The sequence below is a fragment of the Mesoplodon bidens genome, assembly GCF_964165515.1.
Source record: "Mesoplodon bidens genome assembly, chromosome: 3".
NCBI lineage: Eukaryota > Metazoa > Chordata > Mammalia > Artiodactyla > Ziphiidae > Mesoplodon > Mesoplodon bidens.
The window spans coordinates 8,792,409-8,864,497 of NC_138178.1; the positions used below are offsets into that span (position 1 = coordinate 8,792,409).

The 72,089-nt window shown below is 43.1% G+C and overlaps 1 protein-coding gene, 1 long non-coding RNA gene and 1 pseudogene across 5 annotated transcripts; 2 read left to right on the plus strand and 1 right to left on the minus strand.

The window, feature by feature from the left end:
- The first annotated feature begins 839 nt into the window (after positions 1-839).
- On the plus strand, positions 840-2,414 carry LOC308613755. The gene is made up of 2 exons (XR_014015315.1): positions 840-917; positions 1,149-2,414. It is a non-coding gene; the product is annotated as an uncharacterized lncRNA (long non-coding RNA).
- Positions 2,415-2,586: 172 nt separating this feature from the next.
- Positions 2,587-46,145, minus strand: OPTN (optineurin). Of its 3 annotated transcripts, none has more exons than XM_081227732.1 (14): positions 45,995-46,145; positions 38,624-38,800; positions 37,574-37,776; positions 32,841-33,002; positions 30,486-30,559; positions 28,003-28,137; positions 19,221-19,323; positions 17,581-17,696; positions 16,073-16,222; positions 15,604-15,697; positions 14,101-14,259; positions 8,449-8,579; positions 6,881-6,963; positions 2,587-2,770 (listed from the first exon to the last, which is right to left on the minus strand). In XM_081227732.1, exons 2-14 carry the CDS (start codon positions 38,787-38,789, stop codon positions 2,643-2,645), a joined length of 1,704 nt encoding a protein of 567 aa, XP_081083858.1. In that variant the 5' UTR covers positions 38,790-38,800; positions 45,995-46,145; the 3' UTR covers positions 2,587-2,642. The 3 variants fall into 3 exon arrangements, with proteins under 3 accessions (XP_081083858.1, XP_081083857.1, XP_081083856.1); XM_081227731.1 differs by having other exon boundaries at positions 6,881-6,960; positions 45,995-46,120; XM_081227730.1 differs by lacking the exon at positions 45,995-46,145 and adding an exon at positions 40,663-40,766.
- A 6,772-nt stretch (positions 46,146-52,917) lies between these two features.
- Positions 52,918-54,408, plus strand: LOC308613810 (ras GTPase-activating protein-binding protein 1-like; annotated as a pseudogene). Its single transcript has one exon. The product of its transcript is annotated as a ras GTPase-activating protein-binding protein 1-like (transcript).
- Positions 54,409-72,089: the final 17,681 nt, after the last annotated feature.

Below are 72,089 nucleotides of genomic sequence, written 5' to 3' on the forward strand. Positions count from 1 at the left end.
GCTCTGGTAAAAAAGGTTCCCTGAGGGCAGCCTTCTTAAGAAGAACAGAATGCTCTGGTGTATTTCAAAATGTCTACTCCCACCTGCCCCCTGGCCCCCGCTGGATTTATGGGGGAGTTTCTTCTAACCTTTACTGTGGGAATCTGGTAGGATTTGTGGAGGTAAAACTCATGAAAGTACAGGGTTCCCCCTAAGACTGGGCTCCCCCTGGAGTTTTTAACTCTCAAGCTCATCCACACCGAGACTTTAGCAATTCTTCAATTACAGTTTACGTTTTCCTACTCAGGTACTGGCTCCTACTGTGGTTTCTGCTCCTGAGACCCTGGTCTGGTCATCAGTGACTCTCTGTATCTCCCTGTTTGTCTCTCCAGTTTGGGGGCAGAGGTTTACCCTGTGACCTCAGTTCTCTGAAAGATTTAAAAGAGTTGACGATTTTAAGTTTGTTCGGCGATTTTCTTATTATAAGGATAGCAGTGATGATGTCCAAGCTCCTTACATGCCAGACCAGATCAAAATTATTTTTAAACATAATATTTAAAGACTTAATTGTGTAAACTTATTAGTTTTAAAAGTTTCTTTTGCTCACTCATATTTCTTCACATTTGCCATCTTTCTGTTGTTCCCATTAGCCACACAAGAATACAGCATGGCTGGCCCTAGAAGAGGGGCCTAAATTCTGATGAGGTGTAGTTAACTGGTAGCATGGAACAAGGCCTTGAAGACTAAATTAACTGGATAAGACATGCACAGACTTTACAAGTTGTTTACCAAACTGTTTGATTCCCCCAAAACAATAGCCTTAATTTAAATTGACCATATGAACTTGCCTTCATCTACAGTCCTTCTAATTAGCAAGGAAACAATTTGATAACAGGCTTAATCAGCACATTTACACTGTTATTTCACATTGGGATCAGGTTAATATTTTGTTGTTGTTGTTGTTGTTGTTTTTTGCGGTACGTGGGCCTCTCACTGTTGGGGCCTCTCCCGTTGCGGAGCACAGGCTCCGGACGCGCAGGCTCAGCGGCCATGGCTCACGGGCCCAGCCTCTCCGCGGCATGTGGGATCTTCCCATACCGGGGCACGAACCCGTGTCCCCTGCATCGGCAGGCGGACTCTCAACCACTGCGCCATCAGGGAAGCCTCAGGTTAATATTTTTACTTGAACAAAGTAAAAGGATATTCCCAATAACTTAAGTGCAGAACCATTTGGTTTGCTTTTTTATTTAGGATACTGTAGAAATCTACTCCAATATAAGATAGTAAGGGAAAAAAATTTAAACTAGAAACTATAAACAAGAAATTAAAAGTAAAATTTTCATAGTTATTTTAGAAATGTCTTTAACAAACCCCCCGGGGTGAGGGGGGGATCTAAATTACTGTTGAATTTGTGCAGTGTGTTCTCCTGGCATGAAGCTGTAATTAACTGTTTTGATTCGTTTTAAAATATATATATACCTACACACATATGCACACACAAGTCAAGTTTGTCTAGGAGAGATTCTTATGACAAAGTCAAACAGAGGAGATTTAAAATTTTTCTCTTAAATATTTTAGGATATAAATACATAAGGACATTGCTAACTTTTATGCTGGTAAACTGTAGGTTTACAAAATATGGCAAATCCCTATCTTTTCACCTCCTTAGAAAGAACAGTTTCTAATTCAAACACCACTTACTGGTATCTAGTAAAGGGATTTGCTCATATTCACGGAATTAACAAAATGGTTCTGAATAAGTATTAAGCTTATATGAAGCTGAATACAGAAAACACATCCTATGAAATTAGCTAGTCATATATGAACAATGTGAAACATTCATAAGCAAAATTTTATTTTGCAATAACTTTTTTTTTGCAGTAACTATTTTTGTGATTATGAATATACAGCCTGATCCAGGAAGAAAATGAATAGATAGCTATTGTTTTTAGAAATTAATACACTATTTACTGTATAGTTGATAAACATATACCTGCAGCACAACAAAAGAAAAAGAAAACTTTACACTGTGGATGATTACATGAAATCCAGTGAACCTAATGTATCCGCTTCACGTAGGTCAGTATTTTTTCACTTGTCCTGATGATCAAGTAAAAGGTCACAGGGCTCATCTGAAAAGAGCCACATCATAACTTTGGTGCTGTGGCTGAAATAAAACTGTAAGACATACACATATACACAACCCCAGATAGATCTGTCTTAAATGAATAAAGAAAAATAACAATGTAATTTATTTAAAAATACTTCAAAGACACTTTTCTTGATTAAATCTGTGACCACTTCATTTTTCCTGCCTCCTTAGAAAGTTCTTAATCAGTGAGGCTTCTTCCATCTTATTACCACATTTACTCTATCCACGATGTCACACACTCATAACCCGCATGGGCAGTTCAGTGCTCACATCAGCTGAATATTAAAGAAAAACAAAAAACCTCTTATTAGAAGAGTGGTACGTTAAAGATTCTATTTTGCGAGTTTATGGGAATGCACCAAAAAAGGTCATTTTTAGAACATAATGGTTTTCTTTCTCCTAAAATAATGAGCCAGAATATTTGAGTGAAACGAATGACACAAAAGTACAACTCCTGGAGGAAAAAAATCGGACATTTACCAACAGTTTGGGGGAGGTGAAAGGTCAACACTTAAATGATGCAGTCCGTAACATGAATCAGTAGTGTATCTATGTCGGGCAGAACTTCTCCACATTTGGGGCAAGAATGAATTGGAATATTCTGTTGTTGCTGCTGCATCCAGTTTCTATCCTCAGCTCCTGGGAATAAGCATTAAAGGAAATGTTAATCCATTCCTTCCATGTTGCAAGCAGTTTTTAAAAACAGATGGTGAATTTTAATTTTAACATCAGTTAAACTTGGTAATCAATACCTCGTGGGAAATGAATACAGGTTTTTTTTTGGTCTTTAACTGAAGTAATCGACACACAGAAAAAAATCTCCAAAAGTGATACCTGCTTCCCTATCATGTTAGGATTTAGGCTGTATTCCAGGTTCTAGGTATGTGAAAATATGTGGTTTCGGTTTTAGGTACAGGATGATACGTGTTCTAGTAAAAACTAGAATATCTGAGAGAAGAAAAGGATAGAAGAGGATGTAAGCTAAGGAGAAGGAGAGAATGTGGACAGTGCGCAGAGCAAGGAGAGGGACCCTGGAACAGCAGGGACCTTCTCAGAAGCAGAGACAACAATTACGGCCATTCAGTAGATGCTTTTGAGCACTTGGGAGATGGGAGATAAGGCTACAGACATGGTGGGGACATCAGGCAAGAAAAAGAGACAGTGGCAGGATGTGAGGGAAGCACTGAGGCTGTGTCATTCACAAGGTGGTTTGGTGGGGGAGGGCAGAGAAGGGCGCCGGGCTCAGACTGCTTGTGCAGACAGGCCCCCTGATGAGACCAGCTCCACGTGAGAGGAGTCAAGAATGAACGAGAGTTATCCAGGCAAAGGAAGTGAGGAGAAGGAATTGAAGAATCAGTCCTATTGTTTCCCCCAATTCTGGAGTTGGACTGAGGTTCAAGTCGTAAATCAAAGCATGCTCTGAAGAAGTCATGGCTCTCAGCAGGTCCCCTGGTGCAGACCGTGCTCAGTACAAGAAATGGTTTCTAGTTCCCAGAGCACCTCATTGATCTGATCTTTCTGCACCGATGCAAAGCATTTTAGTTTTTCAGCGTCTCCACCCAGGTCTCTAGATTTTTATTCAGCCCCCAAAATGTTTGTTTTTGCAGGTGATAGTGGAGGTAACTTTTTTTTTTTGATTAATTCATTTATTTTTGGCTGCGTTGGGTCTTCGTTGCTGCGCGCAGGCTTTCTCTAGTTGTGGTGAGCGGGGGCTGCTCTTTGTTGCGGTGCGCGGGCTTCTCATTGCAGTGGCTTCTCTTGCTGCGGAGCACGAGCTCTAGGCACGCAGGCTTCCGTAGTTGTGGCACGTGGGCTCAGGAGTTGTGACTCACGGGCCCTAGAGTGCAGGCTCAGTAGTTGTGGCGCATGGGCTTAGTTGCTCCGCGGCATGTGGGATCTTCCCGGACCAGGGCTTGAACCCATGTCCCCTGCATTGGCAGGCGGATTCTTAACCACTGTGCCACCAGGGAAGCCCAAGGTAACTTTTAATATGGTTATTTGCTTCTGAGCATATTATTTGAATTCACTAACATGAGAGACTGTTACGGATAGTTTGTGTTAAGCAAACTTTAGAAGCACCCTTGAATAGAAATACTGGTCACAAAGCATGATTTCTGAAGCAGGGAGCTTTCTAACAGTCTCATTGTTTTAGATCAGGGGTCAGTAACTTTCTCTAAAGGGCCAGACAGTAAATATTTTAGGCTTTACAGGTCATAAATTTCGGTCATAACTACTTAAGTCTGCCACTGTAGCATGAAAGTAGCCAGACAATATGTCAATAAGAGGGCATGACTATGCTGCAATAAAACTTTACTTATGCAAACATGTGACAGGCCAGATTTGGCCTGTGGGCTGCAGTTTACCAAACACTGCTCTAGATGACAATCTGCCACTTATCAGGGACTGTTAGTTTGTCCCTTTAAACTTTATTGCATCTGTCTGTGCCTTTATTTTTGTCCTGGTCTAGGTTTCAAGATGCAGACTGGGGCTGTTTTATCAGTCAGCTAATGGGTTCCCTCTGCCTCCTGGCTCTTCATTATAAAATAAGCTTAGTCAGTTTTCATTATTAACACATCACACTCATTTCTGCCTTTGCCCTTTTAGTCTCATACAGAAGTTATCTAAATCCTGGCTTCCAGGTCAAGCTTAAAGTCACATCTTTCCAAGGCCTTTCTCAACCCCCCTGGCCCTTAGGGGCTATCCTTTCCTCTTATCTCCAGCACTGTTATTTCTATTCCTTACTTGTTATCTTGTATTATGAATTCATCTTTTTATGTGCACATCCTGTCTCTCCAACTAAACCATGGGCCTTCACGGATCTGACCATGCCTTATGCCCGTTTGTTCCCTCATGTTCAGTCAAGTGCCCAGACCAGAGCAGACACTTAGACGGCTGCAGACGGCAGAGGACAACCATGATGAAATATATTGAGAGGAGCTATTGTTTAAGGCAGCTTTGCCAGGAAACAAAAAATCTTGAGACAATCTGTTTGGAATATTGTTTTTCATAAGACAAAAAAGCTTATTAGGATAATTATGAATACATTTGCACTCTGTGGCAATTTTTAGATTATAAGTCAAAGAGTGTTTGACCAGTTTTTTTAAGTGTAAATAGATATTTGCCTTATATAGCTATGAGGAAGGAAAATCTTCCCCTAAGAAATCCAGGTGCAAGGGATTGTCCTTTTTTTGAACCAAAACAATCTTGGAGGCACTTCTAGGTATGGGGTATATGGATGTTCCTAGGATATTTAAATTCACGTTAGAGAAAAGGCCTGGTGGTGCTCACGTGGGTAGATGCAGCCTTCAGAGAACACAGCTTTACCTGCTGATGCTAAAAAATCCCTGAGGCTAATATTTATGTCAGTCCCTGTGCTGCTTCTGCATATGCCCCATGAATACCATGTGTAGTTTTTTTTTGGAGTTTTTTTTCTATGTGTATTTTTAACCTGAATTACTACCTCTAATATTTACTTTAACCTGATTTTTCCTGTAAAAGAACTCTGGCGGGGGCATCGGTGGAGTTAGGAGGTAAAAGGATACTCAGAAATTTCCCTAGGATTTAGTAGTTAACTATACATACTAATATTGCTTCCTTGCTGTCGATAACACTGTGATAGTTCCATTTCAATAGTCTGTTGGTATGTGGAAGGGACTTAGACTCAGCCAGCATTTAAAAAAAGTTAAAGAACCAGTTATGTGAAATTTGGATAACATCTCTCTCTCGCTCTTTTTTTTTTTTGGATAACATCTAACACCCTGATTCTTCTTAGTGGCATTGCTATTAACTTTTCATCTAGCTATGAAAGTCTTTGATCCTGTGAATTTTATGTTTTTTCATATCTAGACTCGAGGAAAATACTTCCCTTTCAGTGATGTAATTTACTGTAAATGACGGAACATTATTACTAGAGTATTAAAACCACATAATAAACAAAGCACCATACTTTGAATAAGTGTCATGATCAATTTCACTCAGGGAATTAAAATATGGATGTAGTACATAATTAGTGCCAGTCTATTACATGCAGTACCATGTAGTGGTGAACAGTCAGATAACCTTGGGTTCCATGTCCAGTTCTGCCCCTAAAAATCCTCGTGATCCTGGGTTATTTAACCTTGTCTTCTGGAAGATGGTGATACTATATACCTTGTGGAATTTTTGAGGATCACATGAAATAATATGTATGAAGAGATCAGCACAGCAGCCACGCATAGTAAACTCTCAATAAATGGTAACATTACTATGTGCAAAACAGGAAGCAGGTGAGCATAGAAGCTCCAAGGGAGCTTATTTATTGGAGTACTTAAATGCATATTTAGAACACATAAATAATGGGGTAAGAGTTCACTGGAAAGAGACGGTAGGAGGAGAGATATGAATGAGGGGAGGGCATCTACGTGAAGGATACCGCATAAGCAAGTATATGTAGCTGTATAAGCTTAGGATAAGTTCAAGGAACAGGAAGTGATTCCATTGGCTAATATCTGTAGGGGAACAGAGTGAGAGAAGGCTCAAAAGTTTGGCTATGCCAGGCCTTCACTGCTATTGTGAAGAGTCTGGTCTGGATTCAGTAGAGAGTAGATGGAGTTTGAGGTACTGTGGAAATAAGACTGACAGGTGCTATATTTTTGGTAGCTTGATTTGGAATCCATTATATAGAATGTAGTGGAATTTTTCTTCAAGCATCTTCTTCATAGGATAGCTCACCCCGGGAGCCCTGACAACCTGGAATCACACGTGACTCACCTCTTTGAACGAGATAAGCCTGCTGGTCAGCGTCACTTGCTATCGCCCCGTGACGGCTCTGCATTTCCATCAGGGACTGCCTGCTGGGATGAAAAGCAGCAACACATTTGAAACCCTGAAATGTGACAATACTAAACAGGCATTCAATAGAAGTATGAGAAAAAAAGACCTAAACTACAAAGCCAGGGTTCATAGAAACCAGAACTTAAGAGTAATTTGAGTTTTAAATATTACTGGCACTAGGACACAATGTAGTAAAAGTAAATAAGATTTTTAAAAATCAGGAAACAAACAAAATGTCAATTGATAGGGGAATAGATTAGAAAAAAGTGGCAAATTTCTAAAACACACAACAGAGCAATTAAACAGAGTGAAGTAAATCTACATATATATATACACACACACAGAGTTCAAAATTAGTTACGTAAAGCAAGTTGCAGAATAATACCTATAGTGACCGTAACCTAGGCACCTTGTTTTAAGAAATTAATATTACCTTGTTTTAAGATATTATATAGATGTGTATATATGCAAAAGTACGAAACAGCTGGGGATGCTACCCACCAGTTCCAGGCAGTGTGGGGAAAGGAGAGAGGACTATAATGGCAGGGGGTGTGGGGAGAAGACTGCAGCTTCATCTACAACTCCTTTTTCTTTTAATAAAAATATATACTTGGGGCTTCCCTGGTGGCGCAGTGGTTGAGAGTCCGCCTGCCGACGCAGGGGACACGGGTTCGTGCCCCGGTCCGGGAAGATCCCACATGCCGCGGAGCGGCTGGGCCCGTGAGCCATGGCCACTGAGCCTGCGCGTCCGGAGCCTGTGCTCCGCAACGGGAGAGGCCACAGCAGTGAGAGGGCCGCGTACCGCAAAGGGAAAAAATATATATATACTTGAAGCAAATAAAACAAATATTAGTAACTGTCAAATCTGGATGGATACATATTGGTGTGTATTATTTTATTCTCCGTATTTTTCTATTTCTATTCCTCAATATTTCAGTTTTTTCTCAAAATGAAAATTTTAAAGATAGAAGTAATTTTCGCAGTATTTTCTTTGAAAACATTACAGAATTATTTAAAGTGTTAGGAATATTTCATCCATGACAATGGCAGGATATGACTTTGGAACACATAATGTCACGTTTTTACAATTTATCTAAAAGAACTCGATCAGGTTCCCACAAGATGCTGCCAGGCCTTGCAGGGCAAACTAAGTGTTAGGGACACCATCAGGCAAAGTGTGCTCAGAGTGATTCTTTTTCTTTTTTTCTTTTTTTTTTTTGGCGGTACGTGGGCCTCTCACTGTTGTGGCCTCTCCCGTTGTGGAGCACAGGCTCCGGACGCGCAGGCTCAGCGGCCATGGCTCACGGGCCCAGCCGCTCCGCGGCATGTGGGATCTTCCCGGACCAGGGCATGAACCCGTGTCCCCTGCGTCGGCAGGCGGACTCTCAACCACTGCGCCACCAGGAAAGCCCCAGAGCGATTCTTATAGCTCAAATTAGGAAACACTGTGGGTCACCTCTCCCACAGAGCGGGTGATGTGTGCTCTAAGTCTTCCCCTCATTTACCTGCCTTCATCTTCAAAAGCATTATTGTCTTTCAGCAAAATTGCCAGCTGCAATGCCAGTTGCTCCTTTTCTTCATGAATCTTCTCTCTTGCTGCTCTTTCAGCATGAAAGTCAGAACAATAAACCTCCATCTGTTAGAGGCAAAAAAGAGACAGAAGTTACCACCTAGACAAATGTGGATTCTCTACAGCTCACCTGCTGATAAGGTGAAGAGGTAGTGCTGCATCCTGTGACATTGTCTTGCAAATAACAGGCACTTGTTCCTGCTAGAAACCAGTGTAATCACCATGACTTTCCAACTACCTTCAAATAGAAGACACAAGTTACGTGTGTGTGTGTGTGTGTGTGTGCGCGTGCTTTAAACTATCAGAGCCCAGCAATTACACAGATATAGGTAGTTTAAATACTGTGTGTACCATTAGTTCAGTAAAATTCTCTGGTCTCTTTTTTAAAAATAATATTCAGCACTAGCTTAATATAGTAAATGGTTTATTTACCCTGTGAGGTATATTTATGAAGGCTGGCCTTAAGCTAAATTTAAAATAACAACAATAAATAGATGCTATTATTGAATTCCAAACATCTGCAGGGTCCTATGTTTGGCGCCCTTATTGACCATTTTATTTCCTCCTTATCCAAAATCCTGGGAAGGCAGAATTGCTATGCTCATCTTACATTTATAAATTTAATAGCTCTTAATCTTGGGGAAATTAGTTAAGTGCTCAAACCAGCATTTGAATCCAGATGGAAGCCCATGTACCATGGACACTTCCATTTACCATACTGCTTTCCACAGTGGTAGCCAGCCTCCAAGATGGCGCCAGTGATCCTTACCTCTTGGTAATCATACCCTCATGTGGTCCCCTCCCACAATGAATGGGCCAACCTGTGTAACCACTAGGATATTACAGAAGTAATGGTGTGTGGCTTCTGAAACTAGGTCATAAAGGACACCATGGCTTCTGCCTTGTTCTCTCAGGGATCACTTGCTCTGGGGGAAGCTAGTTGCCATGTCATGAGGGTATTCAAGCAGCCCTATGGAGAGGCACACATGGTCAGGAACTGAGGCCTCCCGCCCATAGCCATGAGAATGAGCCATCTTGGAAATAGATCTTTCAGTCCATCCTGAGTGCAGCCTCATGAGAGACCCTGAGTCAGAATCACCCTGCTAAGCTGCTCTTGGATTCCTGATCCATAGCAACTGTGTGAGATAACAAATGCTTGTTGTTTTAGCTGCTATGTTTGGAGAATAATTTGTTACGTATAAAAAAGTAAATATGCCATAATATGTAATTTCTTCACTCTTAAATTATAAAGTAAAAATGAATGCCTTAGGGCTTCCCTGGTGGCACAGTGGTTGAGAGTCCGCCTGCCGATGCAGGGGACACGGGTTCGTGTCCCGGTCTGGGAAGATCCCACATGCCGCGAAGCGGCTGGGCCCGTGAGCCATGGCCACCGAGCCTGCGCGTGCGGAGCCTGTGCTCCGTAATGGGAGAGGCCACAACAGTGAGAGGCCCGCGTACCGCAAAAAAAAAAAAAAAAAAAAAAGAATGCCTTAATAGTGAATTGAGCATTATTTTAATACCAGTTTTTAACTTCCTATATTTAAAATTGGGTTTTTCATTTCAAATTTAGTGGTTCTCGGATACAAATTTTTATTTTTTGGATACAAATTTTTATCCATTACTTTAAAAAGTAAAATTAATAAAAATTTAAATATTCTAATCACACTATAGTTACCAAAAAAAGTATGAAATAGATCATTTTAAGGGACTTCTGCCATTTGTGAGTGATCCAACATTTTATGGTTATCATTGATAGATTATGGGCTTTTTTTTTGAGTCAGACCTAAATCTGAGTTAGAGCCTCACCTCCATCATTTATAAGCTTTGAGCCAGTAAGAACTGGGCCTTTGTTTTGTCCATTCCTATATCCCCGGCAGTGAGAACAGTGTCTGACAAAAAGTGCTCAAAAAAGAGTTGTTGAATGAATGAACAAGAGTATCCATCAAAAAAAAAAAAAAAAAAAGAGTATCCATCAAAACAAAACAAATGTCTCCGTACAGAACATGGCAAAAGTACATGACTACAGTATCATGCACAAACAAAGGAAATGCCTTAAAGAGCTCAGGTTGAAATTCTATTCCTGTCGAAATAAAACTAAAACCATAAGTTCAGTCAACCACTTCCATATTTCACTGGGCCAGCCACTCTGGGCAGCTGGTACTGAGTATGTATATAGGGAATAATAAACTTCTGGCATTGTTACACTACAAATAATCTGTTTATCTTCTTCAGATTGGCAAACATTTAAAAGAGTGATGCAAGGATGTGGGGAAATAGGAGCTCTCATCTACTTTTGGTGAGAGAATAATTTTCATTATGCATTTTTGGAAAACAACTTGGTAATACTTATTTAACTTAAAAACAGGCATATCCAATGACCCAACCACTCCATTTCTGTATCTTACAAGAGATTCCACAAGTGCACAAAGACACAGATACAAGAATGTTCAGTTCAGCATTGTTGATAATAGCAAAAATATTGGTACAACCTACAGGTCCATTAATAGAGGACTGGTTAAACCTGTCATGGCAATGTATACTTTGGACACCATACAACTGTTAAGAAAAACTACATATGGCTGTGAATAATGACATGGAGAGATATCCAAGATATATCATGAATAAAAAAGTAGTGCAAAATGTATGGCATGATCCCACTTTTAATTAAGCAAACAAACAAAATAGGAACAAACAAAAAAAGGTTTCCTCCCACTTTTTTGGTGATTTTACATCTCAGGCAGGATGTATGTTCACTAATAAAACTCTTCTCTAAGGACTCCACCCACCAGTATGAAAAGTGGGCCAAAACACTCACAACCAGCCAATTGTACACAAATTCTTTCAGAGAACAGTGAAAGAAGAAATGTGCCCCAACTTGTTTTTATGAGGCCAGTAAAACCCTGAAATCCAAACCCAACAAGGATATGAGCAGAAAGAAAATTCTAGGCCAATCTTACTCAAGAATATAGCTACAAAAATCCTAAGCAAAATATAAGCAAACCAAATCCAACAATATATACAGAGGATAATTCAAGAAAGGCAAAGTTTAATATTTAAAAAATCAATGTGATTTACCACATTAAAAAATTAAAGGAAAAGGCATATAATTATCTAATTGTATCATTATATGAAGAAAAAACATTTCCTAAATAAAATTCAACATCCACTCAGAATAAACATTTTTGGCAAACAAGGAAGAGAAGGGGATTTTCTTAATCTAATAAGTGATATCCATGTAAAGCCTATAGCCAACACCACACACTCAACAGTGAAATGTTGAACACACTGCCACTGAGACTGAGAGCAAGGCAAGGCTGCCTGCTCTCTCCACTGTTACACAGCATTGCACTGGGGTCCCAGCCAATGTAATAAGGCAAGAAAAAGAAAGAAAAAAAATATAATGAACTGGAAAGGAAAAACAAAACTGTCATTATTCAACTGATCTTAGTGTATCAAGTCCAAAGGAATATTCAGAAATATTATTAGAATTAAAATGTGAGTTGAGTAAGTTTACTGCATGGAAAGTCAATATTAGAAATCAATTGTATTTCTATATAGCAGCAACCATTAGAAAATGAAGTTTTAAAAAATGCTATTTATAAAATTATCATAGGGCTTCCCTGGTGGCACAGTGGTTGAGAGTCCGCCTGCCGATGCAGGGGACACGGGTTCGTGCCCCAGTCTGGGAGGATCCCGCATGCCGCGGAGCGGCTGGGCCCGTGAGCCATGGCCGCTGAGCCTGTGCGTCCGGAGCCTGTGCTCCACAACGGAAGAGGCCACAGCAGTGAGAGGCCTGCGTACCGCAAAAAAAAAAAAAAAAAAAATTATCATAAAAATAGAAAATATGGAAAAAATAGAAAATATCTAAGAATAATCTAATAAAAGATGAGCAGAATCTTTACTAAGAAGATTAAAAATATGACTGAAAATAATTAAAGAAGATATGTCATGTTCGTGGACTGGAAGAGTCAATGATGTAAAGTTGCCAGTCATCTCCAAATTGATTTATATATATTTAATAAAATTCTAATCAAAATCCCAGGTTTTTTTTTTCTGTGTAGAAAATATCAAGCGAATTCTGAAATTTATAAGAAAAGGAAAACCTAAGGTCCTCTTGAAGAATCTCAATGAGGTAGGAAGACTTTCTACCAGATATCAAAGCATTTGATTCTTTATAATAAGACAGTATGGTACCAGAGCAAGGATGTACAAATAGCCCAATGGAACAGTATAGAATCCAGAAATAGACCCGTGGTACCTGGACACAATATGTGACAAAGAGGGCAGCAGAGTCCTTAAGAAAAGATGACCTTCTAAATAAATGGCACCAAATGAACAGGATATTCATGCAGAAAAAAATATGAATCTTTACCCTTACCTCACTCCATATAGAAAAGCTAATTACAGATGGTTTTTAGATCTTAATGTAAAAGGCAAAACCATAAAACTTTTAGAAGACAACATAGGAAAATATGTTCATGGCCCTGAGATAGTGAAAGTTTTTAAAACAGGACACAAAAAGTACTATAATCATAAGTAAAAAGACTCATAAACTGGACTGCATTAAAATTAAGAATTTTCGTTCAACAGACACCTTCATGAGAGTGGAAAGGCAAATCATAGAGTCAAGAAATCTTCAAAAAGTATAACTGGCAAGGGCTTGTATGTGGAATATATAAAGAACTCCTATAAATTGAAGAAAAAGCCAGAAAACCAGAAGAAAATTGGGCGAAGACCTGATCAGGCTCTTCACAAAAGGGGATGCTTAGAAGGCCAGTAAACATCTGAAAAAGTACTCACTCTCATACCATCAGGGAAATGCAAATTTAATAGACACCATTATAAACTCACTCGAATGGTTAAAAATTCTGATAATACAAGTATGGGTAAGGATATAGAGCAATAGGAACTCTCTGTTGGTGGGAGTGAAAACTGGTCCACTTTGGAAACCTCTTTGGCATTATCTATTAAAGCTGAGTAACATGCATATTCTATGAACAAGCAATTCCACTCCTAGGTGTGTACCCAACAGAAATGAATGCACAGGTGAACAAAGAGACACGCATAAGAATGACAGAGCAACATTAAACACAAAGCCCCAAGCTGGAAATAATCCAGCTCTCTATAAACTGTAGGATAGATAAATTCAGTGAGTAATACACTTAAAAGTGTGGTGCACTTTCCACCTGTGATATACTTCGGTAAAAAGGTTTTTAAAAATATACTGGTGGAGGGCTTCCCTGGTGGCGCAGTGGTTGAGAGTCCGCCTGCCGATGCAGGGGACACGGGTTCGTGCCCCGGTCCGGGAAGATCCCACATGCTGCGGAGCAGCTGGACCCGTGAGCCATGGCCGCTGAGCCTGCGCGTCCAGAGCCTATGCTCCGCGACGGGAGAGGCCACAACAGTGAGAGGCCCACGTACCGCAAAAAAAAAAAAAAAAAAAAAAGAATATATATATATATATATATATATATACTGGTGGAAATAGTATAAAATCAAAAAATATATTTTAAGCACTATCACTTTCCTGTTAGAGAATATAATCGGGGTTAGCCTGCCTCGGCTCACATTTGGGAACGAAGTCTACCTGAGCCCTGAGAACAGCCATGGTTTCCAGGTCCTTCTCCTGCTTGGCAATGGTCTGCTTCATCTCATCCATTTGGAGCTGCTTGGAAGCCAGGGCTTTCTCTGCCAGTTCCAGCTTTCCACTCAGTTCCTGCAGCACCACCTTATCCACTTTTTCGGACTGAAAAAGACAAACTTATTCTAGACATGGTTTTGAAATAATTCAACCTATTTTAGTAAAATATTAGATGAAGGTTTATTTTTTTAAAAATGACTGGCTCTAAATTATTCTGTTAATCAGCAGTGATAACTTATTCAGTAACTTTCATGCACTTAAATTTACAGCTTGAAGATAATAATTTCCTAATTTAAAATAATGATTTATAAAAAGAAAACACTAAAATAAGGGAGTTAATAACAAACCCTATCTCAGAGTGGGTGTAAGTTGCTGATACTCCTATTCTTCCGCTCACATTACTCTTACTTTATGAAGTCAGTGGAATGTTTAAATTAAAAATTTACTAGGTCCTAGAGAGGAACAATATTCCAGTAAAAGTAAATGAAAAACAAAATATATTTCTAAGAATATAAACTCAAAGACCCCTTCTAATTCGAAGCTCCCGTGGTCTTTATTTATTCCAGCTTTATTGAGGTAAAACTGACAAATAAAATTGTAAAATATTTATAAAGTATACAACATGATGATTTGATATACATATACATTGTGAAAGGATTCCCACCATCGGGTTAATTAATACATCTATTACCTGACATCTCTATCCATGGTGTTTAAATTATCACACCATTCTGGGGGCATTATTACTATTACAATAATTCAAGATGCAGTCGGATAAGTCCAGGGCCTCAAGTTCACTGACAGCAGGCAAGCTGGCCTTGTGATAGCTCCAGGCAGCAGTCTCACTATACAGTCATTACTCATGTAGGAGCCCAGGCTCAGCTCTCCTACAAACCATCCACTGTTAGAAATGCTAAAAGCTTAGCCGCGGAGCAAGTAAGCCCATGCGCCACAACTACTGAGCCTGTACTCTAGAGCTCGTGCTCTAGAGCCCGCGAGCCACAACTACTGAGCCTGTGTGCCACAACTACTGAAGCCTGCATGCTTAGAGCCCGTGCTCCGCAACAAGAGAAGCCACCGCAATGAGAGCTCGCGCACTGTAACGAAGAGTAGCCCCCGCTCACTGCAACCAGAGAAAGCCCGTGCACAGCAACAAAGACCCAACGCAGCCAAAAATAAATAATAAATAAGTAAATAAATTTATTTAAAAAAATGCTAAAACTGTACTCCGACCATAGGAAATGCACATCACCTCTGTGCACAAGGCACATTATACATGTGTGGAATATCAGGAGTTATAAAATGTTATAAACACTTAGGCACAAGAAATCAATCATAAATGGAAAAACAACCCTTGAAACCAGACCTAGTTAAGGATTAACACAACTACTTTAGATATTTACATAAAATGTTAAATGGCTATGAAAGTAATTTTTTTTCTGTGAGTACCTCTCTTCTTTTTAGTTCCTCAGTTGTTTTCAGTGCATTATTGTATTCTTGAAGAAGCCTGTTGTGTGTCAACTGTAGAGTGGCTAATTTGGACCTATTTAAAAAGAAATTTTAAAATGGAATCTTGGGAAAAATATCATAGAAGCTTAGTCTTACCTCCCAACCCTCTTCTGAACACTCAGGTGACAAAATCTTCCCTCCCACCCTTATCATCCCACCACCTACTAGCATGTTCTTACTTGCGAAGAAAACAATTCCCCCCTCCCCAATCAAGATAGATTACAAATAATTTTCATAATTGTTATTATAAAACTTAACATTTATCTCCACAGCAAAGTCTACTAGTACGCCTTCAAATAAATAAAAGAGAAAAAAATTTAAATTTATTCTTAAATCCTGATTCCAATCTGCATAAAAGAGCTAGTTTATCTTCTTTTAGCAAGTAGCCATTCAGTCACAGCATACTCACTTTTCATCTTCTGTTTTTGCTTGCTCCATTTTGATTTCTGATCGCATGCTTTCTACTTGGAGCTCTAACTTTCTGTTATTATAAACAAGCTCTTGCTTTTCATTCAGCTCTGATGGGGTTGCAGAATTTTTCCTTTCAAGGGCCTGACATCTAAGAAAGAGCAAAATTTCATGAGGACAAACAATACTTCATTTCTCAGTAGCTTTTAAATGAATCCCCAGATTATGTAGCAAATGCAAAGAATTTTAGGATTACATTTTTCAAAAATTTAACAGTACAAAATTAAATATTTTATCCTCCCTGCTTCTTTACTAGAAGTAAGTAATATTTCTGAACCGTTATGCCTGAATATAAAAAAATACAGATTTTTGTAAAAGAAATTTACATATTTCTGAACCCTTATGCCTAACATAACAAAGTACAGATCTAAGATCACACAAGCTACTACTTGGAGTAATTGTTTCAACTAGTCATGCAAATATATTTCTGTGATTTAGATACAGACCAAACTAGTAATTGGCTAGAGGTGCTTCTCATACAGTGATCCATGGATATCTTTAGTATTTTTAAAACTATGGGCTCTGTTAAGCACAAAAAATATGACTTCTGACAAAGATTCAATAGGGGAGAAGGAAATGCTTTCAGTCCTCTTAAAGATCAGAGAGAAAATTTCAATATAACAGCAAATACAAACCAATGATAGCTACGTGCAAGGCATTAGCGCAAAAGCATGTTAAACATTAGCTTACTTAATACAAAGTCAGAATTATGACACACAGTTTACAACTGATAAAACTGAGACTCAGAGAGGTTAAATAAATAACTTGTCCAGGGTAATACCACAAATAAGGGGTAGATCCATATTTCAGCCTTAGGTCTGTTTATCCAAAGTCGTTAGCATCAGCTGCTATGCTGTACTAGATAACCATTAATACTGTACAGCCTTGGTCAGTGTAACTCCATGGAAACATACACTTGTATATTGTGCTGGAAATATGTTTGCTAACTAATCCAAAAGAACAACATCAACTTAGCTTTCCTAAATTTGGGATAACTTCTTACATCAAGAGAAACAAGCAAACGCAAAATTCTCTCAATTTATAAATTAGACTTCATAACTGATTGAAAATCAATTTTTTTTTCCTAAGTAAATCTCACTCAGGTTCTTCTTGCCCTTTGTAGCTTTTATGTTTGTTCACATCAATGTTGTCAGCTCACATAAGTCACAGGAAGTCTGGCTCACTGCTTTTTCCAGGTCCTCATATACGCTTAACAAATGTCCCCAAACAGCAGAATCAGAGTCCCTTGGGCCCATTCCCCCATATTACTACAAGGACTTCATGTTTCTATATTAACCTGAACATTAGTGTTTTCTGAATTCATATTTTAATTAGGTCTCTTTTTCTTTTACTCAGTAAAACAGTAATAAAACTATATTTTGTATATTAACATATTTTGTAAAACTGTACACTTTTCGAAGGAGGATAAAATTCATCTCTCATTCTTACTTTTCCTGAAGTCTCTTCTTCATTAGCTCAGCCTCACTGAGTTTCGTGTGAGCCTCCTGAAGCTCCTTAAACAGGGTTGTCACCTGAAGGTTCAACGTTTCCACTTCACTTCCAACCTGTCATCCAGGCAATCACAAACACGCATTATTCAGAGGCTAAATGAACCTCTTTGTGAGAAAACAGTGTGAACCACTGGTGTCTAAATAAGACTGTTGAATTGATTAAACTTTTGGCAATTAACGCCCCAAATATCTTGTATGGAAAAAAAAAGCTTTGGGTACAACTCTGTTTCCTTATAGATCATTAACTGATCAGTTTGGATGCACTTGTGATAATGACTTTATCTTAATTAAAATGAATCCTGGACTTCCCTGGTGGTGCAGTGGTTAAGAATCCGCCTGCCAATGCAGGGGACACAGGTTAGAGCCCTGGTCCAGGAAGATCCCACATGCCACGGAGCAACTAAGCCCGTGCACCACAACTACTGAGCCTGTGCTCTAGAGCCGTGAGCCACAACTACTGAAGCCCACGTGCCTAGAGCCCATGCTCCACAACAAGAGAAGCCACCACAATGAGAAGCCCATGCACTGCAATGAAGAGTAGCTCCTGCTCGACGCAACTGGAGAAAGCCCGCATGCAGTAACAAAGACCCAAAGCAGCCAAAAATTAAAAAAAAAAAAAAAAAAGAATCCTGATCATAGTTCAAGGGATCACAGATCACAGTGATGTCAAAGCACAATCTTATTTATCCATCTAGCAACTCATGCCCATATTCCCTGGCTGATTTATTTTTCTAGTTTACTCAACTATTTTCACTGTACTGCCTATTTCCTGGCAGCTCTAGAATTTTTGTCAGTGAGTTTTATGGTGCCAGGGAAGTCTCAGTACTTCTCTATTATTAGTTATCGATTAGTTTTAGTCAACAGGGTACTATTACTCACAGGTGTTCTCTTCATCTCAGTTTTTAAAATATTCTCCATTCTCTTGAAAGTAGGAGACTCAGCCCAGAGCATGGCATACAGTAGGCATTTGATATATATTTGCTGAATAAATAAATTAGCTAAAGTATTTTATGTAAATGCCTTTCTCATGGGCTACTGTGGGTCTTACAACTTCCTGCCTTCATCACCTTTCCCTAAGCTTCAGACTGTGTTTGCAGGCTATGAGGCACGTCTCTGAGTTGCCACAGAACAGAAATGTATATGAGCATGTATATAAAAATGAACCTTTTTTGTTCATACTATTTTATTCAAACCAGTAGTGGGATAGAACCAAGATCTTTCAATTCTACCTTACATTTCTGGGTCACATCCTCAAATGATCTTATTTATAAATTGGACAAAATTCCTTTCTCAATTAGTGGGCCTGTCCACTTAGGAATTCTGGAGAGAAAATCAGCCAAGAAGAGAGAGAGAGGTGATCTCCTAGAATCACTAGGATAGAAATACATCTCAGTACAATTTACAATGAATGAAATTCAGATCAGGACAAGGAAATATAAGAGAAATAGAAAATATTCAACATGGAAATTATTTCTCTATTGCTAAAGCCAATAACACATCACAAGACTCGGCTCCAGCGCCTGCACTACTCTCTGTCCATCGGGGGTGTGGTAACAGTCTTAGACTCCTAGTACCCACAGTTTCTGTGCCTTTCTCCTCTTCTTTCTCTTGTTCTGTGCACCCCTCTGTCTGGGTCTCAATCTCACAACGATCCTTCGCTTTCTTTTCAAAATCAGAAATTCTGAAAAATTAAAGAATATAGAAAAGTTACTTCCTCTTTGGCTTCCAGAGGAAAAACAATTGTGGAAGCACTGCAAAGAACATTGTTCAAAATTTGGATAGAAGATCAATGTTTTCAAAACCTCTTCGCATTCTCTGTATTAGCTCTGGTTTTGCTCTCAACCTGATATTGGCTAGAATTGATCTAAGGGATGAATGCAGATGGAGGTATAAGATATGTATAATTTATCTTGAACACTAAAAAATACTGCCTCTTTTCACATCATTGTCATGCACAGAAATATTTTTTAAATTTGTGTTTTTATGTGTGTACACATGTGCGTGCATATGTGCTACATGAGAGTGGGTGTCCCTTTATAAGGATTCGGCAGAGAGGGAAAGACTTGTTTTTTGGGACACATCTAAGTTTATGAGGTCCTGAAAACAAACAAATATAGCAACATTCTTACACTGAATCATAATCATGTGAAAGCCATCCCGATACAAATGAAATAAAGAGACTTGTGGTTAAAGATGGTAGATTTAAATATACGCATGTAATTTTTCTCCCACCTTGAATACCACTAAAATGACTTTTACAAGCCACATACCTACAAGAACAAAGAGAAAGGGAGAGGAAATAATAGCAAGATTTGGGAAGCATTAGGTATGAGTGGGAACTGACTAGATAGCCCAAGAGGACTGGATCTGAGCCAACAGTAGGGAGAGCCAAGATGGAACCCACTTCATACTGTGGGACCCCAAAGGCTCAGGAATCAGTGACACCAGGTACCTCTGGACGTGGGGATAAAGTTGGGACCTGTTTAAGAATGACTAGAAGGTCATAAAATAAAGGGTCTCTTGACTCAGAGTCATTAATCAGAGTTGAGGGGTTGGGTTCCCTACTGAAAAGAGGGGAACTTACAGAATACTAAGACCCTCAGCCTTCTGTTCCTACTCATCTCCAGAAGGCTGGCATCTAGAAAAGTACCCTTCAGACAGGAGACTGGAAAAGTCTCCTCTGGAGAATTTGATCAGGATAAGGAAAAGATTTAAAGTTTCTGATGTAAGACTTCCCCAAGGAAACCTCCCAGCCAGATCTCCCTACACATGCACACAGCACTTTGTTTGTTTGTTTTTTTAATATATTTATTTATTTATTTATTTTAGGCTGTGTTGGGTCTTTGTTGCTGCGCGCGGGCTTTTCTCTAGTTGCAGCGAGCGGGAGATACTCTTTGTTGCGGTGCGTGGGCTTCTCATGGCAGTGGCTTTGCTTGTTGCAGAGCATGGGCTCCAGGTGTGCGGGCTTCAGCAGTCGTGGCTCACAGGCTCTAGAGTGCAGACTCAGTAGTTGTGGCGCACGGGCTTAGTTGCTCCGCGGCATGTGGGATCTTCCCGGACCAGGGCTCGAACCCGTGTCCCCCGCATTGGCAGGCGGATTCTCAACCACTGCGCCACCAGGGAAGCCCCACACAGCACTTTGATCAGCATCTAACCCCCCAGTTTTAAATCCGATCAAACAGTAAAGATTACCAGACATTTCAGGAAAACCTTAAAATGAAACAGACAAAGTAAACCAGAAAATAAAACAACTTACTGAAATTAGAGTATGCCAAGGGGAAAAAACTTCAAAAAAAAAAAACCTATCATTAATATCCTTAGGGACAGAAGGAAACATATTACCACCATAATAAAATGGAAGAGGAACATTCAAAGGAACTGTCCCCCGCCCCACAAAGAGGATGAAAGTTGATCAAATGTATCAGAAAGCAGAAAAAGAGAAAGAGCAAGAGTGAAGGGGGGATGGAGAGAAAGAGAGAGATATGGAGAGAGAGAAAACTGGAAAAGAGGAACACCCAGTTGAGAAAGTCGGAGGACTGGTCCAGGAGGTCCAATTAAAAATAACAGTAGTGCTAGAATGAGAGAACAGAGAAAACTGAGGATGAGAGATTACCCCTGAATTATTTCAAGATCATTTTTCGAGAAGTGAAGGACATGAGTTTGCAGAACGAAAGAGGCCAAGAATGTCCAGAACAAATGGATGAAAACAAGGTCACACCAAAGCACATGTGAAACGTCAGAAAACTTGAGACACAGCAAAGAACCTTTGGGGGAGAGGAAAAACAAAAGAAGTTTTAACCCAAAGATTAAGAATCAGAATGGCGATGGGTTTGTCAACATGAACACCAAAAGCTAGAATACGATGAAGTAATGCTTTCAAAATTTGGAGGGACAATTATACCCAATACAGATTTCTATATCTAGCCAAATTATCCATTAAGTATAAAGGTAGAAACAGAGATTTTCAGATATGCAGATCTCAGAAAATATCCTTCCCATATATTCTTTCTTAGTAAGTTAGTGGAGATATTTAAAGATATTTAGAGAATGAGAAAGGCACTGGATTCAGGAAACAGGTGATCCAACACAGTAGAGATGAAGGAATTCCACAGGACAATGACAAAGGGAGATTCCAAGATGACTGCAATACAGCAGGACCTAGATAACAACCAGGCTGACTCCAGGAGAAAAGTCTTCAAGAGAAAACTATTAGACTACTAACATGTTTGAATGTAATTGAGATTTCCTCATTGGAGAAGAGTATGGTAGAACTAAGCAAATTTTTATAAAGGTAATTCTGCACAGAGATTTTTTTTTTAAGTATAAAAAAGGAAAAGTGGTCAAAGCATAGAGCACAGCTCAACAGAGAACTGTATGTGTGCGTGGGTATGTACGCATAATAATAATAAATACTGAGTAGTGATCTAACTGAATGTCAATATAATCAGTTTTGGAGTGGGGTGGGAAGGGTCCAGAAGTGTGTGTAGTGACAATGGTGAGAGTGAAAGGCAGTTAAATCCTCATCCTTCATAGTGGGAGGTCAATAGATTATATCTAAAATAGGAAAAAAAATTTAAGTAGCAATTTAATCTTGATATATGGGAGTATGTATCAAAAGAACCAGCTAAATATGTTGCAAGTGGTTGTCTGAGAAGCAGGAAAAGGAGGTGGGGGGTGGAGGGGGGTTGGTCAAAGAATTACTGTTTTTCCGTAAAAAGCTTGCGGAACCAATCTTTAAACTATGTGAATTCAAACCTGATTTTTAAAAAGCTTAGTGATAATAACAAATAAACAAACAGCATGAGTATCTGTTGCAAACTGCCCAACCTAATTGGTGCACAGGCACTGTTTCTAGCTAAGCAAATCAATGGGCCAAGAGCTGGTTGGTGCTGGGTCGAAGGATGGGCCGTTATCACGCCACTCGCATAGGACGCAGGCTTCTGACCTACGTTTGCATTTCAACGTAAGTTTGTAGGGCAAGTTTTCATCTCGGCTGACTTTTCCCTACTACCTCTTGATTATCCCAGGTCACACTTCATATACACTTTCCCTCTCCTTCCTGGCTATCAGTTTAAGTTTGTTCAGAAGACACAAAGTGCATGAAATATGAATCCTGGCAAACAATGGAAGAAAGGCAAGTCTGTTGTCCACTGTCCCCACAAACCCCTAAAATTTTTCAGAGTAAATTTTAAACTATTACCCCTATTTCTCATGAAAATGGTTGAAGACTGACGTATGTATTTGAGAAAAAGACATGTTAGGTCTTGGAATGTCTTTCCATCATATCCCACATAGTAAAACAAGCCAGGTTGTCCAGGAATCAGTGATTTTAGTTCTTGGTTTCAGTCCGACCTTAGCCAGGAGGTCATCCTAATACCCACATGGGGAACATTACTCTTGGCAACCAATCACTGACTTGCCAGGTGTTAAATACTGCGAGAAGGCTGACTCACAAAATGGAAATTTAATGTTATTGAGAAAGGGATCCTTTACAGGGAGCTCAGGGTGAGAGAGGGAAACACCCATCTCAAAGGCAGGCCTGACTTCCTAGCTGCAATCTGAAAAGCTATACCTCCAGACAGAGAGCTATCATTATTTTGAAAGCAGGAAATATACACTAGATTATATGAAAGATCTGGATATATAATCAGAAAATTCCTAAGTTTACACTTTTATTATTAAAGCTAATCATGTTATCTGAGGAAGGATGAATTACTGGCTAAACTTCACTTCTTAGATTTGTGTGCAGAACTCAGGAGGTTAAACGTGCCAATGAAACAGAAACACACTGATTACTCATGACTATTAAGGGTCTTTTTCAGAGCAAAACATCTTCCCTTTAAAAATCAGCTGGAATAATTAAGGTGTAAAAAGAATGCTTTTACTTAATTATTTTTCTGTGCATTATTACTAGATTTTGGGACTTGTCAAAAAGGCAGGATGAATATTTTACTCCATTAGAATACATGGTACTAGTTTCCTGGAAGTTAACCTCTGAACTTTTCTAAGGGACAGCGGTAGGACATGGGGTAAAAACCTACGATTCATAGCTATCATACATTTTTCACCTCTGAAAAGAGCTGAGGATCAAATAAGTCATTGGACAAACACTGATTATTCTAGGTTACCCTCATTCTGAATAAATAACTTACGCTTCATATTTTAAAAACAGATCTTAGGGCTTCCCTGGTGGCGCAGTGGTTGAGAGTCCGCCTGCCGATGCAGGGGACAGGGGTTCGTGCCCCGGTCCGGTAAGATCCCACATGCCGCGGAGCGGCTGGGCCCGTGAGCCACGGCCGCTGAGCCTGCGCATCCGGAGCCTGTGCTCCGCAACGGGAGAGGCCACAACAGTGAGAGGCCCGCGTATCGCAAAAAATAAAAAAATAATAAAAATAAAAATAAAAACAGATCTTATAGTTAAAAATTTCAACTGCTTCAGTTAGAAAGTGCTTCTTATAGTGCTATAATTTTAAGATTAATGAGCCATTTATAATGTCTGAGAGAATTAATTATGTCTTAGACATAATATATTTATGTATATTATAGTATATCCTATTTATAGTATATTTATTATTAAATGTTGCAATCAATGGAACCCTAAAACTGTTGCATTATCTCCCCCGTTTTATGTGGTTTCGCACTTTGCCTTCATAAAAAGTTCATTCACACGTAGAAATTCATTGACTTCACAACTCTATGAGGTAAATAAATTTTATCCCAAAGTGTGTGTGTATACCACATTCCATGAGGCCAGTATTTCCCTTATACCAAAGCCAGACAAAGACAACGTAAGAAAACTACAGACCAGTACCCCTTAGGTATACAGATGCAAAGATCCTTAACAAAAGACTAGCAATCCAAACCAGCAACATATAAAAAAGATCATACGTCATGACCAAGTGGGATTTATCCAGGGATGAAAAGTTAGTTTGACATTGGAAAATCAATCGATGTAATACATTATATTAATAGAGGTTAAAAAAACCCATACAGGGACTTCCCTGGTGGTCCAGTGGTTAAGACTCTGTGATCCAATGTAGAGGGCTCGGGTTCGATCCATGGTCAGGGAACTAGAGCCCATATGCATGCCACAGCTAAGAGTCTGCATGCCACAACTAAGAGCCCGCATGCCGCAATTAAAAAGATCCCCCATGCTGCAGTGAAGACCTGGTGCAGCCAAATAAATAAATTAAAAGTAAATATTAAAAAAAAACCCATACAATCATCTTCATAGACTCAGAAAAAGCATTTAACAAAATCCAAAACCCTTTCATGATAAAAATTGTAACTAGAAGTAGAAGGGAGCTTCTCAACTTGATAAAAGCATCTATGAAAAACAAAGGTAATACCAGCTTAATGGTGAAAGACTGAAAGCGTTCTCCCCTAAGATCAGGAACAAGACAAGGATGTCTACTTTCTCCTCTTTTATTTAACATTGTACGGGAAGTCTAGCCAGGGCAATTATGCAAAAATAGAAGTAAAAGGAATCCTGGTTGGTAAGGAAGAAGTAACACTATTTCTTTGCAAATGACATGATCTTGTATATAGAAAATTCTAAGGAATCCACTAAAAAAAATGATTAGCACTAATAAATGAATTCAGCAAGGTTACAGGCTACAAGATCAATATACAAAAATCAGTTGTAGGGGCTTCCCTGGTGGTGCAGTGGTTGAGAGTCCTCCTGCCGACGCAGAGGACATGGGTTCATGCCCCGGTCCGGGAAGATCCCACATGCCACGGAGCAGCTGGGCCCGTGAGTCATGGCCACTGAGCCTGCGCGTCCGGAGCCTGTGCTCCACAACGGGAGAGGCCACAACAGTGAGAGGCCCGCGTACCGCCAAAAAAAAAAAAATCAGTTGTATTTCTCTACACTAGCAATTAATAATACAAAAATGAAATTAAGAAAACAATTTCATGTATAATAGCACCAAAAAGACTAGAATACAAAGGAATAAATTTTGAAAAAGAAGTGCAAGACGTGTATGCTGAAAACTACAACACATCATTGAAAGAAATTAAGGATGACCTAAGTAAATGGAAAGACACCCATGTTTATGGATCAGAAGACTTAATATTGTTAAGATGGCAATGCTTCCCAAATTGATCTCCAGATTCAATGCAATCCCTAACAAAATCCCAGCTGGCTTTTCCCCCAAAATTAACAAACTTACCCTAAGAATTACATTAAAAAAAAAAAAAAACAAGGGACCCAGAATAGCCAAAACAATCTTTTAAAAGAAGAACAAAATCGGAGGACTTGCATTTCCCAATTTCAAAATTTACTACAGAACTAAAGTAATCAAGACTGTGTAGTAGGGGCTTCCCTGGTGGCGCAGTGGTTGAGAGTCTGCCTGCTAATGCAGGGGACACGGGTTCGAGCTCTGGTCTGGGAGGATCCCACATGCCGCGGAGCAACTAGGCCCGTGAGCCACAACTACTGAGCCTGCGCATCTGGAGCCTGTGCTCTGCAACAAGAGAGGCCGCGATAGTGAGAGGCCTGCGCACCGCAATGAAGAGTGGCCCCCGCTTGCCACAACTGGAGAAAGCCCTCACACAGAAACGAAGACCCAACGCAGCAAAAATAAATAAATTAATTAATAAACTCCTACCCCCAACATCTTAAAAAAAAAAAAAAGGACTGCATAGTACTGACATAAGGATAGACATATAGATCAATTGAATAAAATTGAGTGTTTAGGAATTAATCTTTACATTTATGGTCAACTGATCTACACCAGGGGTGTCAAGACAATTCAGTGAGGAAAAGAATTATCTTTTCAACAAATGGTGTGGGACAGCAATATATCTACATACGCAAGAATGTAGTTGGACCCTTACCTCACACCATGCACAAAAATGTACTCAATATGGATCACAGACTTAAATGTAAGAGCTAAAAGTATAAACCTCTTATGAAAAAATACAGGGATGAATCTTTGTAACCTTGGGTTAGGCAATGGTTTCTTAGATACAACACCAAAAGCAGAAGGGACAAAACACCAAACAGATAAACAGGACTAGATCAGAATGAAAACATTTTGTGCTGCAAATGATACCATCAAGGAAGTGAAAAGATAAGTCACAGACTGGGAGAAAATATTTGCAAACCATATACTTCATAAAGGACTTGTATCCAGAATATTAATGAACTCTTAACATTCAATAATTAAAAGACAATCCAACGTTTTTAAATGGGCAAAGAAGAAGATATACAAATGGCCAACATGAAAAGATGCCCAACATCATTAGCCATTGGGGAAACAAAATCAAAATCACAATGAGATACCATTTTACATCCACGAGGATGGTCATAATCAAAAAGATAGACAACAGTGGTGTTCGTGTGGATGTGGAGTAAGTGGAACCCTCACACACTGCTGGTGAGAATGTAAAATGGTGCAGCCACTGTGGAAAACAGTTTGGTAGTTCCTCAAAATATTCAACAGTAACCATGTGACTCAGCAATTCAACTCCTAGGTATATACCCAGAGAATTTAAAAAATATGTCCACACAAAATATTGTGCATGAATGTTGAGAGCAAATATTATTCATAATGGGCAAAAAGTGGGAACAACCCCAGTGTTCATCAAATGATGAAGAGATAAAACGTTGTCTAGTTACATCATGGAATATTATTTGGCAACAAAAAGGAGAAAAGAACTGACACATGCTACCTCATGGATAGACTTTGAAAACATTATGCTAAATAAAATAAGCCAGTCACAAAAGACTACATGTTGTATGATTCCATTTGTATGAAGTGTCCAGAAAAGGTAAGTCTATGGAGACAGAAAGTAGAATTACTAGGAGGAATGGGGAGTGAGTGCTAACAGGTATTGGGTTGCTTATTTGGAAGGAAAACTGTTCTAAAATTATAATGTGGTAAAGGCTACATAACTCTGTGAATATTCTAAAAAAAAAATTGAAATGTACACTTCAAATGGATGAATTGTAAGGTATCTTAATTATATCTCAATAAAGCTGTTAAAAAAGCAATGTATGGGGCTTCCCTGGTGGCGCAGTGGTTGAGAATCTGCCTGCTAATGCAGGGGACACGGGTTTGAGCCCTGGTTTGGGAGGATCCCACAAGCCGCGGAGCAAGTAGGCTCGTGAGCCACAACTACTGAGCCTGCGCGTCTGGAGCCTGTGCTCCACGACAAGAGAGGCTGCAATAGTGAGAGGCCCGGGCACCGCGATGAAGAGTGGCCCCCGCTTGCCACAACTAGAGAAAGCCCTCGCACAGAAACGAAGACCCAACACAGCAAAACTAAATTAATTCATTAATAAACTCCTATCCCCAACATCTTAAAAAAAAAAAAAAGCGCAATGTATGCATATTTCGCGTTGCCTATTTCATACCTTTCTTTGGCTTCCTTGAGGGCAAGTTCAAGTCTCTCCACCTTCTGGTTTCCTTCCCTTAGACAAAGCAGGAGCTGGCTCACAGTTAATTCCTCAAATTCCAAATAATTCCTGGCACCTTCTGCAGATTTGCTCCTACATCAGGACAGCATAAAGGTTAAAAGGTTTTCACGAGAAAACAAAAATGTCAGAGTCTACGAATATTACTGGAACCAGTTTAAAGGAACTGCTTTCCGGAATATTCTCTAGTTAATTCTCATTTACAGACCAAGCACAGTTGGCCCAGTGACCACCAGTGCCTCACTCCTCCATGGTTTCCAGGGAAGGAGTGGGGACTGATGGGTAGGCTCGATTTACACTGCACGTGCTCACTTCCTCCAAATGGTCACCATGTCCACGGCACCAGACCACAGGACTCACAGAAACAGTGGAGCAGAGGTAGCCCTGGTTTTTGGCGTCCGGCTTTCCTAGAGGACTAATCTCCAGGAAGACCACAGTCATACAAAGGGCACAAGCATGTGTGCCGCCCATGGCGACACGCAGACCACCCACCTTTCTCCAACTCGACCGAAACTACCACATTCTCTCGTCAGAAGAAGACCATTTTTGTTTCTGGTTTCAAACAATTAGAGCAGAGAAATGTAGGCACTGTTGGCACGTCAAATATTTTTCTTGATTTCCAACTCAGATTAAATCAAGAGGCAGTTCAATGATGAAGAAAACCACAACAAGCACTGCAGCAACTAAACATTCTGGACAACTATGCTGATGCCAATGGCAGCTGCTCTTTCAGTAACCTACTCAAGGTCACACATCTAACAAAAAGCCGGGATTCAATCCCAGTTCCCATCGCCAAAGCTCAAACTCTGAACCTAGAAATCCATCTCTGACTCCTTAAAATACTTTCAAACAGGGTAAGGAAGCTGTTATTAAAAAATAGCTGTGTGGGGACTTCCCTGGTGGTCCAGTGGTAAAGAATCAGCCTTACAATGCAGGGGATGCGGGTTCGATCCCTGGTCGGAGAACTAAGATCCCACATGGCACGGGGCAGCTAAGCCTGTGCACCACAACTGCTGAGCTGGCGCGCCTCAACCAGAGCCCACCTGCCGCAAACTACAGAGCCCAAGCGCTCTGGAACCTGCGCCACAACTACAGAGCTCACACGCCCCAGAGCCTGCGCACCACAACTAGAGAAGAGAAAACCCACACGCCACAACTAGAGAGAAGCCCACGCACCGCAACAAAGAGTAGCTCCCGCTCGCTGCAACTAGAGAAAGCCTGCGCGCAGCAGCAAAGACCCAACGCAGACAAAAAAAAAAAAAAAAAAAAAGCAATAGAGGAAAGGGGGAAGCTGAGGAATTTCTAACTAAAAAAGGGAATAACTTTCATTTCTGCCAACTGCCCTGTTTGATGAAAAAATATTATCTAATCCTGATTTTCTCCCTTATACAAAGGCTTGGGAGCATAACTGAAAAAAAAATAACCCATTTTTATGTTTTATAAGGACATTCATCAAGTTATATAAAAAAGATACTAGGGCTTCCCTGGTGGCGCAGTGGTTGAGAGTCTGCCTGCCGATGCAGGGGACACGGGTTCGTGCCCCGGTCCGGGAAGATCCCACATGCCGCAGTGCGGCTGGGCCTGTGAGCCATGGCCACTGAGCCTGTGCGTCCGGAGCCTGTGCTCCGCAACAGGAGAGGCCACAACAGTGAGAGGCCCACGTACCGCAAAAAAAAAAAAAAAAAGATACTAAAAGCCTATGAGGGACGAGATCCTTAGGGAGATTTTCAGATAACTCTTCTTAAGCAGAGTCATGCAGTAGGAACCTGCTTACAGAGGATGAGCTGACAGAGAGCATTCCGGGTCAGAGCTGCTTGCAAGAGACTCAGGTGCCCAGTTCCCCTGCCATCTCCTCCTCAAGGTCCCCCACCTCTTAAGGTGTCAGCTTCCTAATATCTACTTGTCACAAGTCTACTTGCAATCCCCCAGGCAAGATATCTGGGTACTTTCAAAAAACAGCCACCGTCACTCAGAGCCACAACAGTCACTGCTGTGGAAGATTATCCTGAATTAGTCACCTTGGCTTGTACTCGGGAATGAACAGGGAAGACAAAATGGAAACATCCCCCTTATCAGCTGGGCAGCCTGGTCCAGATCAGACTGCACTGGTAAACAAATCAGGAAACATGGGCCTCTTAATTGAGAAGAAGCTTGTTTTCACTGCCCATCTGATGGAGATGAAACACCTCTACACAGAGTGGTGAGGGGTCAGTTCGCCAACAAAGGCACCAAACAGGTTTTCTTCTCCACCAGTTTGGGCTGCAACAGTAAATAGCAATTCAAATGGAACATTCTTGAAAGGTCCCGGTATAAATTAATAAGTGGCTTTTTCAGCCCACCATGTTTGGCCTCCCAGGGGAGAGCTGAAAGTGACAAGACTGCCCAGCGTGTCTGTCCGAAAGCCCCAGTCTGTCTTCACATACGTGTCAATGGAATCAGTTCTTGTGGGCCCAGGACTTGGCTTGATTTCTTTCGTTGCCACATCTGCTTCTCCCTCCTGTAAAAGCAGAAATGAAAGGGATTTAACACAGTAGGTCTGCAAGACGAACTCCTTATCAAAAGAGAAAAAGGCAAAAGAGCAGGAATTTGGATGACACACAACCCAAGGAACCTATCAAACGTGGAAATGTGAGATGTTTAAATTTGGTCACTCAAATGTAATGGAAATTTACCCTTCCCTCAACCTGCACTCCCCGTCAGGACTATAAACATCCAGGCGAAGACGAGAAGGTGGAGAAGGTCAGGCTCCTCTCGTTCAGCAGCCAACCTGACTGCCCGCACAGGAAAGCTTATCTTCTTCTCTTTCTCCTTGGCAGTTCCCTTCTCCCCGACCAGGTTAAGGTCACACAGAGCTAGTGACAGTTCCACATACCTTTCCCACACAGTCCTTTAACATGCAAAATGTTAGAACTTGCTGAAGCCACGTTGAAAAGAAGGCTGTTTTCTGTGGGCAAGGCTCACAAAGCATAGGTTAGCTCCTATTAGAAATCTGTATGCATCTCGGGCCACTTAGGGAACAGGAAGACTAAGACCACGTAAATGATTTGAAAGACGTTTCTTTTTTTTTTTTTTAATATTTATTTATTTATTTGGCTGCGTCAGGTCTTAGTTGCAGCATGCGGGATCTTTTGTTGCAGCGTACGGGCTTCTCTCTAGTTGTGGCACGTGGGCTTCATTGCCCTGCAGCATGTGGGATCTTAAGTCCCTGACCAGGAAACAAACCTGCGTCCCTGGCATCGGAAGGCAGATTCTTAACCACTGGACCACCAGGGAAGTCCCTTGAAAGACATTTCTATTCCAGTGTGCTAGCAGAAAGATCTTCCAAAAATACAGAGATGGTTCTAGGCAATTCTGCGTGTGCACACTGTTCCTAAATCTTGGGCAGTGTTTTTCTGTTCACAGAAGCAAGGCAAGAAAAACATGTTGACACTAGAAATAACTGTCACTCATCAGTGAGGGAGAATATTATGCTAACCATTCATCCCAAAGAAAGAAGCCTCATTTGGCAACTTCTGATACGCTCCTTGGGCTTCCTGAATTTTATCAGTTATCTGCAGAAGGTTAACGCTCTTTGATCAATGCTGTGTTTTCATAATCTTTGTTCACTTGCAGAAAGAGTACTCTGACATTAGTGTACTTCCTGATTAGTATTTTACTTCGCTTGACTTCAGCCCCTGTTCATCTAAAATTTATGAGGGGTGTGGGTGGTGGGGCTATTAAGAGCCATTTTGCAACTCTGTTCACCTTGTGCACAGCAAATAAATGAGAAGGTAAAGGAAGTCGCACTCGACCATTTCAGACACATCCATTAGTTATGAAGCTTTTCGTAAGGTGTCCCTCACCCCGCCCCACTCCCACTTACCTACAAAGTCGAGTTTTCTCTTTCAGAGACACAGGTAACCTCTCTGGCTGTATCAGACGTGTACTCTGACAAAGCTGGAATGACTGTGTGTATGAGGGAGGATTTTCTCCTCCTGTGCTTGTCTCCCTCACCCTGTATGCAGTTTTTTTCTAGTAGCAGAGAAGGAGAGGTCCCTCTTGGCTTCACTTACCTTCTGTGCTCTTTAGCAGGACTGCCTGCACGCCAGCTACCCCGACACATGCTTCCCACCAGGGATGGGCCGGCACATGCTGCCTCGCCCAGCTCGCGTCATTTGGGGTTGCACATAAATGCCAGTTAGACCACCCTGCCTTCAAACCCTGTTCTCAGGGGTTCCCTAGCAGCTGCCGTTAGAGGGGAGGGACAAGCCAGGGTATTCCCTGAGGGTACAACCAGAGCCGCTCTGCTCTTTCTTTTCTCCACTTCTTAGTTTTAATATACCAACGTTCCTCATAAGACTTTGTTTGAAAAGAGGGTTCTGTTATTCGTAAGTGTTTTAAAGCCTTTTGATTTTACCGCATCTGATCACAACTCCGCTTACCTAAGTGAAATGCTGAACACAGCTTTGAGACCTGGGCTGAAAAAGTTTATGCCTTTTTTTTCTTTTTAGGTCAGTCACATAAATTTGTCAGGACATACTGGAAGCAAAAGGACTATCTCTTGTCAGGACATACTGGAAGAAAAAGGACTACCTCTTTGGTCATAAAAGGTAATCAGCATTTTCCATTTCAGCTATGATAGCCACAAGCATTATTATGTTATACATTTACGTTGACTACGCTGAAGTTTCCCCACTATCTGGCTTCCTCGTGTTGAAAGGAAATGGTGGTATTTGTAGCAGCTGTCCAGGTGAGGTTTTGTAACTTGCTTAAAACAAAAACAAAACCAACCCACTTACAGCCATCCTGATTTCAACAAAGGAGTCTTCGGAGGGGCCACCTGAGTTCAGCTTGAGTTGTAATTCAGACACGATGCCCAGCAGATCGACCTTTTCAGCTTGAAGGCGTGCCACCTGGGTCTTCAGCTGTTCCACTTCCTGTTCTGCTTCTGCCTTGAGGACCTTGGGGATGAGGAGCAAAGTGAATTAATGAATCACGCTAGGGACCTGGCCATCAAACTCGAGCGCCTCCATACCCACTGGCAAGACAGCTATGCTTTACAGTAGGATATTCTCGCTTATCCTTAGCAATTTATTTTGACATGCCAATTAAAATGGAAAAGCTTACATTATTTTATCATATGCAAATAATTGGAAGTTAAAATAACCTCATGACAAGAAAGGCTTCCTCAGCATGCTGAAATAATCTGATGCCATGAAAATAACCAACCAGACTTTGGCAATGGTAGACTTGTAAATTCTAGTCCAAAATTCCACAAAGAACTGCCACAACTCAACCTCCTGCCTTTTTTTTCCCCCCTACAAATGCATACCCACCCCTACACTTCCCATTCTTGTGATGTCTACTCAGAAGCCAAAGCACCAAGGGCATAATGTTATAGTAATGACAAAACACAACGAAAGGTCCACAATTCTCCCAGTTATGTAGTCTGGTTGCTACAGTACTCTATGCTCATGTTTTAAGGTTGCTAAAAATAAGTCTGGTGAGAAATAAGAAAACTGAAAATTCAGAGGCTGGTACCAAGGGTGGAAAAATTAAATTTCTGCCTCTATAAACATTAATAATAAACATTACTATTTCCCTGAGTACCTGCTGTGTTCAACCTGTTGCAGTTACTACATATGACAAAGTCATAAGAGAGAGAGCCTGTTGACATGTGGTGTTTTTACTTGGGAGAAGGGAGAGCAGATTCTAGTCCACACTCTGCTAATCAGAGCATGTGTCACCTTGAGCAGATTCACTCAATGTCTTGGCTTCAGTTTTCTCGGCTCAGAAAGAAAGACGTGGTACCACGTGGTCTCTGTGGTCTCTTCCAGCCGTGACCTTCTTAGCCTCTCTGATTTCTTCCCTCACTGCTCTTATGGACATGGCGCCACCAGAAACACATACACTTGAGATTATCAGAGGATTGCAACACACAGAAAATTCACACACACACACACACACACACACACACACACACACACACACACACACACACACACACACACACACACACACACACACACACACACACACACACACACACACACACACACACACACACACACACACACACACACACACACACACACACGACAGATCTCCTAAGGAATGGTAAACAGGCCCAAAGGCAGAAAGGCTTGTGCACGGACCATAAACCAGCTAGTCCATGAAGTATTAGGGCTTGGTAGTAACTGGCAGCATGGAAGTGCCCCTCACACCAGTGGAATCATGCTCTGCGTTCATTTGGACCATTCTCTTGCTAGGAAACTCCCACAGGCGTTAGAAAAAAGCAACTCATTGTAAAACTGAAGGGTTAGGTCTGTAAGGAAAGGTTCGAAGCCTGTGCAGTCTCTCCTGGTAATGACTCAGACCAAAGAAATGTATATTTAAAGGCATGAAAACATAAAAGAAAATGTGCTGCCTAGCCTGGTACTAGGAAGCAGGCAGGGAAGGGCAAGACTGCTCTGTGAGGGATTCTCACATCCACCCTCTTGCCCTCCCTGAGGACACTGTGTAGAATGGACTTTTAAGGAAGGAAATAAAAGTTTTAAACAAGGGTCTGAGGACCAGGGATATAAGGCCATGACTCTAGAATCTCAGATGTCAGGTTAATTTTCTTTTTTGCAACTGTGCGGATCTCTTAACTATCCTGGGGAAATTATGAATCCGCTTATTTGGCTATAAAACACCTTGTGAGGTGACACTTTAAATTTCTCTTCATTTCACTTGTTAAGGCTCTGTCCATCGTCTTCCCGGACTAAACTTCCAGGGCTTATTCTCTGGATATCAAGCCCAACTCCATTATTTGTTACGTCTTTCATCAGTTTTGAGCACTTAGCATTGATAAGCCTTCGTAACACAACAATTTCTCTTTTTCTGTGCTTGTATTGTCCTGGAAATGTTCCCAGGCTGATATGCCATTTTATAATCCAAAAACAATCAATAGTCTATCTAATGACCTTTGCCTGGCCATCTGTAGTTAAAAGTTAAAAAGTACTCTTTAGAGATCATTATGATGTATAATTCAGGGAAACTGGACAGAACCAGTAATGCCTCGGCCTCACTCTAAAGATCAGAGGCAGATTTCCAAAGGAAATTCCCTGCTCCCTTCCCTTGTGTGACACAGACCACAGGAGAGGCCCCGATGGCTTGTGGGGGTGGGTGAGTGGGGAGGAGGGGTGCATCCTGCAGAAGCAGCAGCAAAGATGGGCCAGCGTGAGTGAGGAAAATCTGAGGCCTTGAGAGCTTTAGTAAATCAGGAAGATGAGGGCCTAAATTAAAAACAACTGGGCTTCCCTGGTGGCGCGGTGGTTAAGGATCCGCCTGCCAATGCAGGGGACACGGGTTCGAGCCCTAGTCCGGGAAGATCCCACATGCCGCGGAGCAACTAAGCCCATGCGTCACAACTACTGAGCCCGTGTGCCACAACTACTGAGCCTGCGCTCTAGAGCCTGTGAGCCACAACTACTGAGCCTGCGCTCTAGAGCCCGCGAGCCACAACTACTGAGCCCGCGTGCCTAGAGCCCGCGAGCCACAACTACTGAGCCCGCGTGCCTAGAGCCCGTGCTCTGCAATAAGAGAAGCCACTGCAGTGAGAAGCCCATTGCACTGCCCCCGCTCGCCGCAACTAGAGAAAGCCCGCATGCAGCAATGAAGACCCAGTGCAGCCAAAAATAAATAAATTAAATAAATAAATTAAAAAAAATTTTTTTTAACCCAAAAAACAACAACAACAACACAAGTAGTCCAGGAGACAAACATTACAGAAGAGGCAGGGGGGGAAGGGGTGGGCCTGGGAGGTACAGTTTGGGGGGATACAGCTGATGACCAAGGGTTTTTAAGAGTCCTAAATGTCACTTTGTCCCAAGGACTCATTTCTGAGTCCTGCTTGTAGTTTGCTTCAGCTGATCGTCTGCACTGAAAGAAGCTGTCCAGAGCTCCAGCTTCTGATCTCAACTTCTTCCCATACTGGGACGTTTTTGGAAAACCTACAGGCAGACCATCTCAGGCAGACAAACTGCTTCTGGAAGCTTCCTTTTTGGCTTCAAAGTGCTGGGCCCCCGCAGGCTGAAGCCAACTGTCAGCCCACATCCCAAAAGCCGAGGAAAACAAAGTGAGATATTTTCTTCCAGCAAGTAGAAAATTACCCATATATCCCAGTGATCATTTCTTCAGAGTATTCTACCTCAAAAATATTTAGACAATGAGAGGTTTCGCCCAAAGAAGTGACTTAATGCTCTTTGAACTGTAAGACAAACTGAAGCGTCAGACATGATAAATCTTATCAACAATGAAACATTTCCAATACAAATACAAATTTATTAAAGCTGAATGTTTTCATTGTCCCATGAGCAGGGGTTGATGAGTAAGATCATTGATATAAACTATGATATTTTTCTAAACAACTTTTCATTCTTTAGATTATTCCATATTTCTCTTTTCCTTATTTTATTTCTTTGTTTGTATTCTTTACCTATTTAAGAAATTAGACATCAGCAAAGTTCAAGGTAAAGTCTCAAGAAAAATCACTGAGGAGGGGAGGGATAAATGAGGAGTATGGAATTGACAGATACAAACTGCTTCTGTAATAAACCATAATGGAAAAGAAACAAAATAAGGGAACAGATACAAACTACTGTACATAAAATACATAAGCAACAAGGATTTACTGTTAGCACATGGAACTATACTATGTATCTTGTAATAACCTATAATGGAAAATAAACTGAAAAAAATTTATATAACTGAATCACTTTGCTGCATACCTGAACTAACACAATATTGTAAATGAACTGAAAAAAGAAATCACTGATATCCAAGAATTAACCCAGTGCTCCATCCTCCCTAAAGCTGTTAAGTTCTAGGTTTGGAAGAAAATGAACTGCAGATGTCCATCTAAACAAATAATACCCAGTGAGCCTTAGAAGATGGGCAGAGGCTTCAAATGTGCTCTGATTTGCTTTTTCACTCACATCTTTGATACTCGTTCTCAGGTGTGAGCACACTGCTTGGGTTCTTTGGGTCAGTGGAAATGTGGCAACCGTACAGCCTCATTTCACATGACATTTGTCAAACCAGTTTTCAGAAGTAAATGTAAAACATAAAGCGAGGAATCTATTTTAGACGGAGAGAAAGGACAAGGTCAATAAGTGAAAATTCTGAGTGACAGATTTTTAAAGTGTAATTCTATATCAAAGACATAAACTAACAGCTAACACTTGGATGGTTCTAGGCAGAGGTCCTTCCGTACCATCTATAATGAATACAAAATACTGACTTATAACCGTAACACTCTTCTGACTATAATCAATATGGTCAAAGCTTTACCCATTTCTTTCCTTCACCAGAGATTATACATGACTCTTAAAAGTTGTAACCAATCTTCTCATCAAGCACGCTTCTTTCAAGATAATGCAAAGCACTCATCTAGCCTGAACTGTGAAAGGTTTTGATCTAGAAGTCTGGTCAAGTAAGATTACACTACAAATATGAACAGAATAAAATCACAATTGATCAGTCTGCTCACCTCGAATGACCTTTCAGTTTTCCCTTTTAGTTTTCTGAGTTCTTGCTTCAGTTGTTCATTTTCAAGACTCAGTGCCGTTAGGCGCTCTTTGGCTTCTTTGCTCTGGGTCTCAAAAAAAAGGCGTTCTTCCTTCTGCTTTTCTGTCCAGGCTGAAAGCTCCTCAAATCGCCCTTTCATAGCTTGATTGTTCAGCTTCATGGCTTCTGCATGGGGTGCAGAGGGGGAGTGTCACACCAGGGGACTGGACTTGGGGTCATGAATGGAACCCGCCTGGGCCCCAGGGTCAGCCGGAAAGACTGCGGAGCGAGATGAGTGAGTGGTTTCTGCTTCCAGACAGGACTAGCAGGGTCTAATGTCATCTCTAGTCCTCAAGGGTCTCAAGAAAATAAAATTGATGTTATTGATTTATTATAACAAAATGTCTATTAATAACTACATAGACTGAGGCCCATCACTCCTGGATTCGAACACTGGTTCTCCCCAAAAACCATGGCTGGAGATATTAGAATGCGTTCTTTTTTTTTTTTTTTTTTTTTTTTTTTTTTTTTTGCGGTACGCGGGCCTCTCACTGTTGTGGCCTCTCCCGTTGCAGAGCACAGGCTCCGGACGCGCAGGCTCAGCAGCCATGGCTCACGGGCCCAGCCGCTCCGCGGCATGTGGGATCTTCCCAGACCGGGGCACGAACCCGTGTCCCCTGCATCAGCAGGCGGACTCTCAACCACTGCGCCACCAGGGAAGCCCTAGAATGCGTTCTTTTAAGGTAATATTTAGGACTAGCTCTGTAATAATAGCAGCCTTTTTTTCTCTTTCCTTTTAAATGGGCTAAATGTCATTATGCCATTTCCCGGAGATGCATACTTTTTATTTCTACCTGTATCCAAAAGCAAACAGTGGAAACAGCTTTAGCCTTACTCAAAGCTAATTCTGTGCTCTTTCTTCCCCCAGGGAACCAGGCGCAGAGAAAGGGATTCACCTGCAAGCTATTACCAAAGGATGGCATTCCTGAAGGCCCAGGGTGAGTGAAGAAACATGGGGCCAGGTGTTGCTCACCTTTCAGCTGATGGTTCTCAATTAGAAGCTCTCTCATCTGCTGCAGCAGCTCATGTGGGGTGAACGTGTCCAGGTTCGGGTGAGCCAGATTGGGGGGTCCATTTCCTGTGGTTTCGTTGGGGCTGTCCCCCTTTTCAGTCAGGCAGCTAACTGGTTGGTGGGACATGGCAGCAGTTCCTATGGAAAAGTCACAGACCGAGAATCTAACTGTTCCCCTGTGCATGGCGTCCTCACGAGTCCCACAAGCCCATGTGCAAGTGCTAATAAGTATTCTACAAGGTGCTTTCTCTCCCATTATATTTTGAACAATCTTGATTCTTCCTTTTTAAACAAAAAAGGTACATCCTAGCTTCAGTTTGTATGTGTATGTATGTGTATAAGGGTGTATAAAGGGGTACAGTGAGGAGATGGGGGATAGAGGAGGGAGAGACGGACGTGATATCATCATGATCAGGAATCCTAACGTGGGGAGTTCCAGAGGCTTTCCATATATATACATTGGTAGATGTGGGCAAAGTATTATTAAATGGATTTTTCCCCAGAAAAATCTTTAAGCTCAAATCTTCCTATTTTGGGTGAATTGTATGGTATGTGAATTATATCTCAATAATTAATTGTTACAAAATCTCCATATTTTATTTCTTGCATATTTGGCTGAGAGGAAAGGGAGAGCTAACATATTTCGGACGCTTACTACGCTCTTGACCACCGCACCAGACTGTCCGTTTCTAATCCTCACTAAAACTCAACTAGACAGCTGTTTTCCTGGTGACGGAGCTGAGTTCACAGAGGTTTTATAGCTCATCCAAGGTCACTCAATGAAGGGCACAACCGAGCATTAAGGGTGATTCCGAAACCCAGCCCTGTCATACAGTGAAGGTGGCACTGAATCCTTAGGCTTCCATAGTCGATACTTCTGCAAAGCGTTCTAAAAGACGAAGAAAATCTTGCTTAGTTGTTGCATATTCTGAGACTAGTTTAAGCATACCACTTTATTTGTCGAGGGGTCAGTGTGGCCATAAATAAGATAGATGGGTGTATCCCAACTGTGCTTCTGTATGGCCTACCACCTGGGCAAACACAGAAATCAAATGCTGTGGGCAAACACTTTCCTTGTCACATTTCACAAAGATGATGATATACCTTTTCATGAGGAATTGCAGAGTTACTGCATCAGTCACTGGAAGCTGAGGAGAGAGAAGTGCTCTCTGACCCATCGCTGTATAACCTCTGGGTGCGCTCTATAGATAAACATGGAAGGCGGGCCCATTCACCTCACCCAGAGTTCAGATTCCACTTCGCCCATCCATCGCACACTGCCAGACATCTTAAAGAAATAACCAAGGCTGCCGGAAGGATTTTTTCTTCTTACTTCTTAGCAATAGCAGTCAATGAATTGCTTACAAACAAGTTACTAACAAATTTTCACTGCGTCCAAAGAACCTCGTCCCTGTAAGAAGTTCCCACGTGAGCCGATAGAACCTGCCACTGCCAACAGGAGGGCAGGGTACAAATGACTCTCTCTCTACGAGGCTGCAAGGGAAGCTTCAGTTATGGTTTTTGTTGTTAAGTCCCTGTGCATGTTAGGGCAGAAGCTGGGGAAACCACCATGTATTAGTGCCCGTATATTAATGCACCAAACCCCTGGGGTGCAGAGCGGTGCTTCCTTCCCACTCTGGCAGGAGGCAATCCCTAGGCTCTCTGGAGGTTTCCTGGAACTGAGAGCCTGGTGACCTGCTTTTGGTCTAAAGGACCTGTAAGGTGAGCTGGGACGAAGTGAGAGCCCGGCATGGACTTATAAATACTAGCAAATGTAAGATAGCTAGTGGGACGCAGCCGCATAGCACAGGGAGATCAGCTCGGTGCTTTGTGACCACCTAGAAGGGTGGGATAGGGAGGGTGGGAGGGAGACGCAAGAGGGAGGAGACATGGGGATATATGTTTATGTATAGCTGACTCACTTTGTTATACAGCAGAAACTAACACAACACTGTAAAGCAATTATACTCCATGTTAAAAAAATAAATAAAATAAAGGACCTGTAGGAAATCAGAGACAGTGCTGCTAACTGAGGGGATAGCCAGCCCCCAGCACTGTGGCCTGTGTGATTCCTCTAGAGCAGCTGGCACAGGAAAGGCATCCTCATGGAATTCTTTAATGAGGATGGCAATTCTATGAAGTGAAAAACACGGATAAAGCATTTTGAGCCTTTTGAAAGCATCTGTGTTTTACATATCCTGATTCGTTTAGAAAGAGGTACACTGCTAAAGTGTGCTATCTCTTAGCATTAGGTGACCAGAATAGACTGCTTTTGTTTTCCCCAATAAAATAATTTGGATTATTTTGCATAAAATAATTCGGATAAAGCCAGTTTCTGACTTTCCATAAAACTCATTTTTGCATAGTACTATGTTGGCACTAAAATTTCATAAAAATGGGTTTTTACTAAATAACAGTGCTCCTGTCTATTTTGCAAAGAATACTAAAATTCTAAGTAATTGACAAAGATAAAATCCTTGTAACGTGTGTCATTCACTTGTCAATATTAAATTTCCTCAGGTATTCAAGGATTAGACTATACTTTGGAGCCATTTAACAGATTTGTTTTTAGAGTATCTAAAGCAGAGGGAGGGAAGAGTAGGGGAAGGGGGAGGGGAGAGAAGGGGAGGGGGAGGGGAGAGAAGGGCAGGGGGAGGGGAGAGAAGGGCAGGGGGAGGGGAGAGAAGGGGAGGGGAGAGAAGGGCAGGGGGAGGGGAGAGAAGGGCAGGGGGAGGGGAGAGAAGGGGAGGGGGAGGGGAGAAAAGAGAGACTGTTCCTTCCGATATTTTTCCTCCTTGACTTTCTGTTATATCTCCACCAAGACTTGAGGCACAACCGTTAACAGTTAAAACCGATTCTACTTATCAACTTTTTCTGGTTGCCCAGATTTTATAAGGAGAGAAAAAAAAAAAAAAAGGAAGACAGGGTTATGCTGAGGGAGACACAGCAGAAAAATAAACCGGGTGCCACTAACCAGACACGTGACCTTGAGAACTCATCTGACCTCTGTGATGCTTTAGTGACTTGCCTAGCAAATGATGACCACTATAGCTGCTTTCAGCTCAAAAGCCCTATGAGAAGTATTAAGCTTCTAGCAAGAACACAGTCCAACCTGCACTGTCCAGCACGTACACCCCAGCACCCTCATGGTCATGCTGCCCTCTCTCACTAATACCTACGCCCGTCCCAATTATAGTGAGCTCTTTGCTACGCAGCACTGTTAGGAAAACTGTTTGGTAATTCAAATGTCATAGTATATAAGAAGTTAACATAAATGCCAAACATAAGCACATAAATACTTATAAACAAAATTTTACTAAAAGCAATTTAATTGATTTTTGGTGACTCAAAGTGCATTTTATGATTTTAGAATATTTGGGGGGCGTCATTACAAGCTATCACGGTACAGTGCGTATATGAGATGTCTACTGGTAGGATACCAGTTAGAGAAAGCTGAATTCTCTAAATGTTTAGCATCACCTTGAAATGTTTTCAGTTGAGAAAATTCAGAGATGTATTATAAATCCTTGCACACATCCTCAAAGGTTATGAACTAAGGAACTAAGCCATTTGCTCCAAGTTTCTGTCTAATAACAGAATTTATCATAAAAATCCAACCAATGATCAGAAATGCATTTCTTTTTTTTTTTGCTTTATAACAAATTTAATCAGTTATACATATACATATGTTCCCATATCCCCTCCCTTTTGCGTCTCCCTCCCACCCTCCCTATCCCACCCCTCCAGGCGGTCACAAAGCACCTAGCTGATCTCCCTGTGCTATGCGGCTGCTTCCCACTACCTATCTACCTTACGTTTGGTAGTGTATATATGTCCATAGAAATGCATCATTTCTAAGCAAAGGTGTTTTATTTTTAACTACAGAAGGGTGAATTAATTTAGCACAGGATTTGTCAAGATTTCACCAATGAGGAAAAATAGGAACCACCTGGAAGGTGGAAGATCAAAAGCAAGATCTCCTAGATTTTATTCCTGGATCTGCTTTCAAATTCCTGATTGTAATTATTGTTCTTAATTCCAGAGGTCAAGTAATTATAGCAGTGACTTGACTTCGTGGGCATGAGCTTAAACCTTGTTTCTGAGTTGGCCGTAAAAATGACCCAGCCCAACTTGTTCAACGTAGGAATGTCCTGTCCGGTTTCCATGGCAGATGGTCATATAGACCAGGCTCGAATGACTTCAATGACAGAAAAAATGAGCACATGACCTTAGGAGGCAACTGCCCATTCTATTCCAGGATGGCTCTGACTGCCAGAAAGCTGTTTTGTATCCAACAGAAATCTGCCTTACACTGACTTCTCTCCACTGGTCGTTGGACCATCAAGAATAATACAGAATAAACCCAGGTCCTTACCCTGGTGTGGCTGATTCTCCGAACCTGCTGATTAAGTATTCACAGGTTCAATCCCCACATGGATAAATTAGTTTTTTTTTTTTTTTTTTTTTTTTTTTTTTTGAGGTACGCGGGCCTCTCACCGTTGCGGCCTCTCCCATTGTGGAGCACAGGCTCCGGACGCGCAGGCTCAGCGGCCATGGCTCACGGGCCTAGCCGCTCCGCGGCATGTGGGATCTTCCTGGATCGGGGCATGAACCCGTGTCCCCTGCATCGGCAGGCGGACCCTCAACCACTGCACCACCAGGGAAGCCCCTGATAAATTAGTTTTAAACAGTGAAAACCTATTTCCTGATCAGAGACAATTGCTGGCTATTGGCAAATCCTGGTTTGGGTTTTCAAGGGGATTGAGTAACATTCCAAGATTGCATCAACTGAACTCATCACCATCCTGGAAAAAGAACTCAAAGTACATATCCTATTAAGAGGGTAAAAGAAGACTTACCTTTTATGCCAGAAATGGTACTCTGACTTTTGTAACTGCAAACATACAGAAAATGGAAATAGATAGCCTCATCACCCAAGGCAGGAACCTGAGAGTTATGCTTGATTCTTCCTATTTGCTCTTCCCCCAAGTCTAATGGGTCACTGAGTCCTGTCACTCCCACCTCCTCTCAATCCCCATCAGCTTAGGTCAGGCCCTTCTTGTCTGGCCCACAGAGTACGGGACTTTCGTCTGTTTTGTCCACTGCCGTGTCCCTAGCACCTAGAACATTACCCGACATATATGGGGGTTCAACAAATACTTGCTGAATGAATTTGCATAGCTTCCTCCATGGCTGGACTCATCTCCTTCCACTGCAGCCCCACTACCTCCATGGTTTCTTTCCTAATACCAGGGCATCCCCCTGCTTAAACCCCTCCCATACAGACAGAGCTCCAGCTCCCGAGCAAGACAAACATGGCCTTTCAGAGACTGGCCCCCACTTACCCAGCAGTATCATCTCCTGTCACCACTGCCACTCATGCCGGAGGCACATTAAAGAGCTCATAGTTCTTGGCCTTCTTTTGCTTTTCTACCCTTCCCCGAGATGCCCGGATCTGCTTTTACCCTGGCAAACCTCCACTGGACAGTTCAGTGCCGGCTCGAACAGATGTCCTGTGTAAAATGACCTGTTCTTTCCTCTGAGCACCCAACAGCGCTTTGTGTGTTCCACCCCCTTGGTCCTTTTATGTAAAGTACTGTGATCATACCATGCCAGCCAATCTTCCCATCAAATCTAAGTCAAGGTCTCTATTTTATTCTTCCTACAGACTGGCACACTGAGAGCAGGCTCTCAGAAAATGTCTGTTGAAATGAAATGAAGCTATAGTGTAAGAGGTAAAGTCATACGCTTGTAAAACACATAAAACACAAACCCGACATACTAGTATTATGAGTTTTTCTACAGTTCAGTGGCACTCATTTCCAGATTCTTGAACTCAACTTATTTTGAAAATTAGTACCACTTTTAAAATATCACTACAAAGGTATCTGGATGTCATTTCATAATACATATTCCATTACTCAACCCACATAATAGGTCAAAGTGAAAACGAGAACTTTCAATATAATTTTTTTCTTTCTCAGTGAAACAGATTTCATTTTCAAAACACAGAGTTTAATTTCTTCCTTTTCCTTTGGATTGACTATTCCATAGATTCCAAAGAACATATCACACAGTCCAAGTCTATAAAATTCAGAAAAAGTGAGGCTTGAAAAATAGAATACCCATGTGCCCCTACCTAAGGGTGGGGATTTCATGGGAGGGTAAAACAGTGACCAATTCCTTTCAAGAATAACGTCTGTTTTTGTTTTTTCGGAGAGTTTAGTTGGAGCCCATAACATAATATGCAACTTGAGGTCAGTTACCAAAAAAAAAAAAATACTACTTTTATAATGTTGTACACAATACATAAAGAAGAAATAAAATTGGCCCAGTAGAAGAACTGGCCAGTCACCCGGAAGACTCTAATTACTGTCCTCTCTACAGGCTACATTTCGAGTTGTCTTGCCCAGGGCATGACGGGGCAGTCCCTGGACTGGCCTCTGCTACTGGACCTCCCCAGCCCACTCCAAACTGGGCATATCCTGGGCGGGGTGGCCAGGGCCCCCCAGCTCTTCTCTCCTTCCGGCAAAGAGCAAGGGTGAGGGGTTCTTCTGTTAACAGTGCGTTTGCTTAACCAGATCCCAGGCTTTTGATGTTTTAAGTTTCGGTTTTCCGTTGCATCCTTAAGCAGTGTTGTGGCATATAATTTCCATACAGCAGTCTTCCTGGTGGAGGAAGGAGGCTAGACGGAACCTGGGTTACATTTTCTCTTAGCGATGCTCACTGCTTGCAGCTTACACGATAGAAACAATCCCTTTGGGGTTCTCGGCCTCATCACATATTCATATTCTCTATGTATCTATAAACACACACAAACACATACATACATACATGCCCTCCTAGACACAACGGTTTATGAAGATTCCTTTCAGCTATTCAGTAATACCGCCACCTTAGAGAGCGGTCACCGGTTTTTTAGTGTCCTGGGCCATCTCGTAAAGCTAGAGTAGTTTGCACGTCTTCCAAAGGTGTGTCCTTAACCCCTTCCCTTATAATGAGGAACTGGCTGTACAATCATTCCCAACCTGCGGAAGGATGTCAGCCTCAGACCACCTTCATGACCTACAGGGTAAGGCACCTGCGGCCAGCCTGGAGGGTAAAAAAGGGGGAAGGGGCGCTCTGGGCTGGACGCCCCCGCTGCCCTTCCGCACCAGGTCAGGATCGCCAGGGCCCGGAAACCCTCCCATCGAGAGCAGCCGTCCCACCCGAGGGGACGCCCTACCCTCGCCACCCACGACCCTGACTGGCTCCGGGTCGCAGGGAAGGCGGCTACAGGAACCGCTTCCAGGGCGCAGAGGGAGCCCCTGCCCGCCCCCTGCCCCGGCTCACCCGGCGCCCGGGCTCCGGCCTCCCTCGGGGTCACTGCCTCCTCGGCATCGTTACCGCTGGGAGAGGGCTCTGAACCCGGATGCAGACGCCGACCAAGGTACCGGCCGGGGGCGGCGGCGGCGGCGGCGGCGGCGGCGGCGGCGGCGGCGGCGGCGGCGGCGGCGGCGGCGGCGGCGGCGGCGGCGGCGGCGGCGGCGGCGGCGGCGGGGGCTGGGGAGACTCTGGCGGACGCGCGACCTCGCAACCCCACCCAGCGCTGCTCAGCTGACAGTTGCGCCAGCCTCCTCACCTCCGCCCGGGAATTTCCCGGGCCCCGCCCGCTGCAGGCCCCACCCAACGCCCCGCCCCTCGGCAGGCCGCGCCTCCCGCAGGCCCCGCCCCAACTCTCCGCCCTGCCTGTCTCGTGGGCCAGCCCACAGCCTCCCTGCTAGCCCCGCAGCTCTCCCAGGGTCCAGGCCTGGACGCGGATTAATGCGGGTTGCGCATTAACCCAGTGTGACTGCCGTGACGGACGGCGTTAATTAAAACACACTGTTAATTAAATGGAGTGTGAGGTGTCGGTCTTCGCCGCAGGGGGTGCCTGTAGAAGTCCAGAGCCACGGGGGCCGCTGCGCCTCACCGAAAGAGGGCGACGGTCCCAGGCATCCTTGGGACGAGACCTCAATCTCTGTTAAAGGCCTTACATTTAGATAGAGTTAATTGCGCACTCACGGCTTTCCACCCGATTTTGCCCTTGAAATAGACCTTTAATTAAAAACACAAAGCCTGCCGGATGCTTCTGGGGCTCTTGTTCCCGGGGAACAGGCCAGCCGTTGACACTCGGAGGTTTCAGGTGCTCCAGGCAGGTGGGATTACTAGATCGACCTGGACTGTACCTGGAAGACAGAAGTATTGATCTCCTGGACCGGAAGAGGGTGGTTGCCTCCAGACTAGACAGCTTGAAAAGTGAGGAAACAAGACGAGGAAGAGCCGCCCTAGTTTGCATCCTAAGCACCTCGAAGAGGGATAAGCAAGGACGCAGACACAGGACACACAAGGCGTCTGATCGCGAGGTCACGGTCTCGGCGAAGCCGGTGCGGCTGGTTCTTCGGGTGACAGGCCCCTCGTGTAAGATAAAACAAATTAGGGCGGGGTCCCAGGAGGTGAGGGAGAGAGGGTCTGGGAGCAGGTTTGTGCTGAAGACTAAGAAGGACGCGTCACACGTGGGAAGAAACTTGATTTACGAATGAAGAGGCTGACGCTGCTCAAATCTGCGGGATACCAAGCACGTTGTTGCTCACCCAAACTGCTCGCTGGTTAGACGGAAACGAAAAAAAAAATCCTAATCGAAATAGGAAAGGGGGGACGCGCCCTCTCCTGGTATCCTGAAGGATTCAACTCCTCTATTTAGACCGCCTGCTCCAGGCCAGCTCTTCCTGCCCGACTCTTAACACCACCGAGACTAACCCCCTGCTCAAGGCAAAGAGGGCTAGCAAGTCAGTACCTGCCCCAGACCCAATTCTGGAGGGTCCCTCCTGGGCTTGTTAGGGGTGCCTGGGGCGAGTCAACTCTACGGGCTCACTTCCGGTATTTTGAACCATGTTAAAGGAGAGAGTAAAGGAGTATTAGAGAAGCTCGGAGCAGGGAGGGGGATGGGATGGGGTGGGATAGTTAGAGGTTGGGGGAGGCGTCATACACAAGGCTGCCACCAGCTGTGGAGTGAGAAGTTTGAGGGTGGGTGAGTTTCTGGTAGAGAAAGTGGTCAGGTTGCTCCTGAAACGTTGAGCACTCCCACCACTTCTTAGCTGTGTGACCTTGGACAAGTTACCTAATCTTGATGGGCCTCATTCTCTTTATCTGTACAATGGGGCCTCTAATACAGGTCCAAAATTCCAAAGGTCTGAGAATCCAAAGCCTTTCTCAGTTCATTTGGTGGCAGAACCAGACCCAAACTAATGCAAAGTTATTTACATTCTTTATTTACATCACTTAATATGATTATTTGTTTCACTGAAGCCACCTTAATTAGATTGTATGAGATCTGTTTCAGACCCTCTTGGGGAGTTATATTATGTAAATTACATGCACCTTATTACCTTCCTGAAATCCAAAAAATTCTGAGTTCTGAAATAGAGCTCACACCAAAGGCTTTAAATAAAGGATTTGGATATACTGAGCTTACTGCCTAAGGTCACTGTGATGATTAAGGGATAATACATGTAAAACACTGAGAACAATGCCTGATGCACAATGTTAGTTGCTATTCTTACTGCTAGTGTTAGAACCAACTCTGGGGACTTCCCTGGTGGCACAGTGGTTAAGAGTCCGCCTGCCAATGCAGGGGACACAGGTTCAAGCCCTGGTCCAGGAAGATCCCATAAACCAGTGCGCCACGACTACTGAGCCCGTGCTCTAGATCCCGCGAGTCACAACTACTGAAGCCCACAGGCTAGCCTGTGCTCCGCAACAAGAGAAGCCACCACGAGGAGAAGCCTGTGCACTGCAACGAAGACCCAATGCAGCCGCCCCCCCCACCCCCCCCCCCCCCGCCAAAAAAGAACCAACTCTGTTTCTTAGCCTGAATAGTCCAGCGGGGTGCCTCCTTCCTCTCTCACACTTCCATGAGTAGATAGAATCTAAGTGCAGCTAAGAAAACTGAAATTATGACATGCCTTCCGCTGTTCACTGATGTGGTTTTGCAGTAGGTGAATGCAAAGCAGTGTGGTAGGCTATTTAGTGAGATACTCATTTGTTTCATGCTTTCTATACCCCTCCCTACCCACCCCCTTTGTTTGGAGAATACAGCTAATCCCTTTGTGTTTCCTATCACAAGGGTATTTGCAAGATTCTTGGAAGACCAACCTTTCTTCTTGTCTCTTGAGAAAGCCCAATCATCATCTACCCCAGGTGTCCTGGAGAGAGAGAGCAGAGAACCCAGGTGGGGTGGGGGGCTTTCACAGCATTTGGGGGAGTGGGAGGGGGGTGGAGGTTGGTGGTCTCCTGAGCATCAAGGACTCAAGCCTCAGCCCCTGCAGCACCAGGACACATGGCCAGCTCTTGGAGTGACACAGCTATATGAGACATCTATTGGACCTTGGGGACTTGGTCTCACAGCTTCTGCAGATTCTGGAGTGCTGGTTTGTCACTGGAAATAACAGAGCAACCTGCCCTCTCCTTAGAAGAAGCTTTATGGTAGATGGTGAGGATACCAGCATCAATGGGCTGATCAACTTAACGGGCTGAAGAATAAATGGCCCTAACTCCAGTGGATGCCAAAAACCCTCCTGGATTTTTCCATGATCCCAGGGAAGGAGAGCCTCCACTCAAGGCCTCAGTGAGGCTCAAGAGTGGATTTCCCTACACTCCTACAGGGCCAGGGCTGGGTGGACAGAAAGTAAAGATATGTAACATATTTATGCATATCTGAGCTACTGGTAGAAAAATATACACACTTGGGACACCAGATCCAAAGACTACCTGAACTATGATCTACCTATCCTATGATTCCATATATATGAAATGCCTAGAAGAGGAAAGCATAGACGGAAAGCAGACTTGTGGTTGCCTGGGGCTGGGAGTGGCTTGGACTGCAGATGAGCTCGTGGGAATTTTGGGGGATTGAGGAAAATATTCTAAAACTGGTTGGTAATGAGGATTGCACAACTCTATCAGCATAAAGGTTATTGAATTGTACACTTACAATGGGTGGGTGAATTTTAAGGTACGTAAATCATATCTCATTACAGCTGCAAAAACAACACCGAGGGAATTCCCTGGCGGTCCAGTGATTAGGACTCCACGCTTTCACTGCTGAGGGCATGGGTTCGATCCCTGGTCAGGGAACTAAGATCCCACAGGCTGCATGGCACGGCCCGCCCACCCCCCCAAAAAAACCAAAATAACAACAACAACAACAACAACACAAAAAAACACCAAAAATAATACCAGAAGTAAATCATCATGCTCTCCGGTAAGGGGTATGCCCCTTCTTCTGTTGGGCCAGAGGTGAAGCAGCTGTGTCAGTCATCTACTCTGTAGCTGAGCTGGGTCTGGGCTTCGTTTGAGGTTTAGTTAGATTCAGTTCACAATTGGCTCCAAATATTCTGAGGATGGCTTCCTCAAAAAAAGTTCAACAGAATTCCCATATAACCCAGCAATTCTACTCCTAGGTATAACCGAAGAACTGGAAACAGGGACTCAGGCAAGTGCATGTGAATGCCTCTAATGGGTCGCTTCCCTCTTACTGATACCTGGCATTGCAGCAACTCCCTGGATGAGGAGTGAGGCTTCCGTCAGAGCCCGGCTCTGGGATTAGGGGCTAAACTGTTGCCAATTTAGCAGCAGCCTCAGACAAGTATCTGGAGTCCCAGGAACAATGCCTCTGCTTTGGGAAAAGCTGGAGCAAGTGTGTGTGTGTTTGTGTGTGCATGTGTATGTGGTCTCTACTTCATTCCTCTCCTTTGCCCCCCAGCTCTAGACCTTGAAACAGTAAACTCATTGGGAAGAAACTGGGTGTTTATCTTTTAGGTGATCTTCAGTCCTCTGTGAACATTGAATAAGAAGACCACAATAATACTACTACTTCCTACTTCTTCCCACTGTAAACACAGAAGCTGTCATACTCCCTGCCACCTTTTCCATCAAGTCAAAGTAGAGCATGGAGGAACACTAAATTCTTGTTTCTTGATGTGGCATGTATATACAATGGAATATTACTCAGCCATAAAAAGAAACGAAATTGAGTTATTTGTAGTGAGGTGGATGGACCTAGAGTCTGTCATACAGAGTGAAGTAAGTCAGAAAGAGAAAAACAAATACCGTATGCTAACACATATATATGGGATCTAAAAAAAAAAAAATGGTGGGCTTCCCTGGTGGCGCAGTGGTTGAGAGTCCGCCTGCCGATGCAGGGGACACGGGTTCGTGCCCCGGTCCGGGAAGATCCCACATGCCGTGGAGTGGCTAGGCCCGTGAGCCATGGCCGCTGAGCCTACGCGTCCAGAGCCTGTGCTCCGCAACGGGAGAGGCCACAACAGTGAGAGGCCCGCATACCGCAAAAAAAAGGTTATGAAGAACCTAGGGGCAGGACAGGAATAAAGATGCAGACATAGAGAATGGACTTGAGGACACGGGGAGGGGGAAGGGTAAGCTGGGACAAAGTGAGAGAGTGGCATGGACTTATATATACTAGCAAACGTAAAACAGATAGCTAGTGGGAAGCAGCCGCATAGCACAGGGAGATCAGCTCTGTGCTTTGTGATCACCTAGAGGGGTGGGATAGGGAGGGTGGGAGGGAGACGCAAGAGGGAGGAGATATGGGGATATATGTATATGTATAGCTGACTCACTTTGTTATACAGCAGAAACTAACACACCATTGTAAAGCGATTATACTCCAATAAAGATGTTTAAAAAAATTCTTGTTTCTTTGTTTTACTTTAAAAGTGTTAAGAGTTCCTGGAGCAAAATTTTCTGTTGAAGTATTAAGTAGCTAGCGCCCGTTGATTTGGGAAAATAATCGCAATGAGACGCCACAATTCTTCGTCTTGGTCTGAAAAGCATTGCCATTCTCTTGTTTGTGTGCCTGAGGAGTAAGAAATTGCCTGGGTGTCTCACTTTCTACACAGTTTCTTGCTTCTGATTAAATAATTCATCAGTCAGTGTTAAAGGACCTGATTTCTCCTTTTCTCATCTCCCTTATTCTTCCAAAATGAGATGTCTCACTTCTCAGAAGTGCATGGGGGAATGGGGGGACACAGGCCTGGGTGTCAGACTATATATTTTATATATCTCATATATTTTTGTATATTATTATATATGTTATATATCATATTATATTTATATTATATAATTATACTATACTTTATATGCTATTTATATTCTATATTATGCTATATTAATATATAATTATATTATATGTTATATATTATAAATATATATTATAGATTATATTTATATGATATAATTATGTATTATATATAATTTTATTTTGATTTTACAGTTTGAAATACATATATATATATATATATATATGTATATTGAGAGAGAGAGAGAGGAAGAGAGAGAAAGATTGATTTATTATGAAAAATTGGCTCATATGATCATGGAGGCTGCCATTGGCCAGCTTGAGAGGCAGGACTGGGTGTGATGCAGAGCTGAAGCTGTGGTCCCAGGCCAAAACCTGGCAGGGTTGAGACCCATGAAGACAATGTTTCAGTTTGAACCTGAAGGCAGGAAAAATTTGATGTCCCAGCTCAAGGCAGCCAAACAGGAAGAATTTCCTCTTATTTGGGGGAGAGTCAGCCTCCAGTTCTATTCAGGCCTTCAACTGATTGGATGAGGCCCACCCACATTAGGGAGAACAATCTGCTTTATACAGCCTTATCAAATTAAATTTTAAACTGATCCAAAAACTCCTTTATGAAAATACTCAGAATAATGTTTTTCCAAATGTCTGGGTCCCCCATGGCCCATTCAAGTTGACACATAAAATTAACCATTGTACTTCTATAGACCCTGACTTAAGGCGTGGCTAGTTAAATTATCAGAAGTGACTTTGCAATTTGAAAAGTTACAAGTTCCCTGTTTTCATGAGAAAATGTATTCATATATGGCTTTCAAATAGACTATTATAAACCTGGATACAAAACCTTAGCTGAATTGCCCATGACCTTTTGTCCCACAAAACCTCAGTGTTCCCCTCACCAGACTACGTTACCCCTTTTCTGATTTTGTGGACAGAGTTCCCATTTCCCTTGTCACAGACCAATAGACAGTTATTAGATTTATAGACATAATGCCCTGATGAGCAGTAATACAGGTTTCTCTGGGGCTGGTCCCCTCTGATCTTCACAACTGGATGCCAGGAGCGTACCTCTTTCTTTTCTAAGGTCCATGGTTCAATTCTCTGGCTGATATAGCTTTAAATTTTGCAACTGGTGCTGATGCAGTTGAGTGAGGGGTTTTTTGCTTTTTGCCATGTGTGGAGAAGAGCTTGTTCCTCTCCCGCTCAGCCGTGCAGGTTGAATTGGCCAAAGCTATGGTTATGGAGAAGCCTAGTCCCCTGCTGGTCAGCTGGGAATTTGTGAGACAGTATTACACACTGCTGAACCAGGCCACAGACATGCTACACAAATTTTATGGAAAGAACTCTTCTTATGTCCATGGGGGATTGGATTCAAATGGAAAGCCAGCAGATGCGGTCTATGGGTAGAAAGAAATCCATAGGAAAGTGAGGTCACAAAACTTCACGAATTGCCACACTCAGATCCGTCCTGTCGATGCTCATGCCACTCTGAATGACGGCGCGGTGGTCCAGGTGATGGGCTTGCTCTCTAATAGCAACCAGGCTTTGAGGCCATTCACGAGACTTTTGTCCTTGCTCCTGAGGGCTCTGCTGAAAATAAGTTTTATGTTCACAATGATATCTTCAGATACCAAGAGGAGGTCTTTGGTGGCTTTGTCACTGAGCCTCAGGAAGAATCTGAAGAAGAAGCAGAGGAACCTGAAGAAAGACAGCAGACCCCTGAGGTGGTACCTGATGATTCTAGAACTTTCTATGATCAAACTGTCAGCAATGACTTAGAAGGACATTTAGAAGAACGTGTTGCTGAACCAGAGCCTGATCCTGAACCAGAACCGGAGCAAGAACCTGCGTCTGTAGTCCAAGAGGAAATGTCTGAGCGTATTGGAAGAAACGACTCCTGAGGATGCTCAGAAGAGTTCTTCTCCAGCGCCTGCAGACATAGCCCAGACAGGGCAAGAGGACTTGAGAAACTTTTCTTGGTCAACTGTGACCAGTAAGAACCTTCCTCCCAGTGGAGCTGTTCCAGTTACTGGGATACCACCTCATGTTGTTAAACTACCAGCTTCATAGCCTCGTCCAGAGTCTAAGCCTGAGTCTCAGATTCCACCGCAGAGGCCTCCGAGGGATCAGAGGGTGTGAGAACAGCGAATAAATGTTCCTCCCTAGGGGGAACTTAGAGCAGTCTGTGAGGCTGGTGAGCAAGGTGATGTTGAACCCCGAAGAATCGTGAGACACCCTGATAGCCACTAGCTCTTTATTGGCAGCCTGCCTCATGAGGTCGAGTCGAGCTTAAAGATTTTTTCAAAATTATGGGAATGTGGTGGAGCTGCATATTAACAATGGTGGGAAATTACCCAATTTGGGGTTCGTTGTGCTTGATGATTCTGAGCCTGTTCAGAAGGTGCTTTGCAACAGGCCCATCATGTTCAGAGGTGAGGTCCACCTGAATGTGGAAGAAAAGACGACTCGAGCCACCTGGGAAGGGGACCACTGAGATAACCGCCTGCAGGGACCTGGAGGCCCTCAAGGTGGGCTGGGTGGTGGGATGAGAGCCCCCCCCCCCCCCGGAGGAGGCATGGTGCAGAAACCAGGATTTGGAGGGGGAAGGGGCAATGCTCCAAGGCAGTGAATCACTCTTCACTGATCTTCAGGCAGCAGTGCAAACCCTAGCTCCCACAGAATGGTGATTTTCTTCAGCCAACTTTTGGTTGAATCTGATCCTAGTCTATCATAAACTGCTTAAGTTTGTACAATTTTACTTTTTGTGTTAATGGTGTGTGCTCCTTCCTCACCCTGCCTCCCATTTTAGTCCTTCACTTCTAATTTTGTGGAATGATATTTTAGGAAAAATGGATTTTTAAAGAAGAAGGAAAAAAAAAAGACTGCATTTCCTTGCTTTATTTGCATATGCAGACTGGATTTTTTTTTTAAACAGTTTCCCCAAAGGAATGTGTCTCGCTTATTACTGACATTTGGTATGTTTCATTCATTGGAATATTTCTTTTTATTTTTTAATTTTTGGCTGTGTTGGGTCTTCGTTGCTGCGTGTGGGCTTTCTCTAGTTGTGTTGACAGGCTTCTCGTTGCGGTGGCTTCTCTTGTTGTGGAGCATGGGCTCTAGGCATGCAGGCTTCAGTAGTTGTGGTGCATGGACTCAGTAGCTGTGGCTTGCGGGCCCCAGAGCGCAGGCTCAGTAGTTGTAGCCCCTGGTCCTAGCTGCTCTGCAGCATGTGGGATCTTCCCGGACCAGGGCTCGAACCCGTGTCCCCTGCATTGACAGGTGGATTCTTAACCGCTGTGCCACCAGGGAAGCCCGGAATATTTCTTACTTATTTTCTACATGTTTCAAAAGCCTGTGAGAATTACAGGATTTGATAAATATTTTGAAGGCAGGAAAAACCCAAATTGTCTCTTCTTTGAGAGTCATGACTACCTTCTGGTGTGGAAAATTTGCTGTTGGAAAAATTGACAGTTTAGATTCTCTCTGGTATGTTTAAAAACTGAATAAAAGCAGTGTTAGTGGAGTTTTTCTTTGGATACGTGATCACAAAGCAGTTCCAAAACCTACTGTTTTTACTACTGAAATTTAAATTGTGAGATAGGTTTTAAATGTCTAGAATGCAACTGATAAGCTTTTCTTGAACTGTTAGATTCTTTTTGAAGTAGAGTTTTTTCATGTTTAATTTGTATTTGTAAAAAAAACCAAAAAACAAAAAAACTTAAAAATCTGAATAACACAAAACCAGAGCAAAACTGTTGTGCCTTCTATTTATCTTTGATTCCAGTCTTGGCAATTGTTTAAAGAAAAAAAATAAAAAAGAAACCTAGAAAAAAAATTTGCAACCTGTTACCCCATTGTTATTCCTGACCTCATTAATTTCTCTTTCTGGTTCCACTGGGAACTAAGGAAGGAAAATGAGTTAGGAATGGAATATACAGGAGTTATTCCAGTGTGGAATTCACATAAAGAAATTCTCACCAAATTAATTTGATCTGACCCCAGGGAGCTGGAAAAAGTCCCAGCCAAAATACATTTCTTGACAACTGGATATTCATGGAATATTATGGCAAAGGTGGCCAAGTTTCGAAGAGCTGGCTGTGAAAACTCCAAGAAGAAGATCTATTTGTGAATTTAGAAGTGCTTCGGCAGTATTTCCCACTGCAGTAATTTCAGAGATCTCACATAAATTTAGAACTTTCACATTCATTGGGTCTTATTGTAACAAGACCCAATAATGATAAACTGCTCCATTCTGTTTATTGTAGAAACAGGAGAAGAGTGTCTGTGAATCTTTTTATAAAACGATTTCCTATCTACCTTGGCTCCCATCCTTGTGAGTTTTAAAATTTACCTTTCAGTGCAAAAGTATATTTTAGTTGATTCTGGCTTGGTTGGCTCAAGCATAGTTTCTTTGTCTGTATGTTCATGAAATGTCACCCCAGTGACTACTCTCTGCCCCCTGCACATTTTCTTCCCTGCTCTTACCCCTCACCCTCCAATTTACACCCTTACTCTCTGTGTGTCCCATCAACTTTCCCACTGGAAGGCTATATGATACAGCAGTGACACTTTGGTGTGTTTTCAATATAGGATGTCACCTTTCCAGAGCCTTTTGCATTTAAGATGATCTCTAATTCTGTAGTAAAAACCTTGTCTGTTAGAGGAATTTCCGGGATCCACCATTTCAGGGAGGAATCTTTTTAAGGTTGGGCCCTTCCCAGTAATCTTGAAATCAGACATATGGGGAACCTCCATCTCAGCTTCAAAAGAAGCCATATATTGGACTCTGTCATAAAAAAAGGAGATACATTTGGGAGCTTTTATACAGGTGGAGTGGACAGAAATTCAGGGTGACTAGATATGACAGGTGAGAAAAAGAGGGTTATTGAAGAGTATTAAGAATTTCTGCCTGGGTGACTGGACAGGTGGTTGGACCATTAGCTGAGATGAGAGACACAGGATGGGCAACAGCGCTGGTGGGAAGATCATTCGTCCTGTCTGAGGAATTTGAAGTACCTGTTGGACAGCTGAATGAAGTACATGTGGGATAGGTGTGTGATGTCCACAACCATTTGGGAAAATGGGTCTGAACCTCAGGAGAGAGATTAGGCTTGGAAATATGGCCTTACGAATCATCCTCACAGATCTCATCTGCAAAGGTTGAATTCTAGAAAGTTCCTCCTTTTTTTTTTTTTTTTTTTTTTTTGCGGTACATGGGCCTCTCACTGTTGTGGCTTCTCCCGTTGTGGAGCACAGGCTCCAGACGCGCAGGCTCATCGGCCATGGCTCACGGGCCCAGCTGCTCTGCAGCATGTGGGATCTTCCCGGACCGGGGCACGAACCTGTGTCCCCTGCATCGGCAGGCGGACTCTCAACCACTGCGCCACCAGGGAAGCCCTAGAAAGTTCCTCCATTTAAGAGGTGCTCCAAGGAAATAGAAAGTTGAAGAGGAGGGCAAAGGGAGCGGCCAGAGGGGAAAAAGGGAAACTGTGCCATGTCCCAGAAGTCGGGGGAGGAAAAGTGTAGGGAAGAAGGAGCCGTTGAAATTTTCAAAGGCCACAGAGCCATCATAAAGGCAGGAGCAGAAAAGTAGATTTGAGATTTGAAGACTTTAGTCAATCAGTTCCCATCGACTTCAAAAGAACAAAACAGGGCTTCCCTGGTGGCGCAGTGGTTGAGAGTCCGCCTGCCAATGCAGGGAACACGGGTTCGTGCCCCGGTCCGGGAAGATCCCACATGCCGCGGAGTGGCTGGGCCCGTGAGCCATGGCTGCTGAGCCTGCGCGTCCAGAGCCTGTGCTCCGCAACGGGAGAGGCCACAACAGTGAGAGGCCCGCGTACCGCAAAAAAAAAAAAAAAAAAAAAAAAAGAACAAAACAATAACACAAAGTTGTTTACTTGTGTTCTTTATGTGACTAAATATGTCCATAACCAAGTGTTAAATAATATACTCATTATGTGAAAAATGACTTTCCAAAGAGTTGGCCATTGTATGTAAGCTGCAAGACAGAGTTTTATATGGTCAGCTATGTATTTCTTGGACCTGAACCAGACCCTGGAGAATTTGAGGGGCAAATTTGTTCTAAACCTAATTCTACAATTTTTACAGTTGCTAAAACATTTCTTCCCTCCTTCCCATCTTGTCTCCCTGATGCTGTTTAATGCCTCATTTCCTTCTTTTGCCTAATTTTTTGGAGATGAGGGCAGGCAGGTGAGAGGCAGCCTGTCTGAATCATTATATTCACTCGGTGGCTTCAATTATTATCATTATTATTTTTTAAATATTTATTTATTTATTTATTTTGGCTGTGCTGGGTCTTAGTTGCAGCACACGGGATCTTTGTTGCAGCATGTGGACTCTTAGTTGCGGCATGCATGTGGGATCTAGTTCCCCAACCAGGGATCGAACCCGGACCCCTGCATTGGGAGCGCAGAGTCTTACCCACTGGACCACCAGAGAAGTCCCCGATTATTGGTAATATGTCATCTCTGGGAGATCTGCAGCTTAGTTTTCATCCCTGATTCCTTTTTGAGATCTTTCAGGATCAGCAACCTATTTCTCAATGTTATTCATTCTACCTGGAGGCTTGTGCTAATTATAGTTGATACGGACATTGCTGGCTTTTAGGGGATGTCATCTTTTGTTGTCTCTTCCTTGTTTGTAAACACTGGTTTAGTCAGTTCATATCTCTCCTCCATTTATTCTAAGATTTGTCTCTCTCCTATGGAATTGGAATCTTTCTGTCTTTGGAGATGCATGTAAATCCTTTCTATCCTCCTTAGCACTATTTCTAAACTGTTGAGTCTTTTTATGATAACTAAGAACCAATAAAATAAGCCAATTAAGATGACTAAATGGTGAATAAGACTGCCCAAACTTCCTGTATATATATTTGCTAACATGAATGTACTATGGTTTCATCTTGCTAGGATTTGATTGAGGCTGCTATGTACGGTTGTACAGGCTACTCACTGCACGATGGGGATGAATACGATCTGAGGTGCAGCTGGCAGTACACTCATTAAGCCACGTGCTTTGGTGTGGGGCTGGATCTTTCCAGGGACACAACTCCTTATTCTAGTTCACACAAAGGCCCTTTATCGATCAGCAGAGTCCTGAATGTTATCATTTTGCACAGCTCCTCAGCCTACAATGCTATCACAAAAGGGAAGGCGCAGTACAGACCTTGCCCAAATGGTCTTAATGTGAACGCACCTAGAAAGTCTGGAAGAACATATAAGTCTTATCTTCAGGTCCCAGCTGTACATCCCAGCCCATTACAGAGTTCATTCATAAGGGACTTGCAGCCACAGCTCCCCTGCTCTACAGGACTAGTTCCCCGCTCCAGATTCTCCACTGGCACCAAACCATACTTCTGTCTCCAACATGGCCACTATCTTATAAGAAGGAGGAAAGGTTCTCCCCTTTGGACCTCCTGTTTTCCCCTCCCACCGCACATAACCCTTCTGTGCCTTTCTCTCACCCACCCCACTTCCAGGGTCTTGAATCCTCTTGTGATGGTTCTCAGGCTTTCCATCTGGTCTTCTGTTACTGGGTGCCCTGTTGTTGATTCCTGATGGTAGAGGGGCAGGGGTGGGCATAGAGAAGGCAGAGGACCAAAGAGGCGGTGCCAGAGACTGTCAGCACAGCCCCTACTCCCTGATGTCACAGAGGCAAGCAGCCTGGGAACTAGATTTCTGAGGCTCCAGGACAGGGCTGAGAAGGGGCATCTGTGCCATGGCTGCAGCAAGGGCTTCAGCAGATGGATTTGCAGCCCCTCTCACGTTCCGTGGACCATTCTCAGCCCAGGACTGTGGGCATCTGTGACCATCAGCAGTGGTTGTCTGCATTTTACTGACCTCTGGGTGGAAGCTGAAGCTTCTAATATCTTGGACCACAGCTGTAGAGAGAATCCTGAAAGCTAGTGGTGAACCTCCATGTGTAGAGCCTTTTGTAGAGATTCAGAGTTTTATCCATAATTCCCCCAATATTAAGAACAAATGCTGTAAGTTTTGTTTGTTTGCTTTTGTTTTTGGGTTTTTTTGGGCCATGCTGTGCGGCTTGTAGAGTCTTAAGTCTCCAACCAAGGATTGAACCCAGGCCCCCCTGCTGTGGAAGCACAGAGTCCTAACCACTGGACCACCAGGGAAGTCCCCACCCGCATTTTTTTGGTAAGTTTTAATATTGACAATAAGAGTGACTTGGAATTGTTATGCCAACTTCTTTGGAAATATCTTAAAAGCATGATTACCCATCTATGCTGTATTTAAAACTTACAAGTTTTGCTTAAAGTCAGACAGAGAAAGACAGGTAGTGTATGATATCACTTATATGTGGAACCTAAAAAATACAACAGACTAGTGAATATAACAAAAAAGAAACAGATTCACAGACATAGAGAACAAACTAGTGGTTACTAGTGGGAGAGGGAAATGGGGGAGGGGCAAGATAGGGGCGGGGATTAAGTGGTACAAACTACTAGGTATAAAATAAATAAACTACAAGTATATATTGTACAAGACGGGGAATATGGCCAACATTTATAGTAACTATAAATGGAGTGTAACCTTTAAAAACTGTGAATCACTGTTGTATACCTAGAACATATAATGTTGTACATCAATTATACTTCATTACAAAAAAGAAAAAGAAAAAAAAAGCTTACAAGTTTTGGGTTTCACTTTCTTCCATTTATCATTGATATAGGATGTATTTACCAGGTAAAAGCTACTTGATTATAAACTCCTTGAGGGGTTTGCTCCAAAAATTACTCTTTGTTTCTCCTGTTGGTCACTTTCCCTTTCTTGGGCCACCTTCCTTTGACCTAGAAACATAAGGAAGTCCCTACCATTCTAAAAATAACTCCATCACTAGGTACATAAACCTTTTCTTGGTTCTTCTTTTCTCTTTACAATCATCTGTTCTAGCTCATTTCCTTTGCCCCCAAATGTCTTAGGTGATATTTGACTCCTTGAATTTCCAATATTTTATGGACTATCCATAGATTTTTAGACTGAAAGTGGGGGTTGTGGGTCAAAAAGTCTCCATGAAGCAAAATTTAGGAGAATCTCTGCTTTCCGAGGCCTTTAGAATCTGCGTGATTCACACAGAGTTCGGCGCTTCCTGAACGCTTTTGGCTGAGAACGCTTTGCTCTGTCCAAGATCACTAAAGACCTCCCGTTGCTAAATTCAGTGGATGTGTAACATGGTGTAGAATTGTTTTTAGCACAAGATGCTGACAAGTCAAAGTTGCTAGCCATTTCTCTTTGCAGCATGGGGGCCCCAAGTCATCTTGGAGCAGACCTTCTTTGTTCTGGGAAGATCCACTTCGGGGCCCCTCACTGTAGTGTTTTTGCACAAGCACACCTTCATGGATTTTTCCTTGGCGAGGGCTGGGACGCTGGCTTGAGGCAGACCTCTGCTTTGATCCATGTCTTATGGTTGTGACATGGTCATGGCACTTTGCCTGGCAGTCAGAGAACTCTGTGGCGGTGGAGGAAACTGACACTTCAAACTTTCTCTTTGTGGTTCTGTCAGGGTCTTAGAGGGGGCTCAGAAAATAGCCCTCTTCCTTTTCTGCATGGCTTCTGAACAAATTGAGAAAAAAGACAAAAGAGAAAGGCAGATGGAAGATGACCATTTTCCTTTAAGATTGATGAAGGCTTGCCTGGAGGGTGTGGCTTATCCACTGGGGAGCTAAAGTCCAGCTCTAGTATTTTACCGACTATCCACCCAGGCAGGGCCCCAGCCAAGAGGACTTCATGCTCTTTGGGACAGGTCACTCCCAATAGGAAAGTGAGGGGGGAATACATGTGCCCAGTTGATCCTTCCCAAATGTACCTGTCACATAAGCCCCCCCAAATGTAACTGAAGGGGCAGAGAGAGGTAGGAGGGTAGCCCCAGTGAGCCCCGCCTCCCCTCCCTGGAGGAAACACCCATAAAGGGGAAGGTGAGTCCCCTTGCAATGTATTAGCGCCACTAATGAAGCAGGTAGACCTGGACCAAGGTCAGCTGCTGGGAAGGGATCCTGGGGATCCCCGGACAGGAGAGGTTTCCACGCAGAGCAGGTCACTGATGCTGTGACTGCTCCCATTCCAGACGACTCAGCACTGTGGGGGTCCTTGAGGGAATGACCCTGTGTGTGTGTGTGTGGTGTGTGTGGTGTGTGTGTGTGTGTCTGCCTGTCTGGGTGCGTGCATGTCTGTGTGTGTCTATGTGTGTTTGTGTGTATCTGTATGTATATGTCTGTGTGTGTCTGTATGTGTCTGCATGTGTGTGCATGTCTATGTGTGTGTCTGTATATATTTGTGTGTGCCTGTGTGTCTGTGTGTATGCATATCTGTGTGTGTCTGTATGTATGTGCCTGCATGTGTGTGTGCATGTCTCTGTGTGTGTGTGTCTGTCTATATATTTGTGTATGTGTATATCTGTGTGCATGTCTGTGTGTGTCTGTGTGTGTCTGTGTGTGTCTGTGTGTCTGTGTGTGTCTGTGCCTGTGTGCATGTGTCTGTGTGTGTCTGTGTGTGTCTGTGTGTGTCTGTGTGTGTGCATATCTGTGTGTGCATGTCTGTGTGTGTCTGTGCCTGTGTGCACATCTGTGTGTGTCTGTGTGTGTGTGTCTGTGCCTCTGTGAACGTCTGTGTGTGTCTGTGTGTTTGTGCCTGTGTGCATGTCTGTGTGTGTCTGTGTGTGTCTGTGTGTGTGTGTCTGTCTGTGTGTGTGCATGTCTGTGTGTGTGTCTGTGTGTGTCTTTGTGTCTGTGCCTGTGTGCACGTGTGTGTGTCTGTGTGTTTGTGCCTGTGTGTTTGTGCCTGTGTGCACGTCTGTGTGTGTCTGTGTGTGTATGCATGTCTGTGTGTGTCTTGTGTGTCTGTGTGTGCATATCTGTGTGTGTGTGCATGTCTGTGTGTGTCTGTGTGTGCATGTCTCTGGGTGTGTCTGGGTGTGTCTCTGTGTGCATGTGTGTGTGTCTGTGCCTGTGTGCATGTGTGTGTGTGGGTGTGTGTGGGTGTGTCTGGGTGTGTCTGGGTGTGTGTGCATGTCTCTGTGTGTGTGTCTCGGTGTGTCTGTGTGTCTCTGTGTGTGTGCGTGTCTGTGTGTCTGTGTGTGTCTTTGTGTCTGTGCCTGTGTGCGTGTGTGTGTCTGTGTGTATGTGCCTGTGTGCATGTCTGTGCGTGTGTGTGTGTGTGTCTGTGTGTGTGCATGTCTGTGTGTGTCTGTGTGTGTCTTTGTGTCTGTGCCTGTGTGCGTGTGTGTGTCTCTGTGTTTGTGTCTGTGTGCATGTCTGTGTGTGTCTGTGTGTGTCTGTGTGTGTGTGCATGTGTGTGTGCGCATGTCTGTGTGTGTCTGTGCCTGTGTGCACGTCTGTGTGTGTCTGTGTGTGTGTCTGTGCCTGTGTGCATGTCTGTGTGTGTCTGGGTGTGTCTGTGTGTGTGTCTCTGTGTGTGTGCATGTCTGTGTGTGTCTGTGTGTGTCTTTGTGTCTGTGCCTGTGTGCATGTGTGTGTGTGTGTCTGTGTGTTTGTGCCTGTGTGCATGTCTGTGTGTGTCTGTGTGTGTGTGTGTCTGGGTGTGTCTCTGTGTGTGTCTGTGTGTGTGTCTCTGTGTGCGTGCATGTCTCTGTGTGCGTCTGTGTGTGTGTCTGTGTGTGTGTGCATGTGTGTGTGTGTCTGTGTGTGTCTGTGTGTCTGTGCCTGTGTGTGTGTGTGTGTGTGGGTGCAGGGTGGTACCTTGGAGCTATGGCCTGCTTCGGCGTGTAGCACCGCGGCTCACGGACTCACCACGGGCGCCGGCGTCCTTGCCTCCTGCGTCCCACATGGTGGGGCTGCGGCCTCAGCAATGCCTGCTTTCGAGTGTCTCCCGGCCCAGAACTGGGGGCTTTTAGCGGAGACCCATGGAGGACTCACCACCTTCCTGCCCCTCCTCTGTAAAACGACATTTCCTGGGACAGACATCTGCACGGTGTATTCACACGTGGGGCTCTCAGACTCACATGACACAGGAGCCCTAAGAACGTTAGGATGGGCTGCCAGCAATTAGAGAGCTGGGTGCTCACTGTCACTGTGGTTTGAATACTAAAGAAATGCCATTTTTGTACCCCACGATGGTGAAGTGGGGTACATCAATTATAAATACTTTGAGTTATTGTATGGACCCCCTCGGCTGCGTTTGACACCTGTGATCACACGCTTGGCTTTTTGTGCTTTTCAGGCTGCTCTGAGCACTCCTTCTGGCCTCCCTCTCAGCTGAAATCTTTGCGTTCCCGACATTTCTCCTCAGCACGCTTTAATGCTCTCCTTCCTGACCCTGGACGATCTTACTTGCTCTCAGCGTCCTGCTCACACTCTCCCCAAGCTTCAGGCCTGGGTCATCAGCTGCTCGCTGGCAGTCCTTTAAAGCACCTCAAACTCAACACGTTATAACCCCTGAATTCACTGTCTTGGACAAAAACGGATTTTTCCTCTTCATCCTCCATGTGAACTCATATCACCCACATTCACCAGTTGCAAATGTTAGCTGTTTGGAGGCACGCTGACTCTTCCCTCCATGTTGGCTTAATCATCGAGACCTGCCCCTTCTGCTCAAACTTTCCTGCTTCCAGCATCTCTGCTTCCATCAGTGGTTAACAACTGGCCCTGGCTGGAAAGCCTTGATTTGCTGCATTTGTTGACTTCGGTGGTGTAAATTCTCCTACCATGGTTGATTTCAAGCTATTAAAGGTTTAACGGTCTCGCCCCAAATTCCTAAAAACGTAATTGGCTTTTACAAGATGGTACCAGGCAGCTCCGGCCCGCGCGGGCCCCGCCTCACAGATGCTTTCTCAGCCCATCCCTCTCGCTCCACCTTCCCTTCCCTTAAGCCATTCTGTAGCCAGCCACTAATGAGGTCTGTTCTAACTTGTGGTTGCCGAGGGGGAGGCAGGTGGGGGAGGGAAGGAGTGGGAGTTTGGGATGAGCAGGTGCCAACGAGTATATACGGGATGGCTAGACAACAAGGTCCTGCTGTACAGCACAGGGAACTATAGTCAATATCCTGCGATACACCATCATGGAAAAGAATATGAAAAAGAATATATAGACGTGTAACTGAATCACTTTGCTCTACAGCAGAAATTAACACAACATTGTAAAAAAAAACCCTATACTTCAGTAAAGTTAAAAAATAAATAAATAAAGAGATCTGTTCCAAACTCAGATCCGATCATGTCACTTCTCTGCCCAGATGATGTCGATGGCTTCCTGGGTGATCCAGTCCATGCCTCTTACTGGCTTACTAAGCTCTTGGTGACACAGCCCTGTCCACCTCTCCAGTGTCATTTCCAGCCATCCTACGGGGTCGTCTCTGTCCCCACCTCAGTGCCTTTCTCATGCCGTCTGCCCGTCTCTGTGCCTCTGCCTCGTCTCCTGGCACCCATCTTTCTCTTCTTATCGCCTCCAACCATTCTTCAGGTTGAGTTAGCTGCCCCATCTCTGTGTGTCTATACTAACAACCTCAGTGGGCTTTTATCACTGCACTTATAATCTAGTATTTATGGGTTTTGCTTTGTGTGCTTGTTTTTGATCTTTTTCTTTTCTTACGAGTCTGCAAGCTTCTTGAGGGAAAAAGCATGTTTTTTTTTTGTTTGTTTTTTGTCCCCAGGTTTATATCTGCAGAACCTAGAACAGTGGCTTTTGTCATTGAAATTAATCAACAAATGCTTCTTAATTACCAAAGTGTGATTACCAAAGTTGTGAATGTGTGTGTGTTGGGGACATGGTGGTGGTTTAACAGCTGTCTATTTATTTATTGCTGTGTAGCAGCCCCCGTCCCCAGTTGTGGCTTAAAACAATAACAATTCATATCTGCTCACGAATCTAGGTTTATTGGGGTTCTGCTAGTCAGTTCTTGCCTGAGTTTTCGGCAGTTGTGGTCAGATGGTAACTGAAGCTGGGTTCCTCTCAAAGACTTCTGTACCCCCAGGTCTGGGAAGACTCAAACAGCTGGGGTGCCTTGGGACTCTCTCCTTCTCTCTGTCTCCCACACGTGGCTGCCTCGGGGTAGCATCTTCCATACAGTCTAAAGTAGACTTTCTCCAACAAATACCATATGATATGACTTATATGTGGAATCTAAAATATGACACAAATGAACTTACCTACGAAACAGAAACAGACTCACAGACATAGAGAACAGACGTGTGTTTGCCAAGGGGGAGGGGGTGTGGTGGAGGGATGGACTGGGAGTTTGGGGTGAGCAGATGCAAACTAGTATATACAGGATGGATAAACAACAAGGTCCTACTGTAGAGCACAGAGACCTATAGTCAATATCCTGTGCTAAACCATAATGGAAAAGAATATGAAAAAGAATATATATATATGTATAACTGAGTCACTTTGCTGTACAGCAGAAATTAACACAACATTGTAAATCAACTATACTTCAATAAAATTTTAAAAATAGACTTTGTCCGCCACCTCCCACCCATTCCCCACCATGACTGTCATCTATCCTCGTTTTTGGAGGGTACAGCCCTCTAAAACTACAAGATGGTTTTGCTTGCAGTGTCCTTTTGACGAAGTTTCAGGTCGGTCCCTCCCGTCGGTTTTCCTCCGTTCCTGAGGCTGAAAACTCTTCCGCAGGTTTTTCGGCAGCTGCCCCCTTCATCCTCTAAAGTCGCTAAAATGGTGCATTGGAAGCCAAGATTGAGAAAAAGTTTAGGGAGCTCTGATTGGCAGATTTTAGGTCAAAAAAAATTTTTAAAAGCATGAGTTTGTTTGGGGGAAAACCTGTAACTAATTTCTTTCCCAGTTCCTCTCAGACCAGATCTCTGACACCCGTACGCTGCCTCTCCCTCCATTTGTCACCGAAGCTCTTCATCAGGAATTTGCACCAATTGAATAATTCTTTTTGCACACTATCCCATGCAACAGGTGCTTTTTAAAAAAGACAAGACTTGGTCATGATAAAGAAGCCATAAAAATGGTCTTTAAGGGTTAGGCAGCTTTGAGGGTTAGGACTAAGCAGGAAAGATACCCAGGCAGCAGCCTGGACTCCTGATTCACCATCCAACAGTTTCTTCACTTCTCTGAGCATCAGCATCCTCATCTGTCAGACAGGTAGCACCTGCCTTGTTCTCTTTCTACAGCCATAAGGATTGGTGAGCTAATACATTCCAGTGGGATTGCTAGCATGTGATACGAATCCAACGTGAGGCTGTTAGCTCTCCAAATGCACCCGGCGAACGCAGAGAGCAGATCAAGGGCAATGGATGCAGACAGCAGATTTGAACTCTAGCCCCGCCACGTGCTGGCTGGGCTCCTGCCACACTCGCATCTCCTGCCCCTCCTCCTGCCTAGTTCACCAGTCCCCCATCACCCACCCACTTACCTTCCCTTGCAGGTGCTCCCCCTGTTGGCCTCCAATGGCTGGAGTCCTTAGGCCTTGGTCCCGGGCTCTACCTTCTGTCTACGAGTCTCTCGAGGTGATTCCGTCATTCCCATGTCTTTATTTTTTTCTAGGAGCTCATTTTATTCTTCTAATAAAATCTGCTCAGTTACTTTCTTTTTTTAAAATTTATTTATTTATTTTTGGCTGTGTTGGGTCTTCGTTGCTGTGTGAGGGCTTTCTCCAGTTGCGGCGAGCGGGGGCCACTCTTCATCGCAGTGCACGGGCCTCTCACTGTTGCAGCCTCTCTTGCTGCAGAGCACAGGCTCCAGACGCGCAGGCTCAGTAGTTGTGGCTCACGGGCCTAGTTGCTCTGCGGCACGTGGGATCTTCCCAGACCAGGGCCCGAACCCGCGTCCCCTTCACTGGCAGGCAGATCCTCAACCACTGCGCCACCGGGGAAGCCCTCAGTTACTTTCATTGTAATGATCACATAAGGGCAAAATCCATCCATATATACACTTTATATCCATCCATCCATCCATCCATCATCCATCCATCCATCCATCCATCATCCGTCCATTCACCTCTCTCTCTCATGCACACATACATATGTTCAAAACAGAACTCAAAAAAGTAAAGTCAAAAGAAAGACCTAGCTCTCTGAGTAATAAGACATTTTTGGTCTCGAGAAGCAAAATTGTTTCCTAGGGGCTACTTCTACGGAAACCTGCACAGCATCTGCTCCAGGTGCTAGTAGAAATTGTATTGGTAGTTTTTTTGTTGTTTGGTTTTTAGTTCTGGTCATACAACATAGTGATTGGATCTTTCTATACACCTGAAAATGATCAGCTTGCTAAGTCTAGTTACGATCTGCCACCGTACAAAGAAATTACATAATTATTGACTACATTCCCCACACTGTACATCTCATTCCCATCTATCCCATCTAGAAATCCCACCTACCAACTAATGACTCCCAACTTTATGTCTCCAGGTCAGACCCCTTCTTTGAGTTTCATACTGGCATATCCATCTACCTCCTTGGGATGTCTTCTCCAGGATGCTGTACAGGCAGCTTCAATAGAAGTGCACAAAGCAGTCCTGATGTGTCCTCGCCCAGTGATGCCTGGGATTCCTTCCCCCACCCCCATCATTTCTCATTGGCTTTCTTCATTTCACCTTCACTGTCTAACTTAACTGACAGTGGGTCCATCCCATAGCTATTCTCTGTCACTCCATCCTACCCACTTCCTTCAAGGCACTTTTCACATGCCTTGCAAAATTATTCATTTCTAGTTCACTTGACTATTACTGGTTTTTCTTCCTAGAATTTTCTCCCAATGAGGGGACCATGTCTCTCATTCACCTTTGTATCCCCAGGGCCATGCAAAGTGCCTGACCCATCGCAGCTGCTCAGCAAACATCTGATGAACAAATGAATGGGTAGGTCCTGAGGAGGTTACTAACCATGCTGAGGTGACCAGCACTGAGAGGATTGGGTGAGATATGAGATAATATACTTGGAAGAGCCTAGCCCGGCACCTGGCACATAGCAGGTGGTTAATAAATATGAGTTCCCTTTTCCCTTTCTGAGCTATACATAGTAAGTCTCAATGTGCATCAAAAGGCTCTTTATCAAATCTAGTTCTAAATTGTTCTAGTGTACCAACTGTACAACTTATTATATATATAGATGCCCTGGCTGGTACTTCCCAGAGACAATGATTCTAATGGTGTGTATCCTGGTGCATATCAAAGTTTGAGATCCTATTGTGTAGAATATACATTAAAGTGCAGTTCTGTATTAGTGTATTAGTCAGGGTTCTCCCTAGGGTAAATAAAAACAATAAGAGATTATCTATCTATCTATCTATCTATCTATCTATCTATCTGTTGATCTACCTATTTATCTATCTACCTGTCTGAGAGTTCTGAAATCTGCAGGATGGGCCCATAGGCTGGAAATTCAGGGAAAAGTTGATGTTGCAGTCTTGAGTCTGAATTCCACAGGACAATAGTCTGGAAACTCAGGCAGGGTTTCTATGCTTCCGTCTTCAAAAGAATTCCTTCCATTTTGGGGACCTCAGTCTTTGCTCTTAAGGCCTTCAACTGATTGGATGAGGCCCGTCGATGTTATGGAGGGTAATCAGCTTTATTCACAGTTACTGAGTTAAATACTAATCACATCTAAAATATACCTTCACGAAACATCTAAACTGGTGTTTGACCAAACAGCTGGGATCATAATCTAGCCAAGTTGACACATAAATTAACCATCACACTGGGCAGATATTTTAATTATCAATTTTAAGAAGAATATTGAAATAGTCTAATATTTCTCCAATTCTAGGCTAGGTTTTATGAAGACCCTATAATGCAACCTATATATTCCTTCCTGCCCCCTGCAGGAGTTTGTATTGATTTTGTTACCAAACCAAACTTGGGTCCACTTACCCAATATGCAGCAAAGCCCATCTACTGACACCAGGTTGTGGTGAAGAAAAGTGTGGTGTTTATTCCAAGGTGCCCAACATGGGGCCAAGCAAGGAGAACAGACGGCTCAGGCTCAATAGACCCAAACTCTCCAATGGCTTTCAGGGAAGGGCTTTAAAAGGCAACATTAGGGGTGAGGATGTAAGGTAGCTGATCAGCTTGTGTGCATCCTTCTGGATTGGTTGGTGGTAGGTAACAGTGGGGTGTTTTGGGAGCCAACATCATCAACCTTCTGGTTCCAACTGGTCTGGGGTCTATGGGCTTGTGATCAGCATGCAGTTAACTTCCTCCACCTGGTGAGGGTTTCAATATCTGCAAAACAGCTCAAGGATGTGGCTCAGGATATTATCTATAGCCCTTGAGGAGGAACTAAAAGTCCTTGACTTTGTTTTATGGCTGAACTCTCATTATTTTGTCTTGCTTGACTGTTTTCCTTTGTTTCTGCATTTTCTCACTTCTCTGATTAAGTTTACTCTTTGGAACTTGGGGAAGGCCTAGGAGGCTAAAGCTCTTCTACAAACAAGAGGGACATGGAGAGGTCCTCACAGGGTCCTGCTCCATTTCCATTAGTTTTTCTTTTTAGTGTTTCCCCCCTTATTCTTTTTTTGTTTTTAGATATTGGGGGTAGGAGTTTATTAATTAATTTATTTATTTTTGCTGTGTTGGGTGTTCGTTTCTGTGCGAGGGCTTTCTCTAGTTGTGGCAAGCGGGGGCCACTCTTCATCGTGGTGCACGGGCCTCTCACTATCACGGCCTCTCTTATCGCGGAGCACAGGCTCCAGATGCGCAGGCTCAGTAGTTGTGGCTCACGGGCCTAGTTGCTCCGCGGCATGTGGGATCTTCCCAGACCAGGGCTTGAACCCATGTCCTCTGCATTAGCAAGCAGATCCTCAACCACTGCGCCACCAGGGAAGCCCTCCCCCCTTATTCTTAACAGAGGCAATACTTCAAAGGAGGGGAGAGGGTTCCTAGTTAGGAGCTTTAAAATCATAACCCACCTAGGCTGGGAAGTCTAGAAAAGTCTCCTTAAAATAAAAACATTTGTGTGTCATATTCCCCCACCTCAGATATTAATTGCTTATTATGTCATTCAAAAAGCTACAACCCCCCCCCAAAAAAAGCTACAAACCCCCAATAAAAACAAATTCCAGAGCTCTAGTCTCTGTGCTGGATGCTAGAGATGCAACGACAGTCAAAATGTGGTTTCTTCTCTCTAGTTGTTTGTTGCTGGTTGTCAATGAGCCCCTTAATTCTCATGACACACTGGGCAAAATAAAACAAAAGCACTTTATGAAACTGCAAAGGAAATGGGAAGGAAGTAGTAGGAAAGACACCTTAGCTTCTGAGATATTTACTATGAGTTGGAGAGATTTGTTCTAAAGGGATATAAAGCTTCGTTCCAGCAGGAAATAATTTGCTCAGGACAGTTACAGGTGCACGGTGGGCACCTGATACTGAATTAAGTCAGATCTGATATTCCCAGCCTGTGACTCGTTGCGTCCAGCAGATGGCGCCAAATGACTGGTTGTAGCTCAGACGCACCGGCCTGGTCTTTGGAAAACATGAAATGTATTTATATAAGGCCAGCATCTTAAAGCACTCATATTGTCTGCCTGCGACCTTTTCTTTTGCTCCATTTTAGTGTGACGTGGATCAAAATGGGGAGTGGACAGGAAAATGGTTGTTTCTCCTGGCATGTGGTAATACCGTGGAACAATGAAAATCTAAGTCAAACACAGAGACAGCCTGGTAAAACAGAACCTAAACACAGAGCTGGTGTGGGGAACTTGTGTGTGTGTGCACGTGTGCATATGTGTGTGTTTGTGTATGTGTGTGTGTGTGTGTGAACTTATGCTTTTGAGAAAGATTAAATAGTAAAGAATGGAGGTAATGAAACATACTTCAAAAAAAGGTAAAGATAAAATACTGTAGAAAAACCTATAAAGAGAATTACAAAGTTGGAGAAGATGAAAGAGGGAGAGAGAAGTAGTGAGCTCAAGGGAGCATGAGACCAGGGAACTTGGTTAAAAGTATTGATATGGGAACTCCAGAAGAAAGGCTCCTATTCCTCTATTTCTTGAGGCCTAGTATTAGGCGACTTGAATTTCAAATGAATATCATGTAAGCGGAGGATTAGAAAAAAAGACACCAAATCATCTGGAACCAATTCAATGGAATTCTAATTCTTCATTTCAAGGGATTCTGATTTCGTCTCACAAAGACTAGGAACGTTCCATATGACACACAACACCCGTTACAGAAGGTGAAGTCAAAGCTTCAGGTACTGAAAGAGGAAATTCCCTACCATGGAAAAGGAGGAAAGAAAAACGCAGCATTGAGTTGAAATAGTAGACCTACTGGGTTCACTTCTTCTTTTGTTTTTTTCTTTGTTTTTTAAAAAAAATATATATCTCTACTTTTTTTTAACATGTTTATTGGAGTATAATTG

What these genes read in the sequence shown, in the direction of transcription:
- OPTN (XM_081227732.1), bottom strand. Translation starts at nt 38,789, where the DNA reads ATGTCCCACCAACCAGTTAGCTGCCTGACTGAAAAGGGGGACAGCCCC. An exon ending in AAGAAGAGACTTCAGGAAAA is followed by an intron (nt 16,223 to 17,580) that starts GTAAGAATGAGA and finishes GCTCTTTCTTAG; the next exon opens with ATGTCAGGCCCTTGAAAGGA. An exon ending in AGGAACTAAAAAGAAGAGAG is followed by an intron (nt 14,260 to 15,603) that starts GTACTCACAGAA and finishes TGTCTTTTTCAG; the next exon opens with TCCGAAAAAGTGGATAAGGT.